Below are 72,089 nucleotides of genomic sequence, written 5' to 3'. Positions count from 1 at the left end.
AAAAGGATGCTCCTAGCGCTCCCCAAAGGAGCAGCAGCACCGTAGACACTATAACTACTGCGTAGCCACCATACGTAATGCAGACTCTGCGAACCACCGCTGCTGGGCTGGTATCTCGCCGTCTGCTCTGCGCCCTGGACCTACGACCAGGCTCCAGTAGGTGAACCTCTTCCTTCTTTAGCAATCCCTGTAGCTAAGGGAGTATGAAGAGCATAGCAATCCCTGTAGTGATTACAGCTGTCCCCTACAAACATGAGTCAAAGCTGCAAGTTAGAGGGTCAGAATAGGTCTGATGTGCTGGAACACACAGCCTGGTTTTTATTGAGGTTACATGCAAAAAAAGACACTCTCAGGGGGAGGCATAAAATCCCCAATCACACATTTGATGCATTTAGATAGAGAGGCAACGCCCTTTGACAGGCCACAACAGCAGATAACATTACACACAATAAAACAATGCAGTCCACCTTATCACTAGCAGTCTGATTAGACAATGGGAATGTTTTATCACTAAACTTAATTAGAGCTGATCCCAGCAAACTTGCATTTAGAAAGCTTCTTGAAGCTCAACAAAATTAACTCTTAATGGCACACAATGAAAACCAATGCCTCTGTAACAGTGCTCCCCCTCTGTGGAACACTCTGCCTGTGTGGCACCTGGCTCAGCAAGTCCCATTCACTGAACCAAGTGGGAGAAAGCCAGGGACAAGCTATTTTACAGGTCTGGGGACATAGTCTTAAAGGGGCATTGTTCACCAAAGTCACAATATGTCCCCAGACGGTTCTTAAAGGGCCATATACACCCAATAAAAGTTAATATGTTCTCAGGGGCACAATCTTCCAGGGGCCATAGTCATGAGGAAGGAGGCTGGCAAATAGGCTTCTCCACGATCCATGGAAGCAGGGCAATTTTTCATTTAAAGGGCCAGTTACAAATAGCAGTTTGTAACATATCTCCCCTTTTGGAGGGAGACTAACCAGGCACCTGACCTTCTGTCGGTCAGTGCCTAAGTTAGTCTCGCAACCCACCCACAAATAAACGTTAGCAGCAAAGTAGCCCCCCCACAATACGTAGTACTGGCCTGTAGGTTCCAGGTTGTAGGATGAAAGTGTAGCATCCTCGGCCTTCCTGGCGCAGCTGGGCAAATAGCTGATGGTACGTGGGGGGCAGAGGCCAGCGGCACTCTGCCCTGGTGCCAGCGCTTCTGCTGGGGTGAGGGGTTTGCAGGCCAGTCCTGTAACAAGGGGGTCTGTAGGGCAGAGGCCAGCAGCACTCTGTCCTGATGCCAGCTCTTCTGCTGGGGGAATTGGGGCATAGTCCTGCCCGGTGGCAAAGGGAACATGGGGGTCAGTGGGGGTTAACATCTCCACTGTTAACCCTGGGCCCAAGTTAGGAGTTAGCTGGGGAGGGGGAGATTGGCTTACCTCCTCCTCCTGATACTCCGGTGGCCGTTGGGAAGGGAGGTCGATGCTCTCCGCTTCCTGTGGAACATGCTGCGGCTGGGGAGAGAGACCGGTTGTCTCCTCTCCCTGGAAGGCATACTCCGGCTGGGGAGGGAGGTCGATGCTCTCCCCTCCCTGTAGCTGGCTCTGTTGCTGGGGATCTGGGCTGCCTGCCCAGTATCCCTGTAGGGCCGGTAGAGAAACTGCGGTCCCATCTCCACCTGCCTGCTGGGGGTCCTCCCAGGACCAGTCTATGAGGCCTGCTGCCTCTGGTATCTCTGGTTGGGGAAGGAGACTGGTTGTCTCTTCCCTCTGCACGGTATACTGCCGCTGGGTAGGGAGGTCGCTGCTCTCCTCTCCCTGTAACTCCGGCTGCCGCTGGGGAGGGAGGTCGTTGCTCTCCGCTCCCTGTAACTCACTTTCTCGCTGGAGACCAGGTGTCCATACCCTCAAACTCCACAGTTGGCGCTCAAAGGCTTGTGCCACTTTGTTCTCCGTATCCAATTCCCAGATGATGCGACTGACTACCTCCTGCGCAGGGTCTGGACCATATCGGACTAGCCGCCTCTTTACCTCTGGAACGAAATCCGCGCCCTCATAGCGACGGATCCGGTTGAGGTGCTCTTCACAGGGTTCTGACCAGTATCTTGTCAGCTCCATGCTGCTGTAGGTAGGGACGCTGCGCAGTGGCTAGCGTTGCCCTCAATAACTCTCCTACGATACCCGTGCTGTTGGGGTGCTGCTCCTTGCGCTAGGACGCTATCCCACCACTGCCGCCAAATGTTACGGTTGCCTCCAGGCTGGCTGGAAGTTGGACCATAGAAAAGGATGCTCCTAGCGCTCCCCAAAGGAGCAGCAGCACCGTAGACACTATAACTACTGCGTAGCCACCATACGTAATGCAGACTCTACGAACCACCGCTGCTGGGCTGGTATCTCGCCGTCTGCTCTGCGCCCTGGACCTACGACCAGGCTCCAGTAGGTGAACCTCTTCCTTCTTTAGCAATCCCTGTAGCTAAGGGAGTATGAAGAGCATAGCAATCCCTGTAGTGATTACAGCTGTCCCCTACAAACATGAGTCAAAGCTTCAAGTTAGAGGGTCAGAATAGGTCTGATGTGCTGGAACACACAGCCTGGTTTTTATTGAGGTTACATGCAAAAAAGACACTCTCAGGGGGAGGCATAAAATCCCCAATAGATAGAGAGGCAACGCCCTTTGACAGGCCACAACAGCAGATAACATTACACACAATAAAACAATGCAGTCCACCTTATCACTAGCAGTCTGATTAGACAATGGGAATGTTTTATCACTAAACTTAATTAGAGCTGATCCCAGCAAACTTGCATTTAGAAAGCTTCTTGAAGCTCAACAAAATTAACTCTTAATGGCACACAATGAAAACCAATGCCTCTGTAACAGTGCTCCCCCTCTGTGGAACACTCTGCCTGTGTGGCACCTGGCTCAGCAAGTCCCATTCACTGAACCAAGTGGGAGAAAGCCAGGGACAAGCTATTTTACAGGTCTGGGGACATAGTCTTAAAGGGGCATTGTTCACCAAAGTCACAATATGTCCCCAGATGGTTCTTAAAGGGTCATACACACCCAATAAAAGTTAATATGTTCTCAGGGGCACAATCTTCCAGGGGCCATAGTCATGAGGAAGGAGGCTGGCAAATAGACTTCTCCACAATCCATGGAAGCAGGGCAATTTTTCATTTAAAGGGCCAGTTACAAATAGCAGTTTGTAACATTTAATAATTAAAAAAAAAAAATGTTTATATATATATATATATATATATATATATTATTTTTTTTAACAATTAACTGTACACTTTAGTTTGGGGGCAATTTGGAGACATTGGGAGACCTCTGGTTAATGAAATCTAGAGAAAAGTGCTACCGCAAGCTTGTGGTAGGATTAACCAATAACCAGCCACTCGTAATGGCTGGTTAGTTAATGTGTTCCCTTAACCCCTTAACGACCGAGGACGTGCAGGGTACGTCCTCCAAAAAAATACCCTTAACGACCGAGGACGTACCCTGCATGTCCTCAGTCTTTGAAAGCGGTGGAAGCGATCCTGATCGCTTCCAGCCGCTTTCCGGTTATTGCAGTGATGCCTCGATATCGAGGCATCCTGCAATAACATTTTTTAGCAGTCCGATGCAGAGAGAGACACTCTGTGGCCCTCTCTGCATCGGCCATCGATGGCTGCAATCGTTGGTGGGTGGGAGCCGGTGTAGGAGGCGGGTGGGCGGTCATCAATGCCTTCTTTGATCCAGAGGGGGACGGGATCATGGGCGGAGTAGCTGGGGGCATGCACGGATGAGTGCGCGTGCACGGGGCGGGGATGTGCACGGGTAGGGAGCGGGTGGGACCCGCTACACTGCAGAAAAATAGTGAAGGAAAAGTGGCAGAGAGGGGGATATAAAAATATTATAAAAATGATCTACGGGATCTGGGAGGGGGTGGGGGGTTGGTCTTTGAGGGGGCAAGCTACACTACAGAAAAAATATATAAAAAAAAAATAAAAAATATTTTGTAAACTGGGTACCAATAAGTTAGAGGGGGAGGGTTAGAGAGCTGTTTGGGGGGGTGATCAGGGAGGTTGGAGGATAAGGGGATCCTACAGAGCAGCATATGTAAATATACTTAATTTTTTTAAAAACAATAATCAAAGATAGCTTTTATTTTAGTACTGGAAGACTTTCTGCCAGTACTTAACATGGTGGGGACAATTGTGGGGTAGGGGAGGGAAGAGAGCTTTTTGGGAGGGATCAGGGGGTGTAATATGTCAGGTGAGAGGCTGATCTCTACACTAAAGCTAAAATTAACCCTGCAAGCTCCCTACAAGCTACCTAATTAACCCCTTCACTGCTAGCCATAATACACGTGTGATGCGCAGCGGCATTTAGCAGCCTTCTAATTACCAAAAAGGAACGCCAAAGCCATATATGTCTGCTATTTCTGAACAATGGGGATCCCAGAGAAGCATTTACAACAATTTGTAATATAATTGCACAAAATGTCTGTAAATGATTTCAGTGAGAAACCTAAAATTGTGAAAAAATTTACGTTTTTTTTATTTGATCGCATTTGGCGGTGAAATGGTGGCATGAAATATACCAAAATGGGCCTAGATCAATATGTGGGGTTGTCTACTACACTACACTAAAGCTAAAATTAACCCTACAAGCTCCCTACATGCTCCCTAATTAACCCCTCTATTGCTGGGCATAATACACGTGTGGTGCACAGTGGCATTTAGCAGCCTTCTAATTACCAAAAAGCAACGCCAAAGCCATATATGTCTGCTATTTCTGAACAAAGAGGATCCCAGAGAAGCATTTACAACCATTTATGCCATAATTGCACAAGGTGTTTGTAAATAATTTCAGTGAGAAACCTAAAGTTTGTGAAAAAAATTGTGAAAAAGTAAACAATTTTTTTTATTTGATCGCATTTGGGGGTGAAATGGTGGCATGAAATATACAAAAATGGGCCTAGATCAATACTTTGGGATGTCTTCTAAAAAAAATATATATATATATGTCAATGGATTTTCAGGGATTCCTGACAGATATTGGTGTTACAATGTAACTAGCGCTAATTTTGAAAAAAAGTGGTTTGGAAATAGCAAAGTGCTACTTGTATTTATTGCCCTATAACTTGCAAAAAAAAAAGCAAAGAACATGTAAACATTGGGTATTTCTAAATAATTTCAGTGAGAAACCTAAAGTTTGTGAAACAATTTGTGAAAAAGTAAACAATTTTTTTTATTTGATCGCATTTGGGGGTGAAATGGTGGCATGAAATATACAAAAATGGGCCTAGATCAATACTTTGGGATGTCTTCTAAAAAAAATATATATATGTCAATGGATTTTCAGGGATTCCTGACAGATATTGGTGTTACAATGTAACTAGCGCTAATTTTGAAAAAAAGTGGTTTGGAAATAGCAAAGTGCTATTTGTATTTATTGCCCTATAACTTGCAAAAAAAAAAAGCAAAGAACATGTTAACATTGGGTATTTCTAAACTCAGGACAAAATTTAGAAACTATTTAGCATGAGTGTTTTTTGGTGGTTGTAGATGTGTAACAGATTTTGGGGGTCATAGTTAGAAAAAGTGTGTTTTTTCCATTTTTTACTCATATTTTATAAAAAATTTTATAGTAAATTAAAAGATATGATGAAAACACAAATACCGCAAAAATGTAAAAATAGCCTTGGTCCCAAATGGACAAAAAATGGAAAAGTGCTGTGGTCATTAAGGGGTTAAAGGGACACTGAACCCAAATTTTTTCTTTCGTGATTCAGATAGAGCAGGCAATTTTAAGCAACTTTCTAATTTATTCCTAATATCAATTTTTCTTCGTTCTCTTGCTATCTTTATTTGAAAAGGCAGGAATGAAAGCTTTGGAGCTGGCCTATTTTTTTGTTCAGAACCCTGGATAGGGCTTGCTGATTGTTGATTGTATTTAGCCATCCAATCAGCAAGCGCAACCCAGGTTCTCAACCTAAAATGGGTCGGCTCCAAAGCTTTTATTCCTGCTTTTTCAAATAAAGATACCAAGAGAACAAAGAAAAAATGATAATAGGAGGAAATTAGAAAGTTGCTTAGAATTGCCTGCTCTATCTGAATCATGAAAAAAAACTATTGGGTTTAATATACCTTTAAACTAATACTGCATTAATAGTTGTGTACTACCAACTAATGCTCATCGGCCGATTGGCACTTCATATAAATATTCATTGGCTGATAGGAGCTTCCTACTAATGCTTATATCTGCTTATACTCACTGAATATTATCAATTTGAGTTTAAATGCAAAGTACAAAGGGCGAAATTACATATGCGGTGTAAGTTTCAGCGCAACTACTAAAACCCACGTCACCCGTGGGTGAATCACATAAACGGCGCCGGCAGATGCTATACTGCCGTAAGTCGAACAAACTGGCGAGGTTCAGAAATGTGTGCAACTACACATTTCTGTCATCGCCAGTGACTTACGCCAGTATATCATCTTGCGGCGCGTAAATTGAGAAAAAAAAAAGTTTAAATCACACAAAAGTATCTAGTCCGGCTAATAAAAATTAAACCCACATGTCAAAACTCTATTCAAAACCCCTTATCCGCCATCCTCCGACATCGTAATTACTAATAAAAATTATTACCCCCTAAACTGCCATCCCCACCACATCGCAACTACTAATAAAAGTTATTAACCCCTAATCCACCATCCCCTCACAACCCAAACAAATATATAAACCTATTACCCCTAAACCGCCATCCCCCAACAACACAAACACCTAATTAACCTATTAACCCCCTAAACCCCCATCCCCTAACAACGCAAACTATCTAATTAACCTGTTAACCCCTAAAGCACCAACCCCCCACAACGCAAATGCCTACTTAACCTATCAATCCCTAAACCGCCAACCCCCCAAAACGCAAAGTATTAACCTAATAACTAAAAAACAAAAAAATACAAATGGTGAATACCGATTTTGGATTTAGTGTTATGTTTGTTTTTTTTTGGGGGGGGTGTTTTTTTTTTTAGATTGCGCTATATATTTGATACTTTATGTCCTTGCACTATATATATGATACTGACTGACGCCGCCGGTTCTATGTTAGTTTATGGGAGTAAAAACTGCGGGCGACGGATAAAATATATGCTCGTAACTTGTCTGCTGCGCTGTATATGTGATTGCTCGAAGAGACAAAAAACTGGTGACGCTGGGTTTTACGCCCGTTTTGTTTCAGAGCAGCAAACTGGTTCAGCAAGCAAGTAAAAATGACTAGTTTCAATCAAACAATTTTTCTAATCCTTTGGAATACTCCTGCTAGACTCATGTAGTGTGCCAGTTCAAACATTATCAGCTACATTTTCCAACACACATTTCTTTGTTTCTGATATTTCTGCATTATTATTACTTTTTTTTTTACTAGGTTTGATTTATTATTATGTCATATTTAAAAATCACACATAATAAAGATTTTCTGTATCTAAAAAAGATACATAAAGACAATTCTATGTTTGAGAGCAAACCAGCATGATACATTTTATTTGATTAATTTTCTGTTGATATTTTAGACAACCTTGCATTGTAAACACTGTGGTAGATTAATGTTGGTGCATAATATTTTTTGTGGGTCTTTACAAAATGTTGTCGAGTTCACATAATGATGTAACCCAAACATTTTCTTTCATGATTTGGGTAGAACATACAATTTTAAACAACTTTCCAGTTTACTTCTATTATCAAATTTTGCTTTATTATCATGATATCATTTGTTGAAAGAGCAGCAATGCACTACTGGTTTCTAAATTAACACATGGATGAGCCAATGACAATCGGTATATATATATATATATATATATATATATATATATATGCAGCCACCGATCAGCAGCTAGAACATACGTTATTTGCTGCTCCTTAGCTTTCCTAGATAAACCTTTCAGCAAAGGATAACAAGAGAAGGAAGCAAATAAAATATTAGAAGTAAATTGGAAAGTTGATTAAAATTGTATGTTCTGTCTGAATCATGAATGTCTAATTATGACTTTAGTGTCCTTTTAAACAAATCTGGCTGTCAATGATGCTTCCAGCGGGGACAGAACTGCAGTGACTCAAAGCAGAGGGGAAATGAACATAGAGAATAATGTGGTGGGAAAATCTCGGAGTGATGAGCTCTGCTGGTCGTCAGTGATCACTGTGGAAAAGGGAGTGGAGGGGATGCAGTAGTGATGGCTGTGGGGGGCCATAGGGACACATCACTACTGTAAACAAGGAAACCACCTGATGCGTCTAAGGTCAGATAAGACCCTCGTCACTTACTGAACAGGTGCTTCCTGCCAAGAGTAATGAGCCTCCTCTCAAAAACAAGCCAGCCATAGCCAGCTCTCGCACCACTGCAATGACTGTACACATGAGCTGGGACGCAACACCACCAGATTTTATTGTTGTGGGTTAAAAATATACTTCCTCTTCTTTTCAGTGTCAGAGGGACCTGCAAGGAGTTACTCATGATTACAATTGTTAGGGAATGAAAATTTGAATTTTCTTTTTAATGTCCATGACATCAAGGGCAGGAAAATTAAAACAATTTAAAAAACAAAAACATTTTACATATATATATATATAAAAATAATAGCAAAACGGACTAATATGTCCCTTGAATATCCATAGTATTATGATTTAAATTAGTACTATATTTATAACCAAAATAAAATCATGGACACATGCAGAGTTTAAACAAATATAAGGAAGTTCAAGTATAAGAATATTTGTTAAACACAATGATCTGGATTTTCACTTAAATCAATACACTATGTACACACAGTAGACATATACATATTAACACAGTTCAATATAAGAGCATATATGTATTGTGGATCATCTGAAGTAATGGAGGGGCTGTGTATGTAAAAAATAAATGATACTGGTTTCCCATCACTGATTTAATTTTTTTTTTAACTTGTCCTGAAGAATGGCTTTAACAAAATGAGATTTTCCAGTTAACACATATGGGCTATAAAATGTTTGTCTCTCTATGAATATGTGTGTGTGTGTTTGTATAATACTGGAATACTGTTTGTATACAGTAATAGACACCAAACATACTGCGTGTCTCAAAACAATTCCTGTTTGACTTATACTCTTTATTCATTTGTAATATATTTTCTGCGCACAGAGATCATTTATACTCTATTTAAATGTAAAATAATGTGTATAGTGAAAGGTTTTTATTCTATTTCAAGGATACTACATTTTCAAGAGAAATCCTAAATCTAACCCTAATTGGGAACCTCTGGTTTTACATGACTGAAGGGGAAGAATATCATTCTATATTGTTTTTAGTGTGCAGATGCCAAGTGTCTAACATTAACCTTCTCTCAGGGAGCAACATGAAAATTGTGCAGTCATTAAAAACTTGATAAAAATAACTTAACACTAACAGAAATGTATACGGATATGAATGATGCATTAGTAGTCGCTTTATGACATATTACACCACAGTTAAAAAGTGGTGTCAGGAGTTTAATCTGACAAGAGAATCATGTGATCACACGTCACAGTACAGTAAATTTAGGGCTAGATTGGCTCCATATTACAAGTTGAAAGTAAATGCGTTTGCTTGATTGCAATCAAATTTAACGTGCAGTGGGTTACTGTGACTTCAGAGCTCGCGTAAAGGGTAGGGAAACAAAAAAAACATTAAAGACAACATAGATACAAGTAAATAAATATATGGGGCCAGATTACAAGTTGAATGATATTAGCACTCCACTTGTAATAATCATGCGCTGGTATTACAAGTACAGCACAATGCGAATGTGAGCTCGCTTCCATAGGCTCCTATGGGAGCCGCGTTCTGATTACAATTAAAATAAAAAACTAATATTACTTTAAAAAATAATAATAATAATAATAAGTTTAAATTAAGCTAAAATGACAGAAAATAAAATATATATATATATAATAAAAAATAAAAAAGCCCGCCAAAATAAAAACACCCCCTAATCTAATATTAAACTACCAATAGCCATTGAAAGGGCCTTTTGTAGGGCATTGCCCTAAGTTAAACAGCTCTTTTATCTTTAAAAAATAAGTTCCCCCTAACAGTAAAACCCCCCACCCCCAAACCCCCAAAACTAAAAATTCTAACTCTAAAAAATCCTAAACTACCCATTGCCCCTAAAAGGGCATTCAGCTCTTTTACAGCACCCAAATCCCTAATCTAAAAAAAAAAAAAACAACTCAAATTAAAAAAAAGCCTAACTCTAACCCCCAGATAGGTACTCACGGTTCCTGAGTCCAGCGGTGAAGTCTTCTTCCAAGCGGCAACCTCTTCTATCTTCATCCAGGGCTGCGGAACTGAAGACCAGTGACAGCGGAACTGAAGACCGGCGACCGCGGAGTCATGGAGCGTGGAGTATCCTCTTCATACGATTGCCGCCGTACACTGAATAGTGAATTCAAGATATGCGATTAAATAAGGTGTCCCTTGCATTCCTATTTACTGATTTGATTCTTCAAATTCAAATCAGCCAATAGGATGAGAGCTACTGAAATCCTATTGGCTGTTCAAAAAATGAACTTCCTTCACCACAGAGAGACCATAACAGGTGACTACTATACCAACTTGAAAATTTGCAATTAAAGAGAAGAAAGTTACATTCCACCAAAGAAATGCCCCTTTCCTTTGTTGACATGGCTGCAATTGCTGGATCACCTTCCATATTCACCAAACATTACCCCCAGTAACTATAACCTGTTCCCACTGTTTATAGGAACACTGTACACTAGATTTTGATTTGCATAAATGTTTTGTAGATGATCTATTTATATAGCCCATCTGAGAGTGTATTTGTAACAATGTATTGTTTTGCTTATTTTGTAATAAAATTGTGCTGATTTTCAGACTTCTAACCAAGCCCCAAAGTAACAGATGTATACTGATGTCTACAGACTCCTGCTGACTCTTGTTTGTCTATTGTTTTTTTTTTCATATTCAGGAGAGTGATTTCTCAGCCCCTTTCAGTGGGTGTCCCAGACTAATCTCATCAACAGTGCTAAACTGGGAGCTTCTAAGTAAGTTTTTAAAAAGTTTTACATTGGATTTTTTAGAATAGTGTCTGTGCATATTCATCTTTATAGTAGTGTCAATTACATGCAGTTATATGCAAATTTGTGTATACTGTCCCTTTAAGGGACAATTTTGAGGAATGAGTTTTGATGTTAGCTGTTTATGTTTTTTTTAAAAGGTATAAAAATGTTACAACATTGTTTGCAGAAATAAGCTGAACTGAAGGAAAAATAAAAAAAATAATGAGTCTAGGTGTTTTCTTTCTATGACAGTATTACAGTGGGTATTGAAAAGAATCACCCCCTTGAAAATAATCACATTTTGTTGCTTTGCAGCCTGAAATAAAGACATACACAGTTTTTTGTTTATCCAGTTGTAATTAATACAATTTATAACATCCAAGTGAAAGATATAGACAATTCAAAAACAGAATCACTGAGTAGGAAAAAGGATCACCCCCTCCTAAAATTACTTGTAAACTCAATCAGGTGTAGCTAATCACCTTCTCAATGGCACACACAAAGCCATTTGACCTTCAACTGTGATCAGCTGTGGGCATATTAATTAGCTCAGCATGAAAAGTGCTTTCCTGGAGCATCTTAGTCACTGGTAGTGCAACTGAAGCAAACAATCAGCTATGGGTGGCAAGGCACTGTCAAAAGATCTCCGGGATAATGTTGTGGACAGGCACAAGTCAGGAGATGGATACAAGAAAATATCAAAGGCATTATCAATGCCTAGAAGCACAGTGAAGTATATTATTAAGAAGTGGAAGGTATTTGGTACAACACAGACCCTCTCTGGATCAGAACTTCGCTCCAAACTGTATGAAAGAGCCAAGAGGAAACTGGTCAGAGAGGCTACCAAGAGGCCCACAGCAACTCTAAAGAGTGGTCATTGTGTGCATGTTACAACAATATCACAAATTCTCCACAAATGTGGCTTGTATGGGAGGGTTGCAATAAAAAAGCCACTCCTCAAGAAAGGCCACATGCAATCATGACTGAGCTTTGCCATAACACACCTAGGAGATTCTGAGGCCACATGGAAAAAGGTGTTATGGTCAGATGAGACTAAAATTATATTATTTGGCCTCAACATCAAACAATATGTCTAGAGGAAATCCAATACACCTTTCCATCCAAATAACACCATACCTACAGTAAAGCATGGAGTTAGTAATATCCTGTTATAGAGGTGTTTCTTTGCAGCAGGCACTGGAGTACTTGTCAGGATAGAAGGAATAATGAATGGGGCAAAATACCATAAAATTCTTGAGCACAATCTGCTGCCCTCTGCCAGGAAGCTGTCAATGGGAAGAAGGTTTACCTTCCAACATGACAATGACCCAAATCACACAACAAAATGACACACAGTGGTTGAAGGAGAAAAAGGTCAATGTCCTTGCATGGCCTAGTCAGAGCCCAGACTTAAACCCCATTGAATATCTGTGGCATGACTTGAAGACTGCAGTCCACAAACAATCACCATCAAATGTAACGGAACTGGAGCAGGTCTGCAAAGAAGAGTAGGCAAATATTGCACAAATGCACAGTATAGATGTGCAAAGTTAGTAGAGACATATCCCAACAGACTAAAGGCTGTAATTAAAGCAAAAGGTGGTTCAACAAAATAGTGACATGCACTGGTCACACCTATGCTCAAAAAACCTTCTCTTGATCCAACCTCCCCATCCAACTACCACCCTATTTCCCTACTCCCTCTTGCCTCAAAGCTTCTCTAAAAGCTAGTATATGCACACTTTCCCATTTACTTACATTAAACTCCCTCCTTGACCCACTGCAATATGGATTTCATCCCAATCACTCCACAGAGACAGCAATCGTTAAGGTTATTAATGACCTACTTAGAGCAAAATCAAAAGGCCACTTCTCTCTTCTCATCCTCTTTGATCTTTCCACAGCTATTAATACTGTTGACCACCCTCTTTTGCTCCAAACCCTCCAATCCTTATGCATTTGTCACCACTTTCTGTTGGGGTACCGCAAGGCTCTGTCCTCGGTCCCCTTCCCTTCTCAATCTACACGTAATTATTAGGTTCCCTAATAAAGTCCTACGGGTTCCAATATCATTTGTATGCCAACGACACCCAAATCTTCTTCCTTGCTAACCCGTGTCACTAACTGTCTTTCTCCCATCTCTCCCATCTCTTCCTGGATGTCCTCTCACTACCTTAAGCTAAATCTCTCCAAAACTGAGCTCCTTATTCCCCCCCCCCCCCGCATGCCCGATGTCTTTGGGTCAAATTTGACTAAGATCTTTCTTTTCACTCCTCACATTCAGTCCTTGGCTAAATCCTGCTGCTTCCACCTTTAAAACATCTCTAAAATTAAACATTTCCTTACACAAGACACAACTAAGATTTTTTTTTTTTTTTTTTTTTTTTTTTTAATAATTTTTATTGAGGAATATTCAAAGGCATACAATAGTCATAAAAACAGGTTCTTGCATTGCATGTCACATACAGTAAGATTTAGTGTTACAAGAATGAGAAAACAAACACAGAAAATAAACGCAAGTGTAACAATTTACATATCATGCAACCATGAGATACATAGAATGCCAAATATTGAAATGCCTTTTAAATAAAATCCTAGGCCGCTCTTGGACCATCACAAGCATTTAAGATAAAAGAAGGCATGTGCAAACAAAAGAGACCACTTGTGGGTCTCGTTGGTAAACCTCAGTTTTTTATAATTGTATTTCTTACTAATATGAATAGTGTGTAAATTAAGTAAGGTGCTAAAGGGATAATATTGTTACGTGCATATATATATTTGGACAATCTTGCATAGATTAAGAAAAAAAAATAAAGCTGAGTATAATGATAACCTGCAAGATTTAGCTAGAAAGGAGGGTATATAGGGTGCGGTATATGTGAGAAAAACCGCGTAGTCAGTCCTCCCACTTAAGGGAGGCATATTAAGTGGAGTGGAGGGGTGGAGGTGATGAGTTACCTACGAGAAGCAGATAAGAGATGTCAGCTTGTCTTCTAAATTTGCCAAACAGATGCACAGGAAATAGGTTGTGATTGGGCTAACTACTATAGGTGGTTATTTAAACTAGGTGGGTAAAACTTAACATGACTCTAATTAAGGTCTCAAGAGCATATGGAAAACTGGGGGAGAAGTAAATATAGATTAGCTACTCATGATAGTAACGCTGCATTATGAGTGTTGTAAGTATATAGATCCCAAATGATGGGAATGTTAATGCAGGGCCAGCCTGCAGCAGGGACATACTTGGAGTATTGAATTGATGTTGTGCTTCATATTGTGGTTGGGCGTGATTTTGATATGTATACTAATCAATATATTAATGAGCTAACAAACAAAAAATAGGGGATAACATTATTCCACGCCGAGATTGGTATCTATCTAGGGCGAAAAGGGGAACAAAACTTACTGTAGGCAGGCTCAAACCTATTAGGTATTATTATTAGTAGCTAGTTATCTAAGGGGATCTTGCCCTTAAAAATAAGTGAACAGGGAAGCGTCTCCTCACCCCAAAAAATTACACACTGGGACTGAAGAGATAATTAGATTCACAGAAAAATATAAAATGCAGATGCTATAAGGGGATGATTCCTATAGGGAGAACAAGCGCTAAAGCAACTGAATAAAACATTAGTGTGCTTCTGCTGCCTAGGCACGGGCCCTATGCCCAGCAACAGGCACACACCTTATTTAAACTGTCACCCACATATAAATGAGTAAAAGATCTGCTATAGGCGGAGATGCCAACAATGGGAAAACATCATAACAGTAAAGGGATGGATCCAGTAAACATAATGGAACATTTATATTCCTGGACATATTAATTATGAAAACAATACAAACAGTTGTGCATCAATAACAGGCATTATGGTGCAATGCTATATCAAAAACTATTCTATAAAGCCATATATTTGTTAGACACAAACATCACGCCGCCCCGGCCGCTGGCAGCGAGAGGTCATGTACACAAATTTCATCTAAACACAATGCCTATACATGAAGCATGAGAGCCTGCAAACTTAGAAGAATTATGTGATGAAATATTTAAATTCTGGTAAGCTCACTAAATATGCAAACAATGAGGAGCCTGTACATATAATGCAATAGCATGAATAGCTAAAGGGATGATAAACTGGCCCCATTTAAACATAAACAGAAATACATATAAATAGCATTACATTCAGTTTCTATTAATGCCCCAATGAAAAATAAAAAAACATATCAGGGCTCAAACAAATTTTGCAGGGAACAGCTTGTAGTAATCTGTAAGCATATAATATTGCAGCTCCACACTTGGGGATATACAGTATAGCAGTGGCCAATATAGTATATATATATAAGCATGACAAGCAGTCCTATTAGACAGTGAGATGTAAATATTCAGACTCAAAGTAGCCATCATATGTTATAGTACAGACGCTACTAGTAGATTCCTAGGAAGCTCCAAATTAGCCAATGCCTCTTCTGAAAACACCAGGAACATAACAATGAGCGGTGCTTTAAAGCTCTATCATTTAAACTTATATATGTATCGCATGCAGTTAGCAGTCCCCCTAGACATCGTGAGGGTAACATAGGCAGTCTTATCATTATAGAACAAGCATTCTGGTTTGTAAGTAGTTAACAGAGTGCAGTCCCACGGCATCTTAATGTCTGTCAACCCTCATGGCTAAGTGATCTAATTAGATGAGCCTCCGGGAGCTGCACAGCTCAGTGTTCCTATCCCACCCCGGATGGCCAGGGTGAGGGAAGTCTGTCCCTAAGTTCAATGGCCAGCCTAGTTATGGCGCTTCTAGTAGCAGGAATTGTATAAGAGTGCCCAGTGCTGACTGGGTTCTGACTGCACACGCTAGTAGCCTTTTTCACCACGGAGCCTGAGCTCCACAGTCGCTCTCTCCCTGACTTGCCTCCTATAATGACAGTCTGGGGTACATCCACCCACCAAGGCACATACCGCAACTTGTAAGTGCACTCTCGGTCTTCCTTCTTCTGATGTGTGCGCGGGGTCTTACCACGTAAGTGCAGAGCTGCAGAGCGAGGACGCCATTTTAACTTTGGTCTATACCGCGTCTTAGCTGCACTTGTATGACCGGTGGCCTTCCACTTATAAGTCTCACGTGGGTAAATCCGTTGTGTCTTTAGTAAAGCTGAAAGTGTCACGCTTGTTGGGAGACCGAGTGTCTCAGATTCCTCTCTCTGTAGGTAGATCTGGGTGCCCGGTTTGCGCTGCACTGCTGAAGTCAGTATCTTTTGAATACTCTCCTTCAGAGTGGTAAAATGCTGGGTTATGAGTGCCTGGGTTCTCTGTTCCCAACGATCTAGTGCCTCCATTGCTGCCAGTCAGTGTAGGTCTTTGTAGATAAGTAGTGAGCCCCAAAATGCAGGTTATAATCAAGGTAAAATATGAATTTGAAGAGGAGCTCTAAAGAAGCACGTCTGCTCAGACCGGCTGTTGGCTCCGCCCCCCCACAACTAAGATTTTAATCCACTCTCTCATCCTTTCCCGCCTCGACTACTGAAATTCTGTCCTCTCTGGTCTCCCTAGCTGCCGCCTAGTTCTTTTACAATCCATAATGAATGCCTCTGCCAGGCTCATCTTCCTTACACGTCGCTCTTCATCTACTGCACCTCTCTGCCAATCCCTTCACTGGCTTCTTCTTGCCTCCACGATTAAACACAAAATTCTGACTCTGACATACAAGGCCATCAACTGCACTGCTCCCCCCTATATCTCAGACCTTGTCTCCAGATACTCTCCCTCCCGTCCGCTTTGCTCTGCTCATGACCTCCTACTCTCCTCCTCTCTTGTTACCTCCTCACATTCCCATTTACAGGACTTCTCCAGACTGGCTCCCATCTTATGAAACTCTCTGCCTCGCTCCACAAGACTCTCCCCTAGTTTTGAAAGCTTAACCTAAAGACTGTTCAGGGATGCATACAACCTACACAAACCTTTCTTTATACCAGTTCCTCTCCTCCATTGCTATCCTCTTGAACCCCTTTAGCATGTAAGCCTAAGAGCCCAGCTGTTTGTAGATCACCTTCTTAAGGGTTGACTACAACACTGAGACTCTTGGCAGGGTCCTCTACCCATTTGATTCCTAAAAAAATGTTTACTTGTATACCACCTATGTTTATAGCGCTGCGGAATCTTTGGCGCTCTACAAATAACCGATTATAATAATCTATCCAATAATTTTTCCAAATCAGTGATGCTGTTTTTGAATTGTCTTTATTTTTGTCTGACATGTTGGTGTTATATCTTTCACTTGGGTGCTATAAGTTGCACTGAGTAATTACAAATGGATAAACAAAGTGTGTCTGTCTTTATTTCAGGTTGCAAAGCAACAAAATGTGATTATTTTAAAGGGGGTGATTCTTTTCAATACCCACTGTAGGTTTATTGTTCTACTCATGTAATAATTAATCTTAGTGCAGATATCACTTTGCCAAAATTCCACCTGCACTTTATTTCATATTTATATTTTAATTAGTGCATGGAAGTGATAGACATACAATAGTATATATAGACAGTATAGTCATGGATTATTAGCACTCAGCTTTTTAAAGGTTGCCCATTGTTTAATATTCTAAAAGTGTTTGGAATCCCTGTAGCATTTGTGAGAAAGTGAGAAATTAAAAGGACATGAAACTCATTTTTTTTCTATCATTTATTCAGAGAGAACATGTAGTTTTAAACCCTTTTGCAATTTACTTCTAGTAATTTGCTTTGTTCTCTTTGTATCCATTGTTGGAAAGCATACCTAGGTAGGCTCAAGAGCAGCAATGCACTGCTGGGAGCTAGCTTCTGATTGGTGACTGCACATATATTCCTCTTGTTATTGGCTAAACTGATGGCTTCAGCTAGCTCCCAGTAAAATGATGCTCCTTCAGCAAATGATACCAAGAGAATAAAGCAAATTTAATTATAGAAGTATATTTGAATCATGAAAACTAAATTTTGGGTTTCATGTCCCTTTACATTTCACAATTTGGCTTAGCAAATAATAAAAAAAAAGTCTGATTGTAAATCATTTATCTACATATAATGAGGTTTATTAAAAGTGTTTACCTCAACATAAAAAAATATCTATAGCAAAGATGTTTGCAATGTATGATGCTTATTAACTTATTGTAACAGTTAATATTTTCAATTACAAAAAATAGTATACGCTGCGTTATTATTATTATTGTTTTTATTATGATTATACAATTTTAAGCACACTTATATTGGCCTAGATTACGAGTGGAGCGCAATATTGTACTTTCGTGGGCAACAATATTTATTTGTGCTCCACTGAGTAATACTCAGTAATACCAGTGCACAGGAGCCTCGATGTCATGCAGCAACATAAAGCAAACCACCTAGTGCAGCGCAGGGGGCAATTCAAACAGCGTTGGGCAGCAATAAAGATATATATATATATATATATATATGTTTATATGTGTATATACAACAACTTCTAAAGGAATCAAGTGAATTTGTGTGGGACACACAACAAGATGAAGTTTTCAACAAAATAAAAGAGCTGCTAACATGCGAGCCTTGACCAGTATTAGCATACTTTAACCCCTTAAGGACCAGCGACGTACCCTGTATGTCGCTGGCCTTTTTTTGGGACTTGATTGTTTTATAGTGCGGTCTTGCCACCAGCGTTGAGACTGCTCTATTGCACAAAGCCTGCTGGAGGGAGTGCATTAATAACGTGTTCTTGCTAGACTTGTGCTATTATGTCCTGAAAAACCCTTAATGACCAGTGACATACAGGGTACATTGTGGTCATTAAGGGGTTAATCTTCACAAAGAACTAATGCTACATGTTGAAGCTTCCAAGTATGGACTCTGGGTGGTATTGCTGCAAAACCACTCACTGAAAGTGAAATTAACTACGTGCAAATTGAAAAATAACTTTTTTCCACACTGTTTGGCTGCAAGCTTTTCCATCAATATATCTATGGCCGCCATATTCTCGTAGATTACTATAAACCTTTAGAGTCATCATGCCCAAATCAATGGCATCAAGTCCTCCAAGGCTTCAAAGAATGATTCTACAGCTCCAGAGGTATAACTTTACTATAATTCCCTGCCCAGGCAATGACATTCCAGTTGCAGACATGCATTCCAGAAAGTGATTATCTAACCATGACTCAAGCCTCAGTGAAGGTATGGAATATACAAGTGCACACTGTATATAGCAGTCTTCCTGTCAGTGACCCAAAGTTAGAAGAAATCAAAACTCAGACTAAAATGGACTCACAGTTCCAAATACTAAAAGACATCATACAAAATGACTGGCCTTGATGACAGAGAGAAATGCCCTCAAGCCTTCGTCCAGAAATATTGTCGCACATACACGACAGTCACCTAGGCATTGAAAAGTGCAAGAGAGCAAATCAGATGGCAGCACTCCAGTAATCTTAAAAGATGTATTATTTATTCACATCAACTCCAAAAAAATAAAATAAAACAACGTTTTGGGTGTTACCCCTTAATCATGTTGCAACATCAACTCGAAAAAAGACAATAAAACGACGACGTGCAACATAATTAAGAGGTAACATCCGAAACGTCCTTGTTTTATTGTCTTTTTTGGAGTTCTGAATAAATAATACATATGTTAAGATTACTGGAGTGCTGCCATCTGATTTGCTCTATTGGATTAACTTTTGGGACTTTTGGTGTGAGGTCCTGGATGGCGTTGTCAACCACTGGATACACAGGTGCTGGAGATAATCTATTCTAATATTGAAAAGTGCAAGCAAAGAGCCTGTGATATTTTGTTTTGCCCTGGAATGGAAAGGAAATTAAACAAATAATTACTTAGTAAGTGTTCTATATGCCTCATATACCGCCCTTCTAACTCTAGAGAGCCCATGATCAGCCACAGGGTACCTGTCAGATTGTGGCAAATAGTGGCTACTGATTTATTTCCCTGGCACAATATGAATTATCTCATAATTGTTGACAACTACAGCAGATATTTCAAGCTGGAAAGACTTTACAGCACAACATTTGCTGCTGTAATACACAAGTTAAAGGCTGCCATTGCAAGGCATGGGATCCCAGAGACAGTCATCTCTGACAACAGACCCCAGTATGTATCCAGTGAATTTGAAGCATTCACCAACGCATGGGCCTTTTCTCAAATCACTTTGAGTCCAAACTATCAGCAAATAAATGGATTAGCTGAGAAAACCATACAGACAGCAAAGTCACTACTGGAAATGGCCAAAGCAGACAAGAAGAATCCATACCTCAGTATCTTGCAATATCGCAATAGGCCTATAGATAATTTCAAGTCATCAACACAGCTACTTATGAGTCGCTGTCTGAGATCCATGCTTCCAACAACCAACCAACAACTTGTTCCAAAAATCTTCCATTACAAGGAAGTCTGAACCTGGAGGCTACACAGTCAACAGCTTTAGAGGAGCTACTACAACAAGTCAGCTAGACCATTATCACAACTCACTGAAGGGCAGACTCCCATGCAGGAACATGATCCGTGGCACCCAGCAGTCATCACCAAAGCAGCTAATACCAACAGATCCTAATATGTGCGCAAAAGTGATGGGCTAGAATGCCATCACAACATGCGACAGGGCCGGACTGGGAATAAAACACAGCCCTGGAAAATTTGGAGACCAGCCCTAATTTCCGTTGACTTAGTATAATGCGCACACTCCATTTTTCTCAAAGGGGATTACTGGGATACTCCTTCACCCCAAATATTTGGTTTCAGAATTATATTATATCAGTTTGTATTAAAAAAAAAGTGCCAGATTGTTGTTATATACACTCTAAAGCCCAATTGCATCCATTATCAACCCCTTTAAATTTTAGCTTTCCAGCCCCAGCTACTTCAGCCCACCGGGAAATCTCCTGGTATACTGGTAGGCCAATACGGCCTTAGCATCACCTCCTGGACAAAAGAGAGTCACACAGCACCAACGGGAATGCAGTCTCAGTACCAAAGAACATCAGCCCAGGTAACACAACACCTCACCACGCATTATCTGGGAACATTACACGTCTATCTGATGACAGCAATTAACCATCCACCCTCATCACTCATCACACCTCCTCATCCACACCTACCCCCTACAGATCTAGATATGAACAGCAGATAAGCCCAGAAACATCCTGTACCTATAACCATGAAAAGGTATACACAAACAACTACCGTTACCTGCTGTAGATCTTTGTTTATGAGCTGCTACCTGAAGCACCTCAGTCAGATAGATTCATTCTGCATTGTTTTACATATATGTTATATGTTTTTGCTTTGACCTGATTTACCCATACAGTACAGTATTTAGTTTTCATGCTTTTATTACATTCTGTGAGTGTGTGTGTATATATATATATATATATATATATATATATACTGTATATACTTTTTTTTTTAAAGATGCAATATTGGCATAAATATGTTCCAACCAATCACATAACAGTATTCATATTGTGTGACAACTTTTACCTTATCTAGTTTCAGTTGGCAGTTGGATTTCTGTGAGCAACCATTTTTACTCTGTCTCTCTCTGCGGTTTTTAATAAACCAGCACCTGTTTAACCCTGCAATTGGCATCCAAGCTTAATTGGTTCATTTGTAATATATATACATACAGACATATAGGTATGTTTATTTATTTATTTATTTATTTATTTATTTATTTATTTATTTTGGTTTGTTTGTTTTTTGCAAACTGAAATCATATTTCTTATTATAATGGATGCAGTTCAAAACAAATCTCTTTCATTTTATAAGTGGTGTCTCTGGGCCTTTTGTCCTCTCCAAAAGGAGCCGCAACTGGGGACCAAAGCAATGTTTCTATAGAAACACTATAATGTTCCTGTGGCAGAGAGAAGGATACCACGGGGCAATGCTGGCCACTTCATTAGAGAGATTAGGAGGCAAATTCTCAGCACAGACAATTAGTGCAGGCTCTGTAAATTCTCCAAGGAGATTTAACTATTTGTGTAACGAGAGCTTTCAGCTAACAGATTTACTGGACTTTTCACCAGTTTACAGTCAGGGAAACCAGCAATACATTACACTGCAAAGGCAGCCAAATGGTTAAATAATGGCCTTGTGTTTTGTGACATGGCAGTAACGCTGCCTAGTAATATGATCTGAAGTAAATAGTATATTAAAATCACCTGCAAATCTAATTTGAACTTGTTTTATTGACAACAACATAAAGCTATCATAAAGCCTTCATAAAAAGATTTGTCAGTCTACCCCACTGGTTTTCAAACCTGTCCTCTGCCTCACCAACAGGTCAGTTTTTCAGAATAACCTTGGATGAGAGCAGGTAAAAGAACCATGTTTATTTCACTGATGCTCCAGTTCGGATATCCTCAAAATGTGGCCTGTTAGGGAGGCCTGACGCCTGAGGACAGGTTTGAAAATTAGTGGTCTACCCAGATTATTAACCCTATACTGTCAGTCATTGTTAATCACCCTATACTGTCAGATTAATCCCTCTCTACTGTCACATTTACTGCATAACCCTATAAAATTAGTCACATTTTCACATAAACAGTGCTACATAGTCGTTGTATGTGCTAATTCTGTCAGATTATTGGCCCTTCACTAGCAGTCACTTTTGCAATAGCATAATCTTTACCTGGACAGAATACCCCCCCTCCCCTCATAATGTCATATTTGTTATTATGACACCATTTAAAATGATTTTCTTTAAACAAATATGCTCAAATACAGATTTGATTAAAGTGATTCATACACTTTGATTAAGACACAACACTCAAGCAGAGATATCCTTTACTTATGGCTGGTTTGTAAGCCTAGAAAACTACATAAAGAGATGAAGGGGACGAGAAAGGAAAATGTAAGAGAAAATATAAGAGAAGTATGACAAGAAAAAAAGAAAGAAAGAAAGAACAACAAACCAGAAGAAATATAGAGATAGATACAGTAGATAGATATAGACACATAGATGATTGATAAATAAATAGATAGATAGATAGATAGATAGATAGATAGATAGATAGAGATAGAGCAAGATAAATAGAGAGAGGGAGAGAAATAGATAGATAGATAGATAGAGATAGATAGATAGATAGATAGATAGATGGATGGATGGATGGATGGATGGATAAATAGATAGATATACAGGTGATTAGATAGATACATAGGTAAGTATAACATATAGAAAATGTATAAAGATGGCTACTCCATTTATTTAATGTATAAGTTGTATTTGAATTCTGAGGAGCGACACCCTGTATTATAAGGTTAAACATTTCTATTTAGATAATGAGTGGTTGTGCTACGGGGTATAATCTATGCTTATTGAAGTGACAAGTGAAATATAGTTATGCTAATGTCATGTGAGCAAATTTAAATAACCTTATAGGCACTTGTTATAAACCCTTTTATCTTCTCTGTGTTATGGTAATCAAGACCTTGTGCTCTAAAGAGGTCACTTTGAGGATTTAAAGGGTCAACTGACAGCCTATTAAGACCAAGACAAAACTCAGTGGTCAAGGAAATGCTTGTGCCTATTAAAGTTCCTGCCGCCCCTATCCTCACACACATCTATTCTGGGCATTTCCGACAACAACTCTTCCATTGACGTCAAAATTACTCAGTGGTTGTTTTCAGGAAGAAGACGATTTTCTTTTGAATAGAAAGAGTTTTTAAAGTGTCCCAAACAAGGTGAGAATAGAGTGATGCCTGGAAAGTTTCCCTAATCACTTCTCCAGCTCTCAACAAGGTTATTTGGTTTTTCTGCCAAGAAATTGGAAACAAATCTGTAAATGTTATGTAGATAATTATTTAGAAGAAAATCCCAAGGCTGCGAAGGAATGTGAGTATCGAAACGTACATCACAGATGCTCCTGCATCCTTCATAAAGTCATTCCTTCCTCCCAAAATGTACACAACTCCCCCCTTTTCCAGTTTCCTGCCTAAAAACAACTAACATGCTAATTTCAAAGACTCACAAATATACGCGACCTGGGAATGTTTTTATAAATCACATGATAGCAACTGGATTTCCTAAACCAAAACAATGTGAAATTATAGATTCCATCCTCCTTCCAAAACAAGACTGATGCGTCTAATATTTGCATTGATAACTCTTTTTAGTTATTGAAGGGGCATTTCATTTATTTTTTTCTATGGAGCATACACAAGAGCGGCAATTAATTGTGTTTAATTTGGTTTTTGCCTGAGAAAATGTAAGTTATAGGAAAGTTGCTCAAATTGATATTGAAAAGAGAAGGAAATGCAAGTTTGTTCACAGCTGATAGTAAAGTAAGGTTTGTTCACTGTAAAAAAACACACATGTCTAATTTGTTAGAGCATGCAAATTGTTATATTATTGATCTTAGATATCTATGTATTATGCTGTGGAAGGAACTTTTGGAGCACTTGCATTGAAGGCTTGCATGAGTGAGCTTGCAAGTGATAGATAAGAAAGAGCGGACTGATTTGACCAGGGTGATCAACAGCTCCTGCTCTCACCCATTGGTTGTGCTAGAGCAGAGGGCAGTATTGCACAAGGGTCTGCTTGTGCAATGATAACTTTAGGCAGCAGGATGCTCCCCACTCAATGAGATCCTGGGTGGACATGTTCCCTGGTTAGGAACTTTGTCTTCTCGGACAATAATAAATGCCACTCTAAGTGTTTAAAGTGGCAGTAAAATCAAAATGAAATGTTCATAATTCAGATAGAACAACTTTCCAATTTACTTATATTATCAAATTTGCTCTTGGTATTGTTTTTCCATGAATGTTTTCCCCATGACTTGTTATACCAGCTGCAGCATATAAAATATATGATAAATTGCTAATTTATGCTTCTTTTTGCAAAATAAATAGCTGGATTTGCTCTTTGAAACCACAGCCCATCAAAATAGGCTAAGTTTGCAGTGTTATCAGACCTCATTATCTTATCACTCAAATGCTTCCCTTTCTTTAGAGCAGGGGTCTCAAACTCAAATTACCTTGGGACCACTGGCAATGTTTTCTTGTCCCATGGGGGCCGCTTCCAAAACTTCGAACAAAATTAAACTCTATGGGCTCCATTTACTAAGCGGTGGGCGGGCGGACAGCTTCTCAACTCGCGAAGTTGTCTGCCCACCTTTGCTACACACGGGCAGCGGATCTGTTGATCCGCTTGCCCGTATGTATCATTACACACTCATCGGAGTGTGTAATACCCGCCCCTTCATTCTCGTGACCAATCGCGTGACTTAAGGGGCTGTCAATCACCGAGAGCGAGCAACCTCTCGTGATTTTCCCTCGCCACCTCAGAGGTGGCGTAGGGTGTAAGAAGCAGTGGTCTAATGACCGCTGCTTCTTATATTGCGGGAAGCAGGGGCTCCGGAGCAGCTTTCGCTGCTTCGTACATGGAGCCCTATATATATATATATATATATATATATATATATAAACTCTGTTAAACAGATACTATCAGTGATGGCTTTGTGTCATATATGTAATCATTACATTCACACCCAGACACACATACACAGACCCTCACATACACAGACACCCCCACACACACACCCAGATCCCCACACATACAGACCCACACACATACACACACACACACATACACAGACCCCCACACACATAGACCCAAACACACCCACACAAACACACACAGATCCACACAAACACACACAGACCCACACACACACACAGAGAGACTTACACATACACACAGACCCAGACCCAAACATACCCAGACCCCCCCCCCACACACACACAGACCCACACACATACATAGACCCACACATACACAGACCCACACATACACAGACCCCCCCACACACACACACACACACCCAGACATACAAACACAGACCCACACACACCCACATACACACACCCACACAGACCCACAGACACACCCACACATACACACACAGATCCACAAAGACCCACACAAACCCACCCACACACACATAGACATCTACACAAGCCCACACATACACAGACCCCTGTGACACACACACACACACAGACTCACACATACACACACACCCACACACACAGACCGACACACCCACACACATACCTACACACACACAGACCCACTCACATAGACAGACCCACACATACACAGACCCCCTCAATCACAGACACCCAGACACACACACACAGACTCACACTTATACACATACAGACCAACACATACACACATAGACCCACACATACACACACAGACCCCCACACAAACAAGTTATGGCATGACACTGATTTTTTTTTAATAATCAAAGCAAGCTACACTTTTTATACCCCCAAAAAAACAAATATAAGCATAAGATCAAGGCAGCACCCACACTCACACACAGACCCCACACACAGAGACCCCCGCACACACAGAGACCCCCACAGACAAGTTATGGCATGACAGTATTTCTATTTTATTTTTATAATCAAAGCAAGCTAAACTTTTTATACACAAAAAAAGTAAAAGATCAAGGCAGCACCCCCACACACTGAGACCCCCACACACAGAGACCCACACACACAGAGACCCCCACAGGCAATTTATGGCATGACACAGTCTTTTTTTTTTAAATTTTAATAATCAAAGCAAGCTACACTTTTTATACACAAAAAAATATGTAAGTATAAGATCAAGGCAGCACCCCCACACACACACAGACCCCCACAGACAAGTTATGGCACGACACAGTATTTTTTTTTAATACCCCCCCCCCCCAAAAAAAAATATGTAAGTTTAAGATCAAGGCTGCACCCCACACACACACAGAACCCCCCACACAGAGCCCTCTCCCCACACACAGAGACCCCCACAGACAAGTTATGGCATAACACAGTATTTTTTTTATATAATCAAAGCTTATCAGATCTCTGGTTAAAATAGATCTCCCCAAACTTAAGTGTGAATATCATAAAAAAAATTACCATCTTTACGCCTAGATTTAGAGTTCTGCGTTAGCCGTCAAAACCAGCGTTAAGGGGTCCTAATGCTGCTTTTTACCGCCCGCTGGTATTTAGAGTCAGTCAGGAAAGGGTCTAACGCTCACTTTCCAGCCTCGACTTTTCCATACCGCAGATCCCCTTACGCCAATTGCGTATCCTATCTTTTCAATGGGATCTTCCTAACACTGGTATTTAGAGTCTTGGCTGAAGTGAGCAGTAGACCCTCTACCAACAAGACTCCAGCCGCAGAAAAAAGTCAGGAGTTAAGAGCGTTATGGGCTAACGCCGGTTTATAAAGCTCTTAACTACTGTGCTCTAAAGTACACTAACACCCATAAACTACCTATGTACCCCTAAACCGAGGTCCCCCCACATCACCGCCACTCTAATAAATTTTTTTAACCCCTAATCTGCCGACCGGACACCGCCGCCACCTACATTATCCCTATAAACCCCTAATCTGCTGCCCCTAACACCGCCAACACCTACATAATATTTATTAACCCCTAATCTGCCCCCCCCCCCCAACGTCGCCGCTACCTACCTACACTTATTAACCCCTAATCTGCCGACCGGACCTCGCCGCTACTCTAATAAATATATTAACCCCTAAAGCTAAGTCTAACCCTAACCCTAACAGCCCCCTAAATTAAATATAATTTTATTCTAACTAAATAAATCATTTCTTATTAAAAAAATTAATCCTATTTAAAGCTAAATTCTTACCTGTAAAATAAACCCTAATATAGCTACAATATAAATAATAATTACATTGTAGCTATTTTAGGATTTATATTTATTTTACAGGCAACTTTGTATTTATTTTAACCAGGTACAATAGCTATTAAATAGTTATTTACTATTTAATAGCTACCTAGTTAAAATAATTACAAAATTACCTGTAAAATAAATCCTAACCTAAGTTACAAATAAACCTAACACTACACTATCAATAAATTAATTAACTAAACTACCTACAATTACCTACAATTAAATCAACTAAACAAAATTACAAAAACAAACAAACACTAAATTACAAAAAATAAAAAAAGATTACAAGAATTTTAAACTAATTACACCTACTCTAAGCCCCCTAAAAAAATAACAAAGCCCCCCAAAATAAAAAAATGCCTTACCCTATTCTAAAATAAAAAGTTAACAGCTCTATTACCTTACCTGCCCTTAAAAGGGCTTTTTGTGGGGCATGCCCCAAAGAAATCAGCTCTTTTGCCTTTAAAAAAAACATACAATACCCCCCCAACATTACAACCCACCACCAACATACCCCTAATTTTTTTTTTTTTTTTTTTTAATAATCTTTTTATTGAAGACAAAGAAAAAGTAGTAAGGTTACATGCATATTAAAACGAAGCCATATAAACATAAGAATATACAGAGATGTAATATTATACATAAGCTAGATCTGTAGGAATGTTTATAATACACATACTTGTCAGTGAAATGCATTCAAAATTCTCAAAGTGAGTCAAGTATAAACAATAGTTATGGCATACATTTCACAATATGTAAACAGCAAATGGTCTTCATGTGTCTTCCTTATTTATTTATTTATTTATTTTTTATTTTATAACACAGCAAAACAAGTTTTTGTGATATATGAGTAGTGTGGTGAAATTGAACATGCTAAACTTAAAACTTGTAACTCAATTTGTAAGTGAAGCTTAACAGTTTCGCTTGACAAGGTAGTAGAAATAAAGTCAATTTTATGGCAGAGTGAAAAGCTACACATAAAAACATAGAAAATAGATGGGGTAGGTTGCGGTACTGGTTAGAAAAACCGCATAGGTAGACCTCCTTACCTAGGAGGTACATTATGAGATGGGGGGGGGAGGTGGTCATTGGAATGTGAGTGGAAATTAGGACTAAAAACCATGGCTAGAGGATAATTGTTAATAGTGAGGATTAACATAGGAGTAGCTGGGCATTTGTATAAGGTGGGTATGATAGAATGTACTTCACATTATTATAATATCTGATTAGAGACTAGGAGTCAAAGGAAACGTATAAAATGTAGGGCATCCAATAGATAAAGTTGTTATGCTGAGGAGGAGAACAAGTGGAGCTGTTAAGAAGGCAAGGTATAGCTAAGGGTTATAGATTTAGCTAATTGGTATTATTGTTGATCAGACCTGCTGACCTATAGAATGTAGGTAAAGTCCACACCATGGTACTAAGGGTAAATACTAAGAGAGTAGATTGGTTGTAGTATGGCCACGAAGAGCCACACATGTCGCCCTTCTGATCCGGAGGGTTCATTTTATTGCAGAGAGAAGAAGTGATGTCTTATGAGGGCAATAGGTTATAAGAATTCCTTTATATCTAGGGTCAAAGGGGTTTACTAGGGAGACTGTGCTATTAATAGATGGTTGATCTATGTTGCAAAATGTATACAATAATAGACTGTGGGGGGATCAAAGTTGCTGTTATTGTGGAGCTGAAGCAATAAAGCTGGGCATTTGTAAATCTGAGGGCAGTCTAGCGGAGCTTAAAATGGGGAGCTAAGCTTAGCGAGGAAGCTAAAAGTTGTGAAAATCATTCTAGGCATTAAGATAATGCTTGGTATTAGGGAAATATAGCTGCGTACATATAGTATAGACCAGAGTGTATCTACAGTGCCACTGCGTCTATGAGAGTGTGGAGTAGGGGCAAAGATCAGTTGTTGTGACAGTGATGTATTTTAACAGCCTTGCAAGTTGGATACGGGCCCTATACCCAACCGCAGGCTGGTATAACAGAAATTAGAAGTCTACCCCAACATAGAACAGTGTACACAAATCAGTTGCCTCTTTCCTGCACATATAACATGTGAGTAGTCGCTTAAGTCTCAACATGTCTTTAGTACGTAGTCCTAGCATGATCTATAAAGATTACACTATTAACTAAACAATGGGACGATGAGCTGAACCTTGAACGCTAAGACAGCCATGGTCTTAGTACTTGTACTTTAAAATAAGGCATATATAGTATATCAGGGTTGCTCCTGTTATATTGCTCAGCAGACCCCAAGCACAATTAATCAAATAACAAAGCAATTGTCATTGATTGTTGTTTAACTATTCTATGGCAATAATGTCTGACATACTATTAGAAGGAGCAAAGAATAGGTATATATCTTAAGATCCAGCTATACTATTGTTGTTGTACAGCATCACTCAAAGAATAAATGTCATCCTAAAAGTACCACAGTGTGTCCAACCATATAAACAGGATAAGTTTGTGGGAAAATTATTGTAACTGATGCAAACATAATCTATATGGATAGGTGAAGAATCGTCCTGCTCTGGTAATAGTAATGTATGATTCACAAAGGGGAGTAGATACCGCTAATGTTCAAAAAAGCCTATACATATATAAAACAGCTGTAGTTAGTGTCAGGTTTAATATACAAATGCCTGTGTGACAAGCTCCAGAGAATCTGTTAAATTACTGTAGCAAGTGCTCCCACCATTGGTGAAATGCTGAGAATGTAAAGTTAATCCATGTCTGCAAGCCCTCAATGGACTAAGAGGATTCAAAGCAATACAGTCCACATTGTCTCACCTCGGCACTCTGCCCACGTGGGTAATAGTGAAGTAAGCTAAACTCCAAAGCAGAAGGAGCATAAGAGTCTAAATAATGATATATCATCCGGGCCTCTATAGAAAAGTCAATTATGGAGAGACCTGAAATAGTTCCTTTCTAACTGTCCAAATTAACCTGCTTCGAAATAGGTCAAAGACATTGTAGACCTCAGAGAGAATCTCTCTCCCTGTAACAGCTGATGTAATAGATCCTCACTCTGTATTAGTCGCTCTTCAAAGCTATCTAGGATTAGAATGCAGCATCTCCAGAGCAGCACATCTTCAGCCCATATAAAAGTCACTGACACAGCTTGCCCAGTACTGCCGACACAAAACTGAGGAGGACCGCAGCTGCTCTTTTGTGCGTTTGTCAGTGACGGTCCTCTGGAGGCATCAAGGGGCGCAGCTGTTAGGGGATCGTCCGGTTTAGCAGCGGACAACAAATTACCGCTGGTATCCAGCCGAGTGAGCCTCCTGGCTCCCACGACCATGCCTTGTAAGCAAATAGGTGTCAGTTTTGGAATAGAAGATGGCGGTTGCCCCTGTTCTAATGCGCTCTTTGTGCATTCAGGTTCCCTCATATGAGCCGTCGAGGTGGGAAGATAGTTAGCACATCTAGCGTAAGGCTTGCAAAAATCAGCCGGTGTGTTACCAAGAGCCTCGCCATAGCGATCCAGCAGCTCATGCATCTGGCTCAGAATGGAGGCTGCAGCGTCGTTGCCCATCCTAGGCCTGAGAGGGTTAGAGAGTTTAAAGTTGCAAAAGATATGACGAAAAGTATCGTGCTGCTTCCTAGTGGTATTAATGGATAGAGCTTCCACATAGGTAGAGTGAGAAATGGGGAAAATAGGCAATAGATCCCCTAAAAATAGTAAATATATCGGGAGCTCAATAGGTGTGCGTCTTGTCTTATTGGAGGTTGGCTCCTCCCCAACATACCCCTAATTTAACCCACCCAAACCCCCCTTAAAAAACCTAACACTAAGCCCCTGAAGATCTTCCTACCTTGTCTTCACCCTGCCGGGTACCATCCGATCCATCCAGAAGAGGGTCAGAAGTCTTCATCCTATCCGGCCAGAAGAGGTCCTCCAGAGGGTCGGAAGTCTTCATCCTATCCGGCCGGAAGAGGTCCTCCAGAGGGTCGGAAGTCTTCATCCAGACGGCATCTTCTATCTTCTTCCATCCGGAGTGGAGCTGGTCCATCTTGAAGCAGCCGGCGCGGATCCATCCACTTCTAACGACGTCCTAACAGCGAATGAAGGTTCCTTTAAATGACGTCATCCAAGATGGCGTCCCTCGAATTCCAATTGGCTGATAGAATCCTATCAGCCAATCGGAATTAAGGTAGGAAAAATCTGATTGGCTGATTGAATCAGCCAATCAGATTCAAGTTCAATCTGATTGGTTGATCCAATCAGCCAATCAGATTGAGCTCACATTCTATTGGCTGTTCCGATCAGCCAATAGAATGCGAGCTCAATCTGATTGGCTGATTGGATCAGCCAATCGGATTGAACTTGAATCTGATTGGCTGATTCAATCATCCAATCAGATTTTTCCTACCTTAATTCCGATTGGCTGATAGAATCCTATCAGCCAATCGGAATTCGAGGGACGCCATCTTGGATGACGTCATTTAAAGGAACCTTCATTCGCTGTTAGGACGTCGTTAGAAGAGGATGGATCCGCGCCGGCTGCTTCAAGATGGACCCGCTCCGCTCCGGATGGAAGAAGATAGAAGATGCCGTCTGGATGAAGACTTCGGACCCTCTGGAGGACCTCTTCTGGCCGGATAGGATGAAAACTTCGGACCCTCCTCTGGACGGATCAGATGGTACCCGTCTGGGTGAAGACAAGGTAGGAAGATCTTCAGGGGCTTAGTGTTAGTTTTTTTAAGGGGGGTTTGGGTGGGTTAGATCAGGGGTATGTGGGTGGTGGGTTGTAATGTTGGCGGGGGGGATTGTATGTTTTTTTTAAAGGCAAAAGAGCTTATTTCTTTGGGGCATGCCCCGCAAAAAGCCCTTTTAAGGGCTGGTAAGGTAATAGAGCTGTTAACTTTTTATTTTAGAATAGGATAGGGCATTTTTTTTATTTTGGGGGGCTTTGTTATTTTTTTAGGGGGCTTAGAGTAGGTGTAATTAGTTTAATTTTCTTGTAATCTTTTTTTATTTTTTGTAATTTAGTGGGTTTTTTTTTTTGTAATTTGGTTTAGTTGATTTAATTGTTGGTAATTGTAGGTAGTTTAGTTAATTAATTTATTGATAGTGTAGTGTTAGGTTTAATTGTAACTTAGGTTAGGATTTATTTTACAGGTAATTTTGTAATTATTTTAACTAGGTAGCTATTAAACAGTAAATAACTATTTAATAGCTATTGTACCTGGTTAAAATAAATACAAAGTTGCCTGTAAAATAAATATAAATCCTAAAATAGCTACTATGTAATTATTATTTATATTGTAGCTATATTATGGTTTATTTTACAGGTAAGTATTTAGTTTTAAATAGGATTAATTTTTTTAATAAGAAATAATTTATTTCGTTAGAATAAAATTATATTTAACTTAGGGGTTAGGGTTAGACTTAGCTTTAGGGGTTAATACATTTATTAGAGTAGCGGCGAGGTCCGGTCGGCAGATTAAGGGTTAATACTTGAAGTTAGGTGTCGCAGATGTTAGGGAGGGCAGATTAGGGGTTAATAAAATTTATTATAGGGTTTGCGAGGCGGGAGTGAGTCAGTTTAGGGGTTAATACATTTATTATAGTGGCGGCGAGGTCCAGTCGGCAGATTAGGGGTTAATAAGTGTAGGTAAGGTAGCGGCGACATTGGGGGGGGCATATTAAGGATTAATAAATATAATATAGGTGTCGGCGATGTTGTGGGCAGCAGATTAGGGGTACATAGGGATAATGTAGGTTGTTGCGGTGTCCGGAGCGGCAGATTAGGGGTTAATAATAATATGCAGGGGTCAGCGATAGCGGGGGCAGAAGATTAGGGGTTAATAAGTGTAAGGTTAGGGGTGTTTAGACTTGGGGTACATGTTAGAGTGTTAGGTGCAGACTTAGAAACTGTTTCCCCATAGGAAACAATGGGGCTGCGTTAGGAGCTGAACGCTGCTTTTTTGCAGGTGTTAGGTTTTTTTTCAGCCCAAACTGCCCCATTGTTTCCTATGGGGGAATCGTGCACGAGCACGTTTTTCAAGCTAGCCACTACCGTAAGCAACGCTGGTATTGAGAGTTGAAGTGGCGGTAAATATGCCTGTACGCTCCCTTTTTGGAGCCTAACGCAGCCCTTCAGAGAACTCTAAATACCAGCATTATTTAAAAGGTGCGGGGGGAAAAAAACACGCGTAGCTAACGCACCCCTTTGGCCGGAAAACTCTAAATCTAGGCGAGTATTTTTATAAAAATAACTGCACCAAGCAGTTTTTAGGGGTTAATTTGATGTTAGATAGCGATCTATGCAGAATGTGTTTTTCCTGTAAAAATATATGCATATATACATATATATTTCTGTATTTATATTTACACATATAAGCACATAAATATATATGTATATAAGCATATATATTTCAACTTTGCTGCCCATCGCTGATCGACTTACCCCCTTTGCTGGGCTAGGTTCTCAGTCGTATTTCACAGCATGAGAACGAGGCTCCCATTAAAGCCTATGGAAGCATGCTCTGGTGAGCGCAAAGCTTCCCTGCAATGCGAATGCGAAGTCACGTTCGCATTGCAACTAAGTTGTCATACCAGTGCACATTTGCGTGCGCTGGTATTACTGAGTGTAGCGCAAATATGGTGCTTGTGTAAGCTATATTTTGTGCTCCACTCACAATCTCGCTCTAAATGTCCCTTAAAGCATACAGCCTGAGACTAGTAAAGCAGAAGTGTCATCGACTAAATTAGAAATAATAAAATGTTAACATTTTTTAATTTAACAAAGCTTTTAATAAAACAAAATGAACAAAACGTTATATACAAAAGGTATATTTCAGCATACTTCTTCAAAATATTATTTTATTTTATCACCCTGCTTAATAATCTGTGGCGAAGAAGGGGTTACAGTCCTTGTTACCTTATTCTTCCCAGTCAGTGACGGCCACACACAAACACTGCTGCCTCTCAACAGCTTTAGACTACAAATGCTTTTTAACCTTTGCCCCTGCAGATCCTGAATCACAGGCTTATATCCCAAAACCTGGAAATCCTACTGATAATTTTTAGCCTGCTCGTTCTATTTTGAGATGTCTCATTTTTACTGATGTTGTACGTAAGCCAGCTATGTTCCTTCCTTCAATGATGAATCCCAATGAATAGACGTAGGATTGTGTCTGTCAGCTCTCTGACCTAGATGTGACAACATATATGCAAGAGGGTTCTATATGGATATTTGTCAAATTACAAATTGCTCTTTTTCTATGTTTTATAAAAACATAGAATAAGACATAGAATAAGACATAGAATAAGACATGAACTTCAGGATCCAATTATCTCTTTTTCTCATCTGCTGCTCCGTTTACATTGAAGCATAAAATAATTAGCTCTATTAAGCGTTAACACTGCTCAAGTTAAATCAATAACGCTCCTATTTTTGCTCTTGTATTACAAGTTGAAAGTATAACGTTTTCGCTTGAGTGAAAGCCTCAGTTGTGCTTACATCTGTCATTAAGATAGAGCGGCCGCGCTAACTCCCTGTCCTCATAGACTTCTATGGGGCTCTCTACACTCGAGAGGTGCACTAAGCCAAAGTGAGCTAAAGTCAAAGGCGTGTTAAGAAATAGTTTAAACAGCATTGTTCTTTACTCAGAAGAAAATTGTATTATGTATATATTTAAATATATTTCTCTATAGCTATATATCTGTATGGATATAATATAGATATAGATAGACAGACAGACAGACAGACAGACAGACAGATAGATAGATAGATAGATAGATAAATAGATAGATAGATAGATACAGTATATATATATATATATATATATATATTTATTTATTTATTTATTTATAAAATATTTTACCAGGAAGGATACATTGAGATTTCTCTTGTTTTCAAGTATGTCCTGGGTCCACAAAACATTGCATTGTTACAATAGGGTACAATAAAATACATAAACAATATTAATACATAATATATGCAAAATTTAACATAGAACAGGTAGGATATATATAATCAACCATGACAGGTGCCTTCTGTTTTGAGGTATGTAGAGAGGGATCTCTTAAAGGATTTTAGTCTTGGGGAAGGTTTGAAAGTGTGCGGGAGGTCATTCCATAATTGTGGTGCTCTGTAGGAAAAGGAGGATCGAGCTGCTTTCTTTTTGAATTGTGGCAAACTAAATAATGTGCTGGTACTGGATCGGAGGTTATAGGATGTGGGAACAGCCGGGGAGAGCATTCTGCTCAGGTAGGGTGGGAGCTTCCCAGAAAAGCTCTTAAACACAAGGCAGGAAAGATGAAGGGTGCATCTGGATTCCAGCGACAGCCAGTTTAGTTCATTTAGCATGTCACAATGGTGGGTCCTATAGTTACATTGTAGCACAAAGCGGCAGAACGAGTTATACAATGTATTAAGTTTATTAAGGTGAGTTTGCGGTGCAGGTGCATATACTACATCCCCATAATCCATGATTGGCATCAGCATTTGCTGTACAATCTTTTCCTTTACTGTAGGGCAGTGATTTGCAACCTTTTTTTTGCCGTGTCACACTTTTTTACATTAAAAAATTCCGCGGCACCACCATCCCAAAATTTTACAAAATGACACATTGTAGCCTAATACAGGATATATATATACTGTGTGTATATATATATATATATATATATATATATAAATACACATACTGTATATACACACACACTGTACTGTGCTGTCATGCCATGCCTCCTACAAACTATACATGACATATTGACATTCTTTTACAAACAATCATAATGATTGTCTGTGAATGAATGTCAATGTCATGGTTGTAAATGATGCCTGATGAGCCTGTCACATACCTCCCAATATTTCAAAATTTGAAAGAGGGACACCCCCGCACTGTTGTCAGTCTGCCGCGGCACACCTGGGGATCTCTCACGGCACACTGGTTGAAAAACACTGCTGTAGGGCTTAGACAGGATTTGTTTCTGTACAGGGCACCTAGTTTTTGATAGAGTTTAGATGCAAGTTTTTCTATGTGGAGGCCAAAAGATAGATTGGGGTCTAACAACATACCCAAGTATTTGAAAGAGTGGACTGCGGTCAACGTGCAATTTGATTTTGTTTTGATGTGTAGATGGGAATTTTGTAGTTTATGTAATTTAGGTACCGTTCCAAAGATCATTGTGACAGTTTTGTCAGTGTCTAGGAAGAGTTTGTTTTTTGAGATCCATATATATATATATCCACTTGAACAAATGCACTCACAGGACTTCTTTACAGAAACAACAAAGGTAAAGTTTTAATGAAATGTTTTCGGATATACACTACCCTTCATCAGCATAATATAAAATGGCAAATAACACAAAATATATAGGCAATCAAATCAATACTTAATTACAACAAACACACTCCAACCTGTGTAATAGTGAAAATAGTGCCGTGAGTAGCTGGAACGCACTCCTGCGTTCCATTGTTTTGTATCACCGGAAGGACAATTACGTCACTTCTGGTATCGCCGTGCCTAACCGGCTTCATAAACATAAACGGACATCTAAGGTCGCTTGCACAGTGTATATAATATATAATATATATATAAACAGAGAAAAGTGTTATACACTTGCTATACCAAACCGGATAATAAACGATACCATTAGTTGTGTAATAGCCACTTTAGCAATACCAGTGTTGCCCGCCAAACAATCCTCAATAGAACCAATGCAGTGAATAACTGTAGATATACTTCTCCTTACATACAAGAGTGAGCACGAACGCAACTTGGGATTTAATGTTGCACAGCAAATGGTGGTAGAGCAGTAATAACAGTCTATGTTCAATGGCCAGCAACCGTACAAAGCAGTCTATGCTCAACGGCTTTTAGCCGTATAGACTCACCACACCATAAGTACTGTGATATCCCAACCGGTCAATCGCTCCTTGCCGCTCACATCCACAGCGACGTGTTTGTAACTGCAGGAGGTGTGTCCGATCACGTGTGATCCTGGACCAATGAGCACATTTGCACTCCCTGTAATGTGCAATGTTTTACTTGGCCCTCCAGGTTTCTTTTTATCCAGTTTGGAATACAGGTAGCCCTCAGTTTACGCCGGGGTTAGGTTCCAGAAGGAATGGTTGTAAATTGATACCGTTGTAAATTGAAACCCAGTTTATAATGTAAGTCAATGAGAAGTGAGGGAGTTAGGTTCCAGGCCCCTCTCAAAATTGTCATAAGTAACACCTAATACATTATTTTTAAAGCTTTGAAATGAAGACTTTAAATGCTAAACAGCATTATAAACCTAATAAAATAATCACACAACACAGAATATATAATTAAATTAAGTTAAATGAACAAAAACATTTGCTAAACACCATTATAAACCTAATAAAATAATCACACAACACAGACTTCCCAACACAGTTCTTTCTATGCATTCAAATCTGGACTGATTTATAGACAGGAAGATCTTGTTCCTTTGAAATCTGCTTGATAGCTCAGGTCTGGTTAAACTGATTAATTTCAGCTTGCTTGGCTTTGCTGCAACACCAGCGGACAGCTCCACCTACTGGCTATTTTAATAAATGCACTGCTTCTCAATGCATTTCAATAGTCACATGACTGGAAAAAAGGTTGTTATTCTTAAACGGTGTAAATTGAACCGTTGTAAAACGAGGGCCACCTGTATACAATAAAGACAATTTTTTACTTCACCCTCTGCCACGGTACTCTTCCTTTCTTGTGCTGATTTTATTTATATATATATATATATATATATACAGTATACACACACACACACACACAGTATTTATAAAACATTTTCTTCTGAGTAAAGAACAATGTTTTTTAAACTATTTATGGTTTAAAACAATCACTGTGGGTTTTTTGTTTTGGTTTTAAAGTGCTATGGTATATGCCAAGGTGTTTGACAAGGGTGAGGTTCAAATGTGTATTTATATGTGTGTATGTAAATATGTGTTTTGACAAGGTAACAATGCTGTGTTCAGGATATAAAATCTCATACAAAAAGTAATGTTTCTTTAAAAATCTTTTTTTATTATTTATTTTATGTATCTGAACCCTTCCAACAAAGAGACTATTGTCTCTAAAGTAACATAACACAAACATCTGCTACTAACATACACGTAGATTACAAGTTTTGCGCTATAGAGGGTGCAAAACGAACACAACAAAAGTTGCATTATTTCACCCTCTATAGCGCTGCCATTACGAGTTTTGAAAAAGCCCCCTTGTGCGTGTGATATGGTGGCGATGAGCTCAATACAGCACAAAATACAAGCGCTGCTTTGACGTGCTGGTGGCCTGGTGCATGCTTTCCCCATAGACATCAATGGGGAGAAAGTGTTAGAAAAAAAACCTAACATCTGCGATCGCGGAATGAAAAAGCTCCGTAACGCAACCCCATTGATTTCTATGGGGAAAAAAAGTTAAGTTTAAACCTAACACCCTAACATAAACCCCACATCTAAACACCCCATATCTGCTGCCCCCGACATCGTCGACACCTACATAAACTTATTAACCCCTAATCTGCCGCCCCCGACATCGCTGCCACCGAAATAAATCTATTAACTCCTAATCTGTCGCTCCCGATATCGCTGCCACTATAATAAAGTTATTAACCCCTAAACCTCTGGCCTCCCACATCACTGCCACTAAATAAACCTATTAACCCCTAAACCGATAGCCCCCCAGATCGCATTAATCCCTAAACCTAACAACCCCCTAACTTTAAATTAAAATGACAAGATCCCTATCTTAAAATAATTATAAACTTACCTGTGAAATTAAATATAAATTAAACTAACATTACTATTATATTAAAATAACTACAAATTAAAATAAGTAATTTACACATTAAAAAACCTAACCCTACTAAAAAAATTAAATCTACAATTGCAAAATATAAAAAAATACTAAAGTACAAAAAATAACAAACACTAAATTACGAAAAATAAAAAACGAAATTATCCAAAATAAAAACAATTACACCTAATCTAATAGCCCTATCAAAATAAAAAAGCCCCCCAAAATAAAAAAAACCCTAGCCTACAATAAACTACCAATAACCCTTAAAAGAGCCTTTTGTAGGGCATTGCCCTAAAGAAATCAGCTCTTTTCCCTGTAAAAACATACAAAGACCCCCCCAACAGTAAAACCCACCACACAACAAACCCCCAAAATAAAAAACCTAACTCTAAAAGAAACCTAAGCTACCCATTGCCCTGAAAGGGCATTTGCATGGGCATTGCCCTTAAAAGGGCATTCAGCTCTTTTTCATTGCCCTTAAAAGGGCATTTAGCTCTTTTAAGAATGTCCAAAACCCTAATCTAAAAAAAAAAACACCCCCAAAAAAGTTTAAAAAAACCTAACACTAACCCCCGACGATCCACTTACAGTTTTTGAAGTCTGGACATCCATCCTCATCCATGCGGCGAAGTCTTCATCCAGGCGGCGAGGTCTTCATCCATCCAGGCGGCGTCTTCTTTCTTCATCCCAGAAGCATGGAGCGGCTCCATCCTGAAGACATCCGGCGCGGAGCATCCTCTTCATACGGTCGCCGCCGTATACCGAATCTTCAATGCAAGGAAGCCTTTTCAAAATGGAGTCCCTTGCATTCCTATTGGCTGATTTGATTTTGCAAATTCAAATCAGCCAATTGGATGAAAGCTACTGAAATTCTATTGGCTGTTTTTTTTAAATAGGGATCTTGTGATTTTAATTTAAAGTTATGGGGTTGTTAGGTTTAGGGGTTAATAGATTAATTCAGTTTCTGGCGATGTGGGGGGCTGGTGGTTTAGGGGTTAATAGGTTTATTAAGTGGTAGTGATGTGGGAGGCCAGAGGTTTAGGGATTAATAACTTTATTTAGTGGTGGCGATGTCGGGGGGAGGCGGAATAGGGGTTAATATCTTTATTATAGTGTGGGCAATATTGGAGTGCGGGGGAATAGGGGTTAATAACTTTAGTATAGTGGCAACGATGTCGGGGAGCGGCGGAATAGAGGTTAATAAATGTTATTAGTGGCGGCGATGTCCGGAGAGACAGATTAGGGGTTAATAACTTTAAAATAGTGTTTGCGATGCGGGAGGGCCTCGGTTTAGGGGTTAATAGTGTAGTTTATAGGTGATAATGTACTTTGTAACAGTTTAGCTATGAGTTTTGTGTAACAGTTTTGTTGCGTAAAACTCATAACTACTGCTCTCAGATTGCGAAACGGATCGTGTCGGTATAGGCTGTAACGCAAGCTTTTTAGCCTCACCGCAAAACTTGTAATGGCAGCACTATGGAAATCCCATGCCTGTTATGTGGCATTTCTCAATGCCAATGGATTTTTTCAACTAGGGAGATTAACAGCCCCTGCAGGGGGCAGCGTTGCACACCAGCTGTAGTGTGCCATGATAAATTCCTGCCCGCTAGAGGCAAAGCCAGGCAGATGGGCGAAGATTATGCCCCTGTCTGCTGTACTTTGTTAAATCTGGCCCATATGTGTAGTATAATAAGAATAATAAGAATAGTGTTAGTATAAGAAGAAGAAGCAGAATGATTCCTATTGTTTTTCTTCCCCTATTACCCAATCCCTCTCTCTCACGTGTGGCTGATTCCCTGTCAATCTAATTTTGCATTGTAGAATGTTTTTTTATGCAATGTAGTATTTATTAATATTTCTGCTTAGCCTATCACATACTGTAGGAGCCTGTGACATCCCTGCTAATGCCTGGCAGCGCTTTTACGGTAATTGTGCTCATAAAAAAATGTGGTCTGATCTTCATCTAATTCACAATCTGACTAAACTAATAAAACACTATCAGTTGTACGTTTCACATTTTTTTAAGATATTGAGTAATCATTCACAGTACATAGTGGAAAATGTAAGTGAACCTCTGTGTTAACAACTTCTCCAAAGCTATTAGGAGTCAGGTGTTTTAATTAAGGAGATGAGGTTGAAGTGTGGGTTGAACATTTAAATAAGTGCAGAGAAAGGGTTTTATGTATTTAAAGAAGTTGTCTGCTTGCCTATGCTGCACATAGGCACCGGATCCTGTTTGTCCGCTGCCAGTATGTATTAACATTACACGCTCAAGTGAGTTTTTAAAGCCTTCCTCTTTTCTATCATGAGAGAAGGGTCTGTCAATCACCTAAAGTGAGCAAGTTCAGGGTGATTTTTCTTCACCATCTCAGAGGTAGCGAAGAGTGTAAGAAGCAGTGGTCTAATTTCATAGCGGGAAGCCGATACCAGCCCGCAATGACTCCGGAGCATGTTACGCTGCTTAGTACATGGAGCCCAAAGCCTTGTTACTGACAAATCTGTTCTTCTCAAGAAATATTTATTAGTGTGAACCATTCCTTGATTCCAGAAACTTTCACAGGACCTTAGAAGATGCATTATAGAGATACACAGAGCTGAAAAAGGTAAAAAAAAACTGCTAAAGACCTAGGTGTTCATAAATCCATTCTAAGAGAAATTGTCTACACATGGAGAAAATTCAGAACTTTTGCTTCTGAAAGAAGTAAGAAAGTCAAGGGTAGCAGCAAGAGATGTCCAAACAACTCTACAAAATGTATAATTCTTTATTCATATATCCATTATCAGAGAAACACTGAACAAGAATGGTATTCATGGAAAAGCATCACAAAGAAAACCACTGGTGTCTAAAATAAACATTGCGGCATGTCTCAAGTTTGCCCAAGACCACCTGGATTTTCAACAACACTTCTCGGAAAATGAGACAAAAGTTGAACTTTTTGGCAAAATGCACAACACATTGGGGCCGATTTATTATAGTGCGAACGGACATGATCTACTGTAGCGGATCATGTCCGCCACACATCGATAAATGCCGACATCATACGCTGTTGGAATTTATCATTTCACAAGCATTCCTTGAGAAATGCTTGTGCAATGCTGCCCCATGCAGATTCATGGCCAGGGGGTGTCAATCAACCCGATCCTATCCGATCTGGCTGATTGCTGTCCGCCGCCTCAGAGGTGGCGAACGAGTTAAGGAGCAGTGATCTTAAGACCGCTGCTTCTTAACTCCTGTTTCCGGGCGAGCCTGACAGCTTGCACAGAAACTGCTGCATAAGGCAGACAACGGGGCTTGATAAATCGGCCCCTGTGTGTGGAAGAAACAGCCCACTACTCATCAACACCAAAACCTCATCCCAACTGTGAAGCATGGTTGAAGGTGCATCATGATTTAGGACTATTTTGCTGCCTCTGTGCCTGGATGTCTTACAATCATTATAGAAACATAGAATTTGACAGTAGATAAGAACCAAAAAGGCCCATCAAGTCACTTTCAGCACCTTTATTTTTCTAACACCCCACTCCCAAAAAACCCCAAAATACAGCCTAGTGCAATTATTTTATTAAAAAATAAAGAAGCTGCTATATTTATTTTTTAATAAAATACACTGCATTGTATTTTGGGAGCATTTGGGGCACATTTATAAAAATGAACCAGAAATTTTATATAAATTTTAAATTTAAAATTTACTGCAAGCTCGCGGTAGCAATAACGAGCCTCTTGTAATGGCTGGTAAATTAGCGGCATACTGTGAAAGTAAATTTCGTAGCATTTTTTCACTTTAATCTTTTAAGGTATAAAGTTTGCGCTAAGCTGATGTTATATAATTCTGCACTATGTGCAGAATTATATAACATTATTTTGTGGGTTTACTGGCCCTTTAAAGATCCCTTTCTGCAAACAAACATTTGAAGACCTCACAGCAACAAGCAATCCTACAGGCTCTCTGCAAACATACATTTAAAGATCCCTTTCTGCAAACAAACATTTGAAGGTAATTCATCTATCTCCAATCAAGACAATGGCCTCTATTTATCAAGCTGTCAACAGCAAATACGCTGGAATTCTGCAGCGTATTTGTGGCGAGCCTGATTCGCCGTAGTTATCAAACCCTACAGATCGGCAAAAGTAGAATATAGTGATGTAACTTACGATCCGCCGGACTCAGTCCGACACAGATCGATGGTTACGTCACTACAGATGTTCCGAATGCAAGCTCGGCACTATCTGACTACTTTTGGAAGTTATCAAAGAACTAGTAGGTACGCTCGGCACTTTACCGGCCCAGCGTACCTGGTTTTCAATCCGCCGCCCTGGAGGTAGCGGATGCCATAGGAATCAATGGGAGTCTGACAGCAGCGAAAGCTCATGTTTGCTGCTGCCCGGTATCCCATTGATTCCTATGGTAAAAGTCTACACCTAACACCCTAACATGTACCCCGAGTTTAAACACCCCTAATCTGCCCCCCTTACACCGCCGCCACCTACATTATACTTATTAACCCTTAATCTGCCGTCAGACACCGCCGCCACCTACTTTATACTTATTAACCCCTAATCTGCCGCCCCGACACCGCCGCCACCTACTTTATACTTATTAAAGGGACAGTAAACCTTAAAAATAATGTTATATAATTCTGCACATAGTGCAGAATTATATAACATTATTTAGGTGATATAGCCATTAAATGCCTTTTTTACAGTTTAATTAGCTAAAATACGGCGCTTTTACAGACCCGCTCTCTGCTCTCTGCTGAGCGGGTCTGTAATATTCAGTCAGCGCATCGGGCCAGCTGTATAGTCACAGCCCGGCCCGATCGCGCCATAGCACTAAGTGCAGCTCGCTCCTGTCACATTATATAACATTATTTTTAAGGTTTACTGTCCCTTTAACCCCTAATCTGCCGCCCAGACACCGCTGCCACCTACATTATACTTATTAACCCCTAAACCGCCGCTCCCGGACCCCGCCGCAACTAAATAAATTGTTTAACCCCTAAACCGCCGCTCCCGGATCCCGCCGCAACTCTAATAAATGTATTAACCCCTAAACCACCTCTCACAGACCCCGCCGCCACCTACATTATACCTATTAACCCCTAATCTGCTGCCCCCTATACCGCCACCACCTACATAAAGTTATTAACCCCTATCCTGCCGATCCCGGACCCCGCCGCAACTAAATAAATTGTTTAACCCCTAAACTGCCGCTCCCGGAGTCCACCGCCACCTACATTATATTTATTAACCTCTAATCTGCCCCCCCCTACACCGCCGCCACTATAATAAAGTTACTAACCCCTAAACCTAAGTCTAACCCTAAACCTAACACCCCCTAACTTAAATATAATTTAAATAACTCTAAATAAATATTCCTATCATTATTTACATTATTCCTATTTAAAATGAAATACTTACCTATAAAATAAACCCTAGGTTTAGTATAACTAATAATTACATTGTAGCTATCTTAGGGTTTATTTTTATTTTACAGGCAACTTTGTATTTATTTTAACCAGGTACAATAGTTATTAAATGGTTATTAACTATTTAATAACTACCTAGTTAAAATAAATACAAAAGTACCTGTAAAATAAATCCTAACCTAAGTTACAATTACACCTAACACTACACTATAATTAAATTAATTAAATAAATTAACTACAATTAAATAAAATTAAACACAATTAAATAAAATTAACTAAAGTACAAAAAAAATAAACCATAAATTACAGAAAATAAAAAAATTATTACAAGAATTTTAAACTAATTACACCTAATCTAATCCCCCTAATAAAATAAAAAAGCCCCCCAAAATAAAAAAAGCCCTACCCTATACAAAATTACAAATAGCCCTTAAAAGGGCCTTTTGCGGGTCATTGCCCCAAAGTAATCAGCTCTTTTACCTGTAAAAAAAATTACAATACCCCACCCCCAACATTAAAACCCACCACCCACACAACCAACCCTACTCTAAAACCCACCCAATCCCCCCATAATAAAACCTAACACTAACCCCTTGAAGATCACCCTGCCGTGAGAAGTCTTCACCCAACCGTGCCGAAGTCCTCAACGAAGCCAGGCGAAGTCTTCATCCAACCGGGCAGAAGAGGTCCTCCAGATGGGCAGACGTCTTCATCCAGGCGGCATCTTCTATCATCATCCATCCGAGGAGGGGGTCCATCTTCAAGACATCCGACGTGGAGCATCCATCCAGATCGACGACTACCCGACAAATTAATATTCCTTTAAATGACGTCATCCAAGATGGTGTCCCTTGAATTCCAATTGGCTGATAGAATTCTATCAGCCAATCGGAATTAAAGTAGGAAAAATCCTATTGGCTGATGCAATCAGCCTATAGGATTGAAGTTCAATTCTATTGGCTGATCTACCTGTAGGCCACTTTGTATTTAAAGTGAACTACTACTGATTGCGCTCAAGGGCAGGGCATTCCTCTCCTTTTGTATAACTCAATTATTGCACCTACAACTGTAATGTACCCTAATACTGTACTTGTTTGTTTGTGTATTTAATGCATCCCTGTAATGTTCCATTATTTCTTGTATAGTGCTACGTAATCTGCTGGCGCTTTATAAATACCTGATACATTACATGAGCCATGTCCATTTTTTAATTAGATTTGTTAATTTAATAAATATATACATTTTGCCTATGATACTGATCGACAATATTCTATGCTATCATATCAGAAATCCTTCATTTTCTACAGTTGCACTGATCAACATTATTTGTTATTTGACACACTAAACCCAGAAAATAAATTAATATTTAATGATTCCTGATGAAAGGGTCATTAAATATAGTAAAATTGCTTCTTCAACAAATTCACAATAAAAAGACAATGCATACTGAAACTGAATTTTAAATGAGTAGATATTTCCAGCAGATTTCAAAGTTACTTACATTTTCCCTGCCCCCATATCATGTGACAGCCATCAGCCAGTCACAGCTGCATATACGTATATACTGTCAACTCTTGCACATTGTCAGTAGAAGCGGGTGCATATAAAAATAATGTGCACAAATGAAAGCATTTTGTTAAATGGCATTCTTTATCTGATCAGTAAAGTTAAAATGTTTCTTACATGTCCCTTTAAGGGATGCTTGAAGAACAAAATGATGTAGTAGCAGGGATCTTATCTGATAATATCTCCCTCAGCTGGATGAGCTCAACAGAAGCCTCATGCTGTTAATTTAGTCATCATTGCCAGGCAGTGCCTGAGATTAGCCGAATCCTAATGAAATCATAATGGCCAATGGTAACTCTGGCACCAGAAGAAAAATCCTGATATCTATCAGCCCAGTGCACAATATTTGCATTGCAAAGATGTATTATTTTGTTTTACACACAGGCACATATCTAATTGGACCAGACCCTCCTTGAATTCCCCATCCATTTTAATATGGTATTGCTGAGCTAAAATGAACGTAATTAATCATATTTGCTTCTCTGCAATATGGTGTGTTAGCAGAGAGAGGCAGAGATTTTTTACTTTTGAAACAGTGGGACACCATTTGATTTTAAATGCATCTCAGTCCTTTCTTGGCAAATCTTTTTTTTTTAACTAGGGTAGGGCTGATAATTAGTTTGATGGATTGGAATTAAGAAATAAATGTGTGTAAAATGTTCCCATTACAACATTTCCCTGTGTTCAGTTTCCTATGTGTCATTATCCTTCTCCCTATTTATAAAGGGCAATTTTGCATACAATAGCAGTAAATGTAATTGTATCTTTGTATGAGAAATCAGAATCATTTCTATATATATGGGACTGTGTCATCTTCCTATTACAGTCATCCTAGTGATCCATATTTATTTATTTAATAGAACACGCCAGTCAAAATTAAACTTTCATGACTCAGACAGAGCAAGCAATTTTAAACAACTTTCCAATTTACTTTCATTAACAAAATGTGCACAGTCTTTTTATATTTACACTTTATGAGTCACCAGCTCCTACTGCACATGTGCAAGAATTTACAGAATATACTATATGCATTTGTGATTGGCTGATGGCTGTCACATGATACAGGAGTGGAAATAGGCAAAACTTTGAAATTTGTCAGAAAAAAAATTGACTACTCATTTGAAGTTCAGACTAAGTGCTATTGCATTGTCTTGTTATCATGCAGTTCTTGATTATGCAAAACTACTGTTTTTACTGATCCTTTAGATTAATTTGGATAGTAAATGAAAAGCAAATAGTCTTTCTAGTTGGGTTTAAACACTCCCAGGAAAGTCTGATACATATCTTAGAATTCCTTTACAGTAAAAAGCAGAAAAATCCATAACCTACGGTTTTTTTTGTTTGTTTTTTTATGCTGCAGCTACTTGAATTTCAGCATTTTCGGGTTGCAGAATTTACTTTTTTGAGTGTGACACAATTTTATAGAAAAAGCAAACAAACAAGGCATATTTTAAATATTTCTAAGGTAATGAAGTTTTTAATTAAATGTCTCCTAGACCATATAAACATTTGCAGCCCAATATTCAATTACTGAACTTGGGTTAAAATACTTCAACTTGCCTGATTTGCTGTCTGTGTGGATGTTTGTGTGTGCTTAGGTGTATGAGACATTGCAGAGTCACATTAGCAGGTGCAATTTAGCTTTTTATTCTTTGTCAGATTGTTCCATATTGTAACAAAATGCATTTAAAGGGACATATTAGAAAAAAAAGAGACTGCTCTATTTTGATTGAATATTTTACTTAAAAAAAAAAAAGAAGCCACATAAGAAAAACTGATCTTCAATAAGTCACCATGTATATACACACATCCATATGCCAGTTACTTTCTATATTCATATCTGGAGCAACACAGGAACACATCAGGTATGTGGCTTTTATTATGTGTTGAAACACATAAAGATAGAAGTTAAAATGTTTTAATTAAATCAAGCAATTTATCTTTACACTAGAATATTCCCTCCTGTTATGGTCATAGATGACAAGAACAAGGTTGTTTCGGGGGGGGGGGGGGGTTATACTATTTGGATGCATAAAACTCTCTGAAGAATAACTGTGCCAACTGAATGGCTGTAAACAGAAACAAGTCCTGACTTCTTGTTAAAGACAACTTCGCTAGATATATGTACCTGCAACATCCTTGGGAGCTACTTGGTAGACAAGCTCATTTCTGAACTTGTCCTGCTTTACTTAGAGAAGAATAAAAACAAGTCAGTTCAGGATAAACATTTACAACCTGTCTGCTTAAAATTGAAATATAGTATGAGGTGTTATCTTTCTGTAAGTTGCTTAAATGTGCCTTTTAATTTAACAGCCCTATTTAAAATGATTTAAAATTCAAAATTATAAAGCTTTTCAAGTAACTTCTGTTAGCAAAGTTACTTCATTCTCCTTTGTAGAAAACCATACCTAGGTAGGCTTAGGAGCAGCAATGAGCTAGCTGGTGATTGGTGGTTGCATATATATGTCTCTTGTCATTGCTCAACAGGTGTGTTCAGCTAGCTCCCAGTAGTGTATTGTTGCTCTGAAGCTTACAATAGTAATGTGTTTAACCCCTAGTTAAACATACAGCTATATGCAAGCAGCAGTGCAATCATAAAATGATCTCACATGTATTTTCTCTTTGAACTTAAATGTCTCTTTAAGCACTGACAATGTATTTGTCTTTGATTGCATCATGTTTATGAATGTGCTTTATGCCATCCATGGTCATCATGGAATTTGTCCCACATTTATCAAGAGAACATCACAGAAACTAAATAGGCATTTCCCCATTTGTCTAACGTATTTCCTGTTAGAGAATATTCCTTTTATCTAAGGGCACCGCTGTGATATCCGATTTTCAAATCATATCTACGTATGTAATGTATAAGAGTGAAAAGGCAGATGGGTTATCTGCCAAATGGAAAGAATGGATAAAAAATATTATCTATAAAATATTAACTCTTACCTGTTTTCCTCTTTTCATCACATTTTGTAGTACAAGTAAATATACTGGAAGAAAGGCCAGCAATGCATTGTATAGCGTTTATTATGGAGGTAACAAAGCGAACAATATCTTTGTACCTGATATAAGTTTAAGGATACACATGTGTGTATATATATATATATATATATATATATATATATATATATATACACACTATTTTAATAAGTATGCTAAATGTAAAAGATTGAAAATATTTGCATTGACATGAACCCAAAATATTCCTTATACTGGCTACTTCTCGTTGTAAGAGAGGCTTAGAACCCAACTGAAAAATGCCTCCAAATGACTTCCTGTTAGTGAGATGTAAGCAATTACTGACAGGTTTAATCAGCTTCCAATATTCCTTTATGGAGGTCTAATCAACTCTTACAGCAAGTGAGGCAGCTTTATTAACCGGCAACTTATGCAAACCAGAAGAGATCAAAGCATTATTGCTCCAACTACAAAAAAAGTTGGCATTGTACATAAGCAAAGATTTCTGGTTATAAAATAAAAATATAGATAGATAGATATATTTATATACAGTATGTATATATATATATATATATATATATATATATATATATATATATAGTTGTTTATAAAATGTAACAAAACATTAAAATATTTTTCAAATTTCATGCATGTTTACTTATTCTAGCCTTTGAGTACTTTGCTCCAAAGATGGATAACACATGTAATCAGTGGATAAGGTAAGACAGCATTTTTAGGCTCTCTTGGTTAGTGTTGTAAATTTTCACAATATCAGCCTTGTGCCACTTTGCTTTTTCTCTGTTGCATAAAATAAATCCTAATAGCCAATGTAGGGAAATAGTTAATTCTTTTCATAATCAGTACCCCCCACTTCCCATCCCCACCCTATGAGAACAGGAAGCTTAAAAGGAAAAGCTTTCCCGAGTCCAGCAGCTGGGAACGAGGGAACCTGAAACAATATATACACCGAACCAACAATAAAATGGCCCCATCCCCCTGTAAAGGAAACCAGAGAGACACTTCTTCAAACAAGAAAAGAAAAATACTATAAGATGAATTCTGTGACCGAAGAGAATATTTAGATTAAGGGTCACTCTAAAATGATGAGGTAAAAGTAATACAAATATATATCAAAACATTTTAGAGAAAGAGGAATGCCCAGAATACTCTATGATGGTGCATGCAATACCACAGTGATTTGCAACCTTTTTTTTGCCGTGGCACACTTTTTTACATTAAAAAATCCTGTGGCACACCACCATCCCAAAATTTTACAAAATCACACATTGCCTAATACAGGATATATATACAGTGTATATATATATATATATATATATATATATATATATATATATACACACACTGTACTGTGCTGTCATGCCATGCCTCCTACAAACTATACATGGCATATTGACATTCATTCACAAACAATCATAATGATTGTCTGTGAATGAATGTCATGGTTGTAAATTATGCCCGATGAGCCTGTCACATACCTCCCAATATTTCAAAATTTGAAAGAGGGACACCCCCGCACTGTTGTCAGTCTGCCGCGGCACACCTGAGGATCTCTCACGGCAAACTAGTGTGCCACGGCACACTGGTTGAAAAACACTGCAATACCATATACCAAAACACTATGCCTTTGAAGGCACTAATAAAATAAGGGAATAAAACATTACAAATATTGAAGAACAAATGTTTAATATAAAATAGAGCTATTTTTAAACAATATTTCATAATTTCAAATTAATAAGTAAATTGTTGTACTAGCTAGGCCTCATACTTCTCATCTGTAATTTTTGTCAAGTTTAAAGTAAGCAGCTTTAAAAAATAACTTAGATTTGTGACTAATCTGTCTTGTATGATGATGCTGATTAAAAATGTATTTAAATGTTTTCTTCTTTTTTTTAATAAAAATGCATTTGGACAGTTGAAATAAGTCAGTGGAAACTATTGCTACTTAGTTTATTTTTTAAAAAAACATAGTTTGCTCTAGGGACTAAAAAGTGTATGTATTAATTAAATATTAATGGAGTAAATACAATATATTTTTAAAAAGAAATCACAAGAAATTGCTAATATATAAGTCGATCTTCCTTAAGTTTAGTATACGTCCAACCAATTTATTACCAAATAATTTTTTCTTTATAAGAGATAAACGAAGATAATAAATACCATTAATTTGGCCTATCCTAAATTATAAAAATTCAGCCATCTGGCAGACACATAATTAGCTTTTACAAATGAAGTTGTGAATTTCTGATTAATGGTGTCTTTTAAATGCCATACATCATTGGTAAGAATGATTAGTTAGAAAAGATAATAAAATGTATCTAAAAAAAAAGCACTAAACCCTCATAAAATATAAATTGCAATAATAAAACTATGCCACATTTTAGATAACATTATTTTTTAAGATAATTTTTTTTGTATTATTATTAATAATAATAATAACAACAATGATTGCATGACAAAGAAGAAAACTAGAAAACTATGAAATAATTAGTACTGTTGATTCTGTATTACGTAATAAAATCTAGGCATTTAGCAATCAGTGTGGCTTTTTGCAGACAATTATTACATTTAATATTTGTAATTTTTGCTCTTTAAAAAACAAAGTTTTAATTTTGAATCTCTCTGGTAAATTAAGATATGATAAAATATTATTTCTAAACTTTGTAACTAATATTAATCCCTATATCACATCATAATTAAAAATAATCAAAACAGGAAGATATGTTCCAAATTGATAAACTTATCTTGAATCAATCTTAAAAATGCAACAGTAAAACATTTTATTGGGGTTTATTCTAAATATGAGTAAATAAAAGAATAAACAAAAAACAAACATGATTTATAACCAAAAAAAGTAAAAAATGAATGTTTGTCTTATTTATCATATAAACCAGATTTATTTAGTCTATTAAACATTCCCCTTGGCTCTAAGAGTGAATGCTACTTTCAAAGATAAATATTTCTAGTAAATGTTCTGTGAGGGGTATGGTAATTAAGTTGACAAATTAACAGGAGGGATAAGTGAATTCTGGACAGTATAATAGTGAAATGCAAAGGATGACAAATCTTATTCCTACAGGATGGGTGAGAGGAGCAGAGGGTGCATCCTAAGGGAATTAACTGCTTGGTTTAATGACTTTCCTGTGTTGAGGGAGGGAGCTACTCCCCTTATCAAATGTAAATTAGCTATATTGGGGCAAAATGGGACAAAAAGCCTCAGAAGGCCACAAACACTTCAACACCCAGAAGCAGTCAATAGTGTTGTTAACATTAAAATTCATTCCTTTTAGATTTTGAGATTTTGCTTTGAAAAATCTGTTTTCCCACTTCTGCCCATTCAATCCCCAGGTCATTACAGTAGTTTGTACTTTCTGCAATTATTAAACATATTCCCTGAATTATTTTCTACAAATACAAAAAAATTAACATAAAAACCTCAATTTAGTAAAAAAAATATTTTTTCCTCATGAAAATTTTCTTTTATAAAATGTTAAAATACATTTTGTTAGTAAAGTTAATATTAAAAACCCCTCTGACCAGCTTTTTTTAAAAAAAAACTGACCATTTAATGTTGTTTAAAAATGAGGTTGTATTGGAATATGTGTTAAAGATTACCTTTAATTGTCATTGAGAATAATTATCTCTCATTAACATAACAAACAAGAGAGGAAAAATATAGTGTCCATAGCTGCACAATCTATATAGCTTGATTTGAACAAAATAATTTTGAAAAATAGTACTAGAAATCTATAGAGGACATTTGTAGAGATTATTCTTCTTAAATAATTATATTATTTATGCAGTATATTCCTTCCCAAGAAGATCTAAAGAGATTTATCCCACAGACTTGGACTCACGTGACATCTTCCTGTTTCTTACAATTTCTTGCCCATTTCACATGCAATTTCCTCTGCCTTTCTCCTGGACATTATATCCTTTCTCCTGAAATACTCTAAATTGATCTCCATTTCCCCCACCTCCAACTACCTGGAAGCCCTCCTCTTTCCTTCATGTATCGCCTAATCTTATACCAAGTCAAAAGGAATGATTAAATGATTGATGCTCAATAAACATTTTTGGTCCATTCATCTCCTAGTATTACACTGAAACTCTGATAGCACAAATTGAAAAATTGATATTGGTATATAAATAAATAAAATAATATCTAATTAATCACTAAACACATTGTCCCAACTATACAAATTGGACCACAGATTATATAAATGCCCCTACTACATGTTACTTGCAGATTGTCTGAAAATGCTTTATATAAAAATCCATATAGACAATACATATGCCCTGCTATATAATTCAATCATATCTCTACAAACATAAATACTAATAGAATATGAAATCTGATAGGTGACCTCTGCCATAGATCATTTACTTTGTTTAAACAGGCTCAGATCTTATATCTGCAACTATGATGTAGCTGCAATAAAATAAAAATAAAAAATCTAAAGATTAATTTTTACGGAGAACGACTTTGAAAAAAAAAGTTTTTTCCAATGATGACTACAATTGAATACAACTATGGAAATATGGAAATAGTAATTATATATATAAAGTAGAAATCCAGGATTCAAGCACTCACTTGCAGGGTACAACTGACGGGGTGCACTTGAAATGTAATGCATACAAAACTTCAAAGTCAGGAAAGCACTGAGGGACGTCTCCCTTAAAATACAAAAATACACAATTTACATTTGTAGGAGTTAACTAATAGGAGTTAACTAATCCTATTAAAATAGGTTTTACTTAATTGTATCTCATTTCTAGCCATTTGTATAAATTGTGAATTACATCTGTTTTTTTGTATTTTAAGGGAGACGTCCCTCATTCTTATATCAGCCATTATTTTAATAGGATTTGTTAACTCTTATAATATTGGTATTTATATAATACACTTCCTTTTGATTAAATGTCTATAGAATAAATGTGGTTGTTACTTCTAGCTTTCTAGCACCCTCTCTTTTATTTCTTTTTGTGTTTTAACCATCCTTGAATAGGTGTTGATGCTGGAGTTTTTACTTTTGGGATCAAATTTCCCTTTTGCTCTGAACTCAGTAGTTACTGTATCAGAAATACCAAAGTGTTCTTTCAAACGTAATGATCTCTGAAACTTATACAGGTCCACTTTCAAAGAGAAGTCATCATCATACGTGGTAGGAACAAACTTGAATCCCTTTTGCAATAGAGAATGTTCTGTGTCAGTTAAATTATGTGAGCTCAGATTCATGATGATATTCACTTTGGTGGAGTCTACTTTCGCCATTGCTGTGGTGGTCATTCCCCTTGCCCTGTAGCTTGTAACCGCCCCTCTGTTTGTGTGGCCTCGGACTTGACTGTTTTTTGAACGGGTTATCATGGCTTGGGATCGTTGAGCCTCCTTCCCAAGTTCAGGGGTGCCTCCATCATTGTCTGAGCTATTATCAGAACTCTCTACTGTGTTCAAACTCCTAGGTTTAATGACTCTAGCCCTTCCTCTCTTGTGGGCCCAATACCCATCTATAAATTCTTCTTTCTTTATAATCAGAAGTAACCGCTTCCCACTTATTAAGCTGATCAATTCCTTTTCATAGTTTTCAAGCTGTTGTTTTAATTTGTCCAGCCAAGCATTAGTGGGGTCCTCGGTTAATTTGTTTAGATGGGTAGTGTCAAAGGTCTGTATCTCAACCTCCAATACTCTAAGTTGTTCTCCCATCTCCTAAATTACCAACAACATGAGGTCCAGGGAACATTTGTTCAAAATCCCACACCATTCCTTACAAAATATTGGGTTATTACGGCCAATAGTGGGTATATTTTTTATTCGGAAGCCTTTGGGGATAAATAGTTTCCTGTGATACTCTGAAAGATAGCAGCCACGTAATTTCAAATCCACTCCTTTTCTCTTAATTTTGAGTAGATAGTAAAACAGTTGTACAGGATGCTCCCTTTTTGTTTTAATCGTTAGTGCATCAAATCTAATTCTGCTAGCGTCAGCCTCTGTAAACTGGAACACATTTTCTCCTTCAATATTGTCATCTCCTTCAATTTCAAGCTCTCCTTCCTCCTGGCTCATATTGCAATATGAAACGTATGTGCACACACCTCCACCAGAGTTAAAAACAAAAGAATGTAAGTCTCTAGTCCTTAGGAATACATCCTGTATATTTCCATCAATAGGGTGCTGTAGATCCAAACATTCATGCATAAAGTAGAAATCCAGGATCCAGCACTCACTTGCAGGGTACACCAGTTTACTGAGGCTGGCGCCAGCAAAATTGGATTTGATGCACTTAACGATTAAAACCAAAAGGGAGCATCCTGAACAACTGTTTAACCATCTACTCAAACTTAAGAGAATAGGAGTGGATTTGAAATGACATGGCTGCTATCTTTCAGAGTATCACAGGAAACTGTTTATCCCCAAAGACTTCCGAATAAAAAATATACCCACTATTGGCCGTAATAACCCACTATTTTGTAAGAAATGGTGTGGGATTTTGAACAAATGTTCCCTGGACCGCATGTTGTTGGTAATTGAGGAGGTGGGCGAAAAAATTAGAGTATTGGAGATTGAGATACAGATCTTTGAGACTACCCATCTAAATAAATTAACTGAGGACCCCATTAATGCTTGGCTGGACAAATTAAAACAACAGCTTGAAAACTATGAAAAGGAATTGATCAGCTTTAAAGAAAATAAGTGGGTGGTGGTTACTTCTGATTATAAGAAAGAAGAATTTATAGATGGGTATTGGGCCCACAAGAGAGGAGCTATTACCCTAGGAATAGAAGGGCTATAGTCATTAAACCTAGGAGTTTGAACACAGTAGAGAGTTCTGATAATAGCTCAGACAATGATGGAGGCACCCCTGATCTTAGGGAGGGGGCTCAAGGATCTTAATCCATGATTACCCATTCGAAAAACTGGCAAGGCAGAGGCCACACAAACAGAGGGGCGGGTACAAGCTACAGGGCAAGGGGACGACCACCACGGCAATGGCACAAGTAGACTCCACCAAAGTGAATATCATCATGAATCTGAGCTCACATAATTTAACTGACACAGAACATTCTCTATTGCAAAAGGGATTCAAGTTTGTTCCTACCACGTATGATGATGATATTTAATCAAAAGGAAGTGTATTATATAAATACCAATATTATAAGAGTTAACAAATCCTATTAAAATAATGGCTGATATAAGAATGAGGGAATATCATCATGAATCTGACCTCACATAATTTAACTGACATGGAACATTCTCTATTGCAAAAGGGATTCAAGTTTGTTCCTACCACGTATGATGATGATATTTAATCAAAAGGAAGTGTATTATATAAATACCAATATTATAAGAGTTAACAAATCCTATTAAAATAATGGATGATATAAGAATGAGGGAATATCATCATGAATCTGACCTCACATAATTTAACTGACATGGAACATTCTCTATTGCAAAAGGAATTCAAGTTTGTTCCTACCACGCATGCTGATGACTTTTCTTTGAACGTGGACCTGTATAAATTTCAGAGATTATTACGTTTGAAAGAACACTTTGGGATTTCTGATACAGTAACTACTGAGTTCAGAGCAAAAGGGAAATTTGATCCTAAAAGTAACAACTCCAGCATCAACACCTATTCAAGGATGGTTAAAGGCTGCATGATTGAGGATCAGCACGAGAAAAAGAATGCAACAATTTAACCAAATTAGAAAGACAAGCTCTTAAAGATTTGCAATGCAATCGTGACCTGGTGATCAGGGAAGCAGATAAATGGGGTGCCCTGGTGCTTCAGGACTATGATGGTTATAAAGGCGAAATCATGGGCCAGTTGTCTGATACCCAAACCTATAGAAAACTACCCAGGGACCCCACAAATATCTTCAAAATGAAGATTGACACCAATCTTGAATGTCTCTTACAACGGGACATTATTACTAAATCAGTAAAGGATTATCTGCAAGTAAGCTTCCCGAGAATACCAGTAATCTACACTTTACCTAAGGTACATAAGAATCCTACATGTCCCCCTGGCAGACTTATTGTTTCTGCTAGGGGTTCCATACTTCAACCATTAGCAACTTACGTGGACTCAATCCTACAATCCATGGTACGTAGTATTTCATCATTTCTGCTTGACTCCATGGCTCTTATTAAGATTTTACAATCATGGCCAAATTACTCAGCTGATGACATTCTGGTCACACTTGATGTGACCAGTCTGTATACTTTAATCCCGCATGAACAGGGTATGATGGCTGTCCGCAAATATCTTCTTGAATATCCCTATGTTGGTCCCCCAGTTGATACAATTATACAGCTTTTGGACTTTTGTTTAAAGTATAATTACTTAAAGTTTGAAAAAAAAAAATTCTGCAGATCTCTGGCACAGCGATGGGGTCCAATGTGGCCCCATCCTATGCTAATTTATGTATGGCCTACTTTGAGATGGAAGAAACGCACCTGTTCACGGATACAAGGGTCAAACTCCTCAAGAGGTATATAGATGACCTTTTTATCATCAGGGGAGGCTCTATCACAGATCTCCTGCTTTGGTTTGAAGAACTAAACAAAGTAAACCATTGTGTTCAGTTTAAAATAGTACATCACGCTAAACAGATCGACTTTCTTGACCTCAGAGTGTATAAAGATGAAGCTGGTTTCGGTACCACACTCTTTCAGAAAGCGACGGACAGGAACTCTTTATTGGAAGTTACAAGCTACAATCCCCCAAGCCTTTAAAAAGCATTACCGAGATCTCAGTTCAAGAGGGTGGTGCGTAAAAACACTGATGACAATATGAAGAGGGAACAGCTGTTAGCCATGCAACAGGGGTTTGAGGAGAGAAGATATGGTGCTACTCAAATGCATCAGGCCTTGAGGTATACCATTGATATGACACAGAACCAGGCATTATCAACGGTGAATAAAAGTGAGAAGAAAAGCAGGATGATCTTTACAACTACCTTTACCCCTGAAAGGATTGATTTTTTTCCAAACCATTAAAATAATATTGGGACGGGGCGGAGTTAGCCGCTGAGGAAGCAGGACATGTTCTGAGGAAGCTCCTGACAATATTCATTCTATAACAGCAATTATCTCTTAAAAGTATCACAAATTTTATATATTATTAGTCCAGAAGGATTAACAGAAGCAGCGGGGCTGAGGAACAGGTGAAGAAGTGGTGGTTTGCAGGAGAATTTGCCCGGCTTGTGAGGAATCGCTACGGGAGCTACACCCTATCCAAAATGGCGATGATCCTATGCCTATTACAGCAACTCGAAACTAAACTGGATTTTCACTTCCTTCAGCTAAGAGAGGAACTGGTCTTGCAAAGGAATATGACAGGAGAGGAATATGGACTTCTCCCTAAGCTACTCATGCCTGTGGCCACTCTATCTGACACTTTCTCCTCCTTCCAACAGCAAAATCCGAGCCTGGCAATGCTCTTACCAACTTAAACACGAGCGCCCATCACTCTCCCAATCTAGAAGGGATTACCAGATATGTGAAGAGCACACTTTCCCCCGTGTTGGCTCCGGACCCTAACTTGAGCATCAGTGAGCGACCCATAGAGTTGGAAGAAATAGCCGACTCATTAGACCGCGGGAACTATGAAAAGCACTTCCCTACATCACCCAGCTGGGCCCTAGAAACTGGCCAAGGACTACCAGTGATCATCGCTTTGGGGGCTAATACTTGCATGGCACATAACGTGCCCGCCTCACCCGAGACAGAAATCACCGATTTTTACACTTCTGCATGGTCTTCAGAGGCGGTACCGTTATCTAATACCTCAGCCCCAGGAACAGCTGGAGAGTTCTCGAGCACGGCACTATCCTCAGAAGAGTCTTATGAGGGCAGATTGAATTTACTACAGTCCCGACACCACTTGAGTCTTAAGACAGTCGCACGCATTGTTTGCCTCTCCTCAATGTTAAGAAGATCTGCAAAACAGCTTGATATAAGGGTGAGAATTCCTGGAACCATCTGGATTATATTGGGCTGTAGACTGGGCATCGGGTAGAGTCTTAGGCATCCTCTCATTTCCCAACAACAATATTCTATATAAGACACTGTCCCTTGCGCCTGTTGCTTGCCAGCTTGACAACCCAGTTTCAAATAGTTAGGAAACCCCATTATTTTAATCTAAGGTTCACATCTAGCTAGTTGGTCATCACCTGGTATTATACAGCCTATTTTGTAAAATGTAATGGACACTGGACATTGGATATCTGTTATATCTTTAAGAGACTCATTGTTATGTGATATGTTCCTTCACTTTTTCCTGTGACGCACTGTCTGAAGTTATACACTTGTTAACAGGTAGCGGTACCACTTTCTATCATTAAGCATATAGCTCATGGCGATATCACACCCTTACTGCTGAGCAGTGCATCTCTCTACAAGCTCCACAGTGCACTTTGAATGACCTGTTTTACTTACCTAAAGCCTAGCACGATATTGCATTACAAGCAGATCTACTTAAGCCTTGTGCAGGTAGCTTGCCCACTATAAATAATGATCCAGTTCAGTTAATATATCATGCTCTGATTTCTTTTTACTACTAAAGCTGTTAATTGGGTTACAAGGCTCCAGGGGATATAATCTTTAACTTTGTATACCCTTTTGGGATAGCTATGTCCCCATGAGTAATAGAATTCGGGCTCTGGGTAGCTTCTCCTCATTGGTAGGCTAACTTCACTATGTTTTACTCTGTCACACAGGATTTTCTATGTATTGTTTACTGTTCCTCTCCCTACCTTATTGACACCTTCTTACATTTAGTGGTGCTCCTTATCTATATACTAACAGAACAGTATTGTTACACTTAGAAATGTTGGGAATTTACAAAATGTAGTCCTCTAGCGGAATAAGTATAAAGATTCAGTACAAGTTATTATGTTCACAACCATTTTACTATAGCATGTCACTGATTATAACTAAGATCTTCCAGAGCCCATACTAATATAACAATAGGTTACTATACCCTCTGCAAAAAAAAGAAAGAAAAAGGAAAAGAAGAAATATTGCTACCACTCTATTAGAGATGTCCTGGGTTAATTTTTTTTTTTTTTTTTTAGTATCATCACTATATATTTCTGCTACAAGTATTGGGATTCAAATTATATGAGATTATACACATATCCGTATCTATCACCTGGCTCCAGATATAGCTTAGTTTACCTTCTACTTTTATGCCCCATATCTATCTCTCCTACAAAGACATAACCCCTTCTATACTATACATCACAGTGTTTACACTAATATGCTGAGTTCATCTACTTATTCTGTGACTCTCTACATGTTAAGGGATACCGTGTCATCTAGCCATCTGTATGTCAGGCAATACTTCAGTGGAATGGGTAATGTTTTTATATATGGCTCATTCCGATCCACAATAGATTGCAGCATATATCCTTTGTAACCCTACGTTTCAGTAGAGGAATCTGACTATACACTAGCTTATCCTGTTAGCTTACCCTTCCCACGCCTAATGATGAACCCACTGGAGTGCTGTAAAGTTATAAGGCTACCCCGTGTCCACCTGTACTCAGTGTCTCAGATTATCCTCATCCTATGAGTACTTTAACTTTGAAGGCACTGATATATTATGTGGTATCTGTCTCTGGATATCTCTTATTATGCTATCTTAAAGGTTAAATTCGGTGCTACTCACAACATCTGTATCCTTTAATTGCCCTCCACTCTAACATCACTACTAACTCCGCCCCCTCCCCCCCCCTTCTCCCAGCTAGAGTGGCTCTTGCCTGCTGAAATACCCTCCCCCTAATATCCATACTGCCAACTCCCCCTTTTGCCTCTATTTCTTATTTCACTCCTAGTTAAACCAGTTCATATTTCCCATTGCAAAACGGGGACCATTTTTATTCTTCTCAGAATATAAAAAAGAGGTTTAATTTCACCCTATATAAAAGCCTTATGGACATGCTAAGTTAGTTTGTCTTAGTCTATTATTCCCTTTTACTAGCTTTTTATGGTAGACTGGTTTATCCTATCACTGGCTGGTAGAATAGCTGACTACATCATAAGCCCTGTAAGCATAATGTCCACACTGCTTCAAAGATCTACAGAGTTTATGTCTAGAACTGTAATAGACTTACATCTCTACTGTACCTTTATATTAAGTTTGTATGTTTTATTGGAATTTTTGTTCACGGGTGTCTTTATCTGTAACGCTTTATTCAACCTCAATAAAAAATATTTATTAAAAATAATATTGGGACATTCTGGCCACAGATAAGTCCCTTCCATTTGAACAGATGGACAGCCCTATGGTCGGGTTCAGACGTGGGTGATCCTTGAAGGATCCTCTCTTACGTCCAGACAACAGGGAAAGTTACACCAGCAATACCTGGCTAAGTACCACCAAGAAAGGATGTTTTAGGTGTAGTGGATGCACCACCTGGGGTAGTCTGACTCAGAGTTACTTCTTTGTACACCCTTGGACAAACAGGAGTTTCCATATTAGACACAGGGTGACTTGAACTACAACGTTTGTTGTTTATCTGCTACACTGTCTGTGTGGCAGATTTTATGTGGGCAAGACCCAGGATGGTCTCAGAATGAGAACTGCCAACCACCGGACTGCCATTCGTAGTGTCATCAAAAATGGAGAATCTGAGCAGCTGGTGGCTCTGCATTTTTTTAGGAATAGCCATAGTATCAGATCTGGGATATATTATAATAGACCATATGCCTATTTCATCTAGGGGAGGTGACAGAGCCAAACGTCTATTACAAAAAGAGTCTCAGTGGATTTTTAATCTGGATATCATGCATCCAAAGGGGCCGAACATGTTGATTGACTTCCAGTGCTTTTTGTAGTGGCCTGTTGGTAATGTCTTTCTGATATGACTTTATTACAGGTAGTGCTAGTTACCAGTATTCTTTAGTCCTGAGATGGATATAGATCTAACAAACTAGGGGTGGCCTGCTAATCTAGTAGAATAGCTTTTAGCTGGATATGCCACTATACATTCATGTATGCCAGACTACACTATAGTACACTAGATATTATTTAGTGTTTAGTATATCCTAACATGGTATTTACTTCAATTTAACCAATTAAAGTTAAGCTTGTTGTATTGATATAGCTAGTTTTAGCCGACTAGGTTTACCAGGCAGTAATTAATATGTAGTATACGTAATGGTCTTTTAAATGTGCCTAGTTAGGCTATTATGTGCATCATGTGTAGATTGTGTTCTCCATTCATTTGTAAACCAGCATCTAATAACGTGTGCCTTTCTGTTTAACTCCTGTTGCTATGCATGTCGTTTACAACCGTTTTCACAGTGAATTTGTGAGTGTTTGTTTATCTTGTATTGGTCTGAGGACGGGGGAAACCCCAAAAACGTTTACCGCTTTATTAAAGTGTTAAAATATTATGGAGAGTGCCTTCCTGGCTTTTAAGTTTATATATATATATATATATATATATATATATATATATAGTATGAACTGAAGTAGGACAGGACCCGGTGATGATCCGTGTATGACCCACAACAATAACAGCCAGCACCAGAGAAATGTTGAATCACCAATTTAATGCAAAAACAGCATAACGTTTCAGCCCCCACAAGAGCCTTGATCACATGCAGCAAAATGAAAAGCAGGCATAAGATACAAAACCAATAGAAAACCTTAAATACCCCCACCCACCAATCAAATACGCAACACAGAACCATTACCGCATGTGAGTCTAAGCACAGCTGTATCGCATAGCAATCAACATTGACCATGAACTGCCACTTGTAACCAAAGCAACAGTGTACTAACAAACAATACAAAACAATGTATTGCCACTGCGCATGCGTGCGTGATGACGTAATTACGCTAACGTATGTAACCATGGTAATCACACAAACAAAAGCCTCTAGCTACGGCGCACTCGCGTGACTGGCAATCCAAGCTGAGCAACAGCTCAATCAATGTATGCGTAAGTGGTAACCATGGTAACCACACAAAGCGTCCAATATGTTATTAGGATTTAAACCAATACATAGGTATACAATATGTCAATGACAAAAACAATAGGCAACCTACCAAAATTATATAGATTATTGCGAACCCCATTTTAATTGATCATACACCTAAATCCAGACGTGGAGGTGATCGGGCTAAGGCCCTTCTGAAGATGGAGACACGTTGGATCTATCGTTTAGACACAAAATGCTTAAACGTGATGATTGATAATAGCTGTTTCTACAAGTGACTGTGGGCTTTCTCTCATCTTCTTGATGACCAGTTTCTGCCATGTTCCTGATGCATGCTGCTGATTAATGTAAATAGTTGCCTATTGGCTGTTACCTTATTACACTAAGGGTTGACACCTCAATATATACTGCAGTTTGATCTGTTTGCCTTTTATTATGTAGCCGTTTTTGGCTCTTCAAGTTTATACTTTTGGGCTGTGAAAACTAGTGTATTTTGCTAACATGCCAATTTATTGTTTTAATTTTTTCACTAGATGTTTTGTGATCAGATATCTATACACTTATATATTACCGCTATGGTTCCAATCTGTGCTATGTGATGATGTGATGTATGGTTCTCTATTTTTAATTAGGGTTCGCAATAATCTATACAATTTTGGTAGGTTGCCTATTGTTTTTGTCATTGACATATTGTATACCTATGTATTGGTTTAAATCCTAATAACATATTGGACGCTTTGTGTGGTTACCATGGTTACCACTTACGCATACATTTATTGAGCTGTTGCTCATCTTGGATTGGCCAGTCACGCGAGTGCGCCGTAGCTAGAGGCTTTTGTTTTTGTGATTACCATGGTTACATATGTTAGCGTAATTACGTCATCACGCACGCATGCGGCGTGGCAATACATTGTTTTGTATTGTTTGTTAGCACACCGTCGCTTTGGATACAAGTGGCCTTCGCGGTCAATGTTGATTGCTTTGCGATACAGCTGTGCTTAGACTCACATGCCGTAATGGTTCTGTGTTGCGTATCTGATTGGTGGGTGGGGGTATTTAAGGTTTTGTATTGGTTTTGTATCTTATGCCTGCTTTTCATTTTGCTGCATGTGACCAAGGCTCCTGTGGGGGCTGAAACGTTATGCTGTTTTTGCATTAAATTGGTGATTCAACATTTCTCTGGTGCTGGCTGTTATTGTTGTGGGTCATACATGGATCATCACCGGGTCCTGTCCTACTTCAGTTCATACTATTTTGGATTTACTTGGCCTGGCACAGAGTGGTTGTGAGTGTTGGTGAGTGCTGATCTTTTGTACAAATATATAGATATATATAGATATATAGATATAAATCAAACCACTGCACTCCCTTGCTGTGCAAATCCTCAGGTGCTCAGTCCATAGAAATAGATACACTGTATAGTAAACCAGGCACTCTTGCTTAATTCGAATAAATTCTTTATTATCCGGTACAATCCGGTATTCCCAATGTTTCGGCCTTCACATTGGTTTTTTGTCAAGGGTACAAATCTGTCAAAACAGTACACAGGTAATCACAAAAAGTTCTACTTACATATTTACAATGTCACACATGGAAACACAGAACAAATCATCAAACCAGAAATGATGTCATACCTGATCCGGGTCCGGCTATCACATACTTCCCCTTCATTAACCAAAGATTTTAAGGCCCCCAGGTCAAACAACAAGCCAATCAGAGCAGCAAGGTGTAACTATTGCCCTGACAACCAGCAAGCAGAAATAAATTGAACACTACCTGCAGCAAAATAAAAACATACTGGCAACTAAAAAAATTAAAAAATTTAAATATTATTATTTTTACCCAAAGATGTATCTAGAGCTGGATAAGAGAGTGACAGACACTTACGGAATACAAATCTATTACAAAAGTCTAAACCTATATAGATGGAAGTGGCACAAACATTGAAAAAAAAATATTTACTCAGTACTATGCTCCTAAGCATACATATTTAATCTCACTTCAAATACAGCAAAAATATAGTGTAACAGTGGTTCTCTATCTCTCAGAGAGAAAACATGATACCTTTACATGCTTATTTAACCCTCACGGGCCATTGTTTGTAGGCGATAAATCCACTCCACCTCCCTACAGAGTAACTGTTTTTTAATGTCACCCCCTCTTGGATGGCGTTTAATCTCATCTATGGGCATACACCTTAGGTCAGCCACACCATGGTTAGCTTCCAAAAAATCCAAGGCAGGGGGCGGAGCTTAGCCACGCAGGCGGATGGCTGGGTTTTGAATCAGCTCCTAAATCCCCAAGCAGCATATGTTTTAATTTAGGCACTTTTCCCCTCTAAATCATCCCTTCTTGTGTGGGAGCACTACCCTCATCACCCAGTCAGAATTTTGGGGGTAAGAAGTTTGGCTCTGACCGCTCCGGAAATTTCTACTTGGAACGAGTGACTAAGCCTGCACCATCACCGGAGGCCCAGAGCCTGCACCGCACATCACTTGCGCCTTGATGCTTGCTAAGCCTTGACTTTTGCTCATCGGAACCCCTGCACCAGCACTGGAGGCGTTTCCGTGTGGACCGCAAGACCTCCGGTTCACACCTTATGCTGTGACTCTTGCTGGGAGGACCCCCTGCTGAACCCGGTGAGTGGCAACCCGTCCAATACCAAAAAAGAAAAACATACAAAACAAAAGGCCCTCTGAGCCCCTCTGTCTATTGCCGGGGACCTACTATCCTGAGACCTTAATTCCGCCCTGTGGAGGGGCCCATGTCCCAATAAAACCCTGCACTCCACTTTCTTATACCTGGCCCGCATTACCTTCCAGAACTGGTATGCGCCATCTTTTCAAGAGACCCTGAGAAACCCCATGCTTGGCACCTCTCTAACTCCTCTAATCGGACCTTAAGGCATTCGGGCAAACTCCCTCCTGCCCACCTGATTGAGTTTTACCCTGCCCCCACTGTACCCTCCGGGGCTACCGTGAACTTTCTAAGGGCCTACACAGCCACGTGGGTCTTCTTCAAAACTGCGGCCTGCACATGCCTCTTTAACAAATCACTCAGGCCAAGTAGTGATGCCGTGCAAACGTCAGAATAAACCAGACAAAGTCACTCCAGCACGCACCCTTACCAGCTACCTGAAACATATTGACACCCACTGCTCTGATTCATCTAGTAGCACTGAACAAGATTTATGTACCACACCACCAAACATGCAGGCCCCTGATCTCCCAACCATGCACCCTATAACTAAAGAAGACCTGCAACTTATCTCATCTAAAGAGGACATCAAAAATGCTGTGAGAGAAATGAGAAACCTCTTTAACGAACTGAAAAAAGACATTAATTCCCTAAACAGCAGGGTCACACACTCAGAGACAAAACATGCTGAAGCAACCACTTCTATCCTGCATTTGCAGCACACTGTACAACAGCAGTCAGAGGCCATACTAACGTTATCAGATAAAGTCGAAGACCTCGACAATAGAGGTCGCCGCAACAATTTAAGGATCAGGGGGGTCTCTGAAACCATTCACCCTCCAGCAATTGAAGGCTATCTGCAAAGCCTGTTTCGCACATTAAAAGACACCCCTTCAGCTCCTGATGTCCCCCTGGAGCGTGCACACCGTGCACTGCGAGCCAAGCCACCCCCTAAATCGCCCCCCCAGGGACATCATCGTCCGTTTTTTTAATTTTAAGGACAAGGAGGAAATTCTCAAATGGGCCCGTACCAAACAACCTTTGCAATATGCTGGAGAGGCATTACAAATCTTCTCAGACCTGTCCCCGGTCACCCTTCAAGAAAGGAGAGACCTCTCACATATCACAGATAGGCTGAAAGCACACAAAATTCCCTACAGATGGGGCTTCCCTGTAGCACTGACGGCCACTTGGCGCAATAAATCAGCAACTTTTCGCCCAGGCTCTGACCCTCAAGACTTCTTTGCAAGCCTCTCCATTGAGGATGACGCTCCACAGCACCTCCCAAACACCGATGCCGCACACTCATCTGCCTAAGGAACTGTCGCTCTCCTGATGGACACTTCTCCCTCTCACTCTTTCTGCTGGAGAACAGAACTCACATCCTAGCATTTGGAACCTTGTATCCTTTTTGAAAATCCTTAGATACTGCCCTTTGTATAATGGCTTTCCTAGGGGCCTGTATGAACTGGCAGTGAACTTGGTCACAGACTTGGACTACCCGCACTTTCCCTGTGATAACCTTTAGTCTACCCATAGTCCCTACAGATTGTATCATTCCCTCTTTGAGTTCAACATTCCATGAATCATCTAATACCCTATTCTTAACCTGATACTTGTATTAGTAACCTAGTTTTAAGATACGGTCCACACTTGGGCCTCCACCCCCTATTTACAGGTTATCTTCATACCCACCGTACACCCCCCCAAGGATACGTTTAGCACCTCTATAAGTGCCTCTATATGTTTTTATATGTTTTTATGGTTGAATTACGTTACATATTTTGTTTGAATTTAATGTTTCCATTTGCTGTTCTCATAATTGTTTTATAAAGTGTATTATTTCCTCCTTGGTGCTCCCCCTCCCCATACTCTCCGTCTTCCCCCTCCTCCCCCCTCTCCCCCCCCCTCCTCCCCCCTTCCCACCCCCCTCCCTCTCTCCCCTCCCCCTTCCCCCTCCTCCCCTCCCTTCCCCCTCCCCTCCCTTCCCCTCTCCTTTCCCTCCCCTCCTCTCCCTCCCCTCCCCTTCCCTTCTATTTCTCTCCCTCTCCCCCCCCCCTCCCCCTCCTTTCCCCCCCTCCCCTTCTCTCCCCCCCCCTTCTCTTCTTATCCTTTCCCTCCTCCCCCTCCCTCCCCCCACCTCCTCCTCCTCTTTCACCTCTTTTCTCTTCTCCCCTTTCCCCCCCCCCCCCTTCCTTTTGTGCCACAATACCTTGTCATCCGACGGCGACTTTGCTGCTCGGATGTTTATTGATATTTTTTAATGTATGCTGTTTTGGGGATTATTTCCCCTTGTTGATCTTATTTCTTACTCACTTCTGTGAGCCTATTCTTTGTCTTTTCTTCTTCCCCCGATATTTTCCAGGGACAATTTTCTTTCATTTCTCCCTCTCTCTCTTATTCCTCCTCCTCTCCTGTCTCTCCTCCTCCTGACCCTTTCCCCTACTGCCCCTTCCTACGCTCTAACCCTCTAGATCTCTCTCTCCTCTTCCCCTCCCTTTTTTTTTTTTTTTCCTCTCCCCTCTCCCTCCCCCCTTCCCCCTGCAGGATGGCCCATAAAGCAAGCAAATTTGGCTCCCATGGCTTGAATTTCACCACCATAAATGCCAAAGGCCTTAATGACCCAGGTAAGAGATCTATAGCCTTCCGAGAACTAGATAAGCTACATAGTCATGTCCTTTTCGTACAGGAAACCCACTCCCGCAGAGGCCACGAGCCCCGATGGTTTAATAAACAATACCCAACAGCTATTTTTGCCTCGGGCTTGACTAAAAGGTGTGGTGTTGGTATACTGATCCACCACTCCGTCCCTCTAAAAATTACACATACAGTTAAAGACCCCGACGGCAGATTTCTTCTAATTAATGGTTTGCTCTTTGACCATCCAATCACGTTGGTCACAGTTTACAGCCCGAACAGCGACCAACATCGTTTCATGTCCAGGATCTCTAAGTTGATTCTGGACCAGGCGTGCGGTCCGGTGTTTCTATCCGGAGACCTTAATGTACCTCTTGACGCCTGAGTGGACACTTCCGGGGGTGTATCAAGTGTTTCCAAAAAAATACTCAAATCTATAAAAACGAGCATTGTGAATCTTGGACTTCATGATGTTTGGAGATCCCACCATCCCAATGGCCGTGACTACACATACTACTCCCCTCCCCATAACAAATACTCACGTATTGACTACTTCCTTTTTGACTCCACAGCTCTAGACATGGCAGGCCACAGCGAGATCGGTTCCATAACCTGGTCTGATCACGCCCCCCTAACTTGCAGCATTCTCTGGCCCGACTTGCCCCCTTCAACCTATATATGGAGACTCGATGACCACCTATTAGATAGACAAGACGTGAAGGACAGTATTCAAAACTCTTTAAATGACTACTTATCACACAACACACCTTCACATACCTCTATCTCTTGCTTCTGGGAGGCCCATAAGTGTGTCATTCGCGGAGAATTTCTTAAACACAAGTCCCGCTTAGTCAAACAACACAGATTAAAACAGACACAACTTCTAGACAAAGTAGCGGAGCTAGAAACTATACATAAAAATGACCCCTTAGATAAGGCCACAGGTAATCTGTTAAAGGAGACTAGATCAGCACTTGCACAACACCAACTTGAGTCCTACCAGCGCAAGATCCTTTCCATGAAACAACAATATTACGAGGGGGGTAATAAACCTGGCAAACTATTAGCCAGGAGCATTCGCAGACAACAACTTAAACAACTTAAATCCCACATACATTTCTTAGAGAAGGAGGACGGTACTATAGTGCTAGGTGCCAAGCAAATAGCGGCCTCCTTCCACTCCTACTATTCGAGACTATATAATATATCATCCACAGACACTGCCCATGCACAGACTCCCTCCTCACTGACTCGACTCAACAAGATAGACTGCTATTTATCCTCTATAAACCTTCCACAGCTTGACTCAGTCGGTAAGGAATCACTAGACGCGCCTATCACCATGGAGGAGCTGTCCCAAGCGCTGACAGACCTCCCAGCAGGCAAATGTCCCGGCCCAGACAGGCTCCCACCAAAATATTTTCGGGTTTTCCTTAAAACACTCGGCCCCCATATGTTAGAATTATTTAATCATTTGATAAAAGACCCGCAGTTGCCCAGTTCCTCCCTCGAGGCGCACATCACTGTTATCCCTAAACAGGGTAAGCCCCCCACCACCAGCCAATTACCGCCCGATATCTCTCTTAAATTCGGATATCAAAATTTTCGCTAAAATTTTGGCCAGGAGGCTTAACAAATATCTCCCCCTTTTAATTTCCTCCGACCAGGTGGGTTTTGTACCCGGAAGGGAGGCACGCGACAATACTAGTAAAGTGATCCAACTCATTTCGCATGCCCAGGTTTCGGGGGAACGTTTGGCACTTTTCTCGACCGACGCGGAGAAGGCCTTCGACCGCATCGACTGGCTTTTTCTGCGGCGGGTCTTGAAGGCTATGAACTTCGGTGATCCTTTTATTAATATGGCATTCGCACTATATTCTTCTCCGAATGCCAGAGTTCGGGCCAACAACACCCTCTCTGACACCTTTTCCATCTCAAATGGCACCCGACAGGGTTGCCCCCTGTCCCCCCTCCTCTTTGCCCTTTCCATAGAGGCACTAGCCCAGAAGGTTCGTGACAACCCTAAAATTAGTGGGATCCGGTTGGGCGACACAGATTACAAACAGGCTCTCTATGCAGACGACATTCTTTACACGCTTACCAATATTGACTCTTCAATCCCAGAACTGTTAACTGAACTATCACAGTATGGAGAACTCTCCAATTTCCATCTCAATCTAACCAAATCAGAAATCCTGAATATCAACGCCCCCACGGACCAAATTCAGAGCCTTGCCACAAGTATCACATTCGCATATCCATATCCAAATTGAAATATCTGGGTATTTTTCTATCTGCCCACCCCTCGGATCTCTTCAAAAATAATTTCCTTCCTCTACGTAGTGAAATAGCGAAAGACCTATCCTCCTGGTCAAATAAAATGCTATCTTGGCTGGGCAAAATTAGCCTAATCAAAATGAATGTCCTGCCCCGCATTTTGTACCTACTCCAAACTGTCCCAATAACTTTACCGAAGGACTACCTCTCTCAACTACAACGACTCTTAGAACAGTTTATATGGGCTGGGGCGAAACCGAGGATACCCAGAAAAATGCTATATCTCCCTCGAGAGAGGGGTGGCCTGGGATTCCCAGATCTAGCCACATATCGACGGGCAATTCTTCTACAGAGATTGGTTGAACTGTCTCACAACACTACCCAAAAACAATGGGTCAGACTTGACGGACAAATTTTTAAATTGCACAACGTCGGTACCCTAGCCTGGGTTCCTCCTTCTGGACGTCCTGACTTGACACAGAAATACCATCTTACCTCCTCTATACTTCACGAATGGGACAGATTATTAGCCACCTCCACCCACATTTCCTCGACATACTCCCCATTGCTCCCTATAATAGAGAACCCCAGTATCCCATATTATGTCTTAGGGACCCGCATGAGTACATATTACAGTCTCCGAGAGAGCATGTTACACCACGCATTGCACGCAGGCAGACTCCGCTCCCAATCCGACATGTCTGAACAGTACGGAGCCTTGTTCTCGTCTTGGCTCCGTTATCACCAACTTTCACACTTTCTCACTCATCATAAACATAGGGACAGGTTCATGAGAGACCTAACACCTTTCGAGACCCTCTGCACCCTTGTGACACTCCCCAAATGACTAATCTCAAAGATATATAAACTGTTATTATTGCCACCCGACACACAACTCCCCTCCTACACTATAATTTGGACCAAAGACCTTAACAATACTTATGATGTGGAGGACTGGTCACCCTCATTTGCTCTCACCAGACGCTGCTCTGTCTCTGCAGCTGTC

This window comes from Bombina bombina, chromosome 1 (genome assembly GCF_027579735.1).
Source record: "Bombina bombina isolate aBomBom1 chromosome 1, aBomBom1.pri, whole genome shotgun sequence".
In the NCBI taxonomy this organism is placed as follows: Eukaryota; Metazoa; Chordata; class Amphibia; order Anura; family Bombinatoridae; genus Bombina; species Bombina bombina.
The sequence above is the reverse complement of the archived record's forward strand: the minus strand, read 5'-3'. Positions refer to the sequence as shown.